Raw genomic sequence first — 72,089 nt, forward strand, 5'->3', positions numbered from 1 at the left:
TTAGAACCACTATGAAAGCTTTTTTGTAGAAGGAAAAGTAGCAGGTCAATGAGGAAAATGATCCATCTTCAACAAGTAAGCAAACAAAGAAGAAGAATAAGAAAAGTACCATCACCAGTTCTGATAATGTTGCTGTCAAAAGCAACATCAACACAAGGTCTAAATCCCACAAACTTTGATGATTAGTACAATTTGCTGGAATGCAAGGAGTATTGATACTCAAGGCACCTTAGACAGACTCCAAAAACTCAAGGATTATCACAACCTATCTATGTTAACAATTCTGGAACCATTTGCAAAGCAATCACAGCTCAACCACTACAGAAATCAATTGAGAATGGACAGTGCCATCCATAATCCCAATAACAAGATTTGGCTCTGTTATAGATCAAGATGAACAGTAGGTTACTTGTGAAATCAAACATGTGGCTAATCCTAATTCCCATATTATTACTTTTGTTTATGCCAAGTGTAAGGATTACATGAGAAGGAGCCTTTGGGATAAGATGTTGCAGTATGCTAACACAAACAAACTATGGTGCACTATTGGAGACTTTAATGTGATCACAGATGTTGAAGAAAAACTAGGAGGGCAACCATATAATATGAACAAAAGTCTTGAGTTCATAAGTGTAATTGAAGCATGTGGTCTCACTGATTTGGGCTTCTATGGGTAGAATTTTACATGGTGCAACAACAGGGACATGGAAGCTAGAATATGGAAGAGGTTGGACAGGGCCATGGTGAATGATAGGTGGTTAGAGATAATGCCTATGACTACCATGACTCATCTTGCTTTTACAGGTTCAGACTACTGTCCTCTTTTACTTGAATGCAAGGAGACTCACAGTAATCCTATAAAATACTTCAAGTTCCTTAATTGCTGGGTGGAGAATGAATCCTTTTTCGACACTGTTAGAGCCTGCTGGGAAGAATCTATTGAAGGTAATCCAATGAGAATATTCCATATGAAACTTAAGAGGGTGGCAAACACTCTTAGCACTTGGTCAAGACAACAGTATGGAGACATATATGAAGCTGTCAAGGAATTTAAACAGAAGGTACAATAAGCAGAAGAGGTTATCATCCAAAACAATTCTGAAAGTAATAGGAGCAAGCTTAATCAGGTGAATGCTCAGTACATTAGATATTTGAAGACAGAGCATTCCATCCTTAAGCAAAAAACTCAGCTTCAGTGGTTTAAGGATGGAGATGCCAACTCCAAATATTTTCATGCTATCATCAGAGGAAGGAGAAGAAGATTATTTATTCATAAAATCACTGATGACCAAGAAAACACCATTCAAGGTGATCAAAACATAGCTATTGTTGCCTGTGAATACTTTGAGAAGATCTTTACTGGAAAAGAGGATTTGATCAATGAAGATATCCTAAAATGCATACCCAATACCATCACAGCTCAGCAAAACCAAATTCTTAATGTTATGCCTACCAAGGAGGAGTTGAAAGCTGTTGTATTTTCTCTCAGTGATATGTCTGCTGCAGGTCCTGATGGATTTAATGGCAAATTCTTCCATACTTGTTGGGATATTATTAGTGAAGATTTGTTAAACTTAGTAAAGTACTTTTGTTGTGGACATTCTATTCCCAAGTTCATCACACATGCTTGTTTGGTTCTACTCCCAAAAGTAGACCATCCTAATAAACTTTCAGATTTCAGGCCTATATCACTCAGCAACTTCACCAATAAAGTGATTTCTAAAGTCCTTTACCTCAGACTATCCCTAATTCTCCCTCAGGTAATCTCTGAAAAATCAGTTTGGGTTTGTACAGGGAAGAAGCATTTCTGAAAATATTATGTTAGCACAAGAGATCATTCATGGCATCAAAAAACCAAAGATTGGAGACAATGTTGTTATCAAACTAGACATGGCCAAAGCCTATGACAGGGTGTCTTGGTCATTTATATGTCTAGTTATGAGAAGAATGGGTTTTGGAGATGTATTTATTGACATGGTTTGGAGGTTAATGGCTAATAACTGGTACTCAGTTATTGTGAATGGAGGTAGGCATGGTTTCTTTCATTCTACAAGAGGCCTCAAACAGGGAGATCCTTTGTCTCCAGCCCTATTTATTTTAGGTGCTGAGATGCTGTCAAGACTACTCAACAACCTTCATCAATACTATTTGTACACAGGCTTTCACATAGAGAAGAAGGGTCCTTCAATTAATCACCTGAGCTTTGCTGATGATGTAATTATTTTCACTTAAACCTCCAACTTTTCCCTCAAGCTGCTCATGAATACTATGCAGCTATATGAACACACATCAGGACAGCTTATTAATAAAGAAAAGAGTCAATGTATGATCCCTCTGAATACTGATCCAGCTATTATTGAAAGGGTAACTTCTATCACTGGTTTCAAATCAACTCATGGCCCTATTACCTATTTAGGATGTCCATTATATATTGGGGGTCAAAGAATCATTTACTTTACTAGTATGGTCTACAAAGTGATCTCCAGGATTAGAGGATGGTAGACCAAAATATTGAGCTATGGGGGAAGAGCTACTCTTATTAAGTCAGTGTTGTAATCCCTTCCAATCCACCTACTGTCAGCTATCACCCCTACAGTCACTACCCTTAAACAAATTACAAGCCTTATGGCAGATTTTTTCTGGGGCTGGGACAAAGAAAAGAGAAAATACCATTGGGCATCCTGGGAGACACTCAGCTACTCTGTGGAGGAAGAGGGTATTGGTATGAAAAACATACAAGATGTGTGCTTGGCCTTGCAATACAAACAGTGGTGGACCTTCAGGTCCAAGAAGACACTATGGGGAGAATTCTTAAAGGCTAAGTACTGCCAAAGAGCACATCCAGTGATAAAAAAATGGAATACAGGTCAATCTCTTATGTGGAAGCATATGGTGGCAAATAAAATGAATATTGAGCCTAATATAAATTGGCACATCAATTCAGGTACATGCAACTTTTGGTGGGATGATTGGATGGGTATAGGACCCCTAGCTAATCACAATAGCTATCTACCAAGGCTCAATAATACTACAGTCTCTGAATACCTGGAGAATGGGGAATAGAATGTGTAGAAAATCAAAAAAGATGCCCCTCCTCAGCTGGTGCAGCAGATACTTAGCACTGATATTATCTACAAACACAACATACCTGATCAAGCTTGCTGGAAACTGAATTCTCATGGTGGCTTCACATGCAAATCTGCTTGGGAACAAATCAGGGAGAAGAAAGCTAGGACCTTAACTGATGGCAGCACTTGGCACACCAACATTCCTTTCAAAGTTTCCTTTCTACTTTGGAGAGCTCTCAGATATAAGTTGCCTACCAATAATAAACTTGTCCAGTTTGGAGTAGCACCAGCAGCATGCTCTTGTTGCTACAGACCTGGATTGGATGATATAGAGCACATATTTGCTTCTGGAGATTTTGCCAAGTATATTTGGCAACAATTCTCCAGTTCCTGGGGGATCCTGCATGACACCATGTCTCTGAGATGCATCCTGATGAAGTGGTGGACTTCCAAGCCCAATAATGATGTCCATAAGCTCATGTTGCAGGCCACTCCTATCTTTGTTTGTTGGCATATATGGAAGAATAGATGTGCAAGAAAGTATGGAGGAAAGAAATCTAGTGTTACTAGAGTTAAATTCTCCATAGGTAAGGATCTATACATGCTGATAAACAATGCTTACCCCTAAATTAAGTGGCCAGAGAGCTGGAAGAAGCTAGTTACTATGGTAGAACAATGCCAGCATGATATGAGAGTGATCAAAATGGTGTGGATCAGGCCCCCACCTTCCATAGTGAAGTTGAATACTGATGGAAGTGCACTAGACAACCCTGGGAAAATTGGAGCAGGGGGAATATTAAGAGACCACAATGGGAACTTAATATATGCCTTTGCAACTCCATTGGGACAGGGTACTAACAACCAAGCAGAGGTGCAGGAAGCAACTATTGGCATCAAATGGTGCCTCCAACATGGCTATAATAGAGTGATATTGGAAGTTGATTCAGAATTATTGACCAAGTGGCTGAAACAAGATATCAAACCACCTTGGAGCATTTACAAATATGTTGCAAATTTGCAGTCTTTGGTCCAGCTCCTGGAATTCTTCCAGTGCATACACATATTCAGAGAAACAAATCACCCTGCAGATACCTTATCTAAATGCAGCCATATGTTCAATCAGACACAACAATTCTACAACTTATAGCAACTTCCAAAAGAAACCAAGGGTTACTTCAAGATGGACAAGCTAGGACTGGCAAGTTTCAGAAGGAAAAGCCTAAAAAGGATCAAACAACCTCCTTGATTAATATATCTTAAGTCAGATTGTGTAATAGTTTTCTATATGTATTTTGCAATGTACTGTTTCTTAGTCAACATAGCTATGTCATATTGTAAAGGGAGAGTCTCCCTAGTTTATTGCTTTCATAGAATGATCAACATACCACTAGATGTAAAGAATAGAGTAGAGGTCTTTTCCTTTCTTCTCATTCTTGGATGTGTAGGTAGGTGCAGACATACAATAGACCATCCAGCAATTGGAGGCCCATTCATAGTTGCAACACACATGTAACATCCCACAACAAGATCACCAACAACCAACACCCTACAACACCTTGATGAATCACACAACACCAACAACAACCAACAGGAATTTGCAGAACACTATCAACTAATGGAGTGCAAGCCTACTATTTGTTTTGTTGATTGTTTCTTGTTTGATTGTTTTTGTGCAGGTGTAACAAATCCATCAAAAAGGAAACTCTGGTTCTGTTTTTGTTTTCTGTTGTATGGCTCATTGTGCAGGTTTAATGCTACTTTGAGCATGGGGTTGGATTTGCAGCAGCTGAGTTTGAAGTTCTTGCACCAGCATATCAATAACATCATTTGCATAAGCCACATTACAGAAGCAGCAGTGAGTCCAATTGATAAACAACAGCAGCATTCTAATAGCAGCACCAGAGGCCAAAAGCAACTAGCAGTACTTAACAAATACATCATGTATCACCAAAATGCCTCTATATTGTGCAGGATTACTGCAAATACAATTCCTGAAGATCCCATGGAGTTTCAACTCAAATGGATAATTGGAGACGTTAGTCGAGTGACCTTGAAAAAGTTAGCAGAATTAAGTCCCCAAATGGAGCATTTCACAACTTGGAGCCTCCAGCCTGTCCAAATGACCTCCAAATGTTGCAAGAATACAGAAAATACAGTACTTGCAAATCCTAAGAAGTTTCACCTCCAACGGATAATTGGAGACGTTAGTCGAGCGACCTTGAAAAAGTTAGTCGACTTAAGTCTCCAACTGGTGCACTTCACAAATTGGAGTTTTCATCTTGTCCAAAAGACCCCCAAATGTTGCAGGAATACAGCAAATATAGTAGTTGCAAAGCCCAAGAAGTTTCACCTCAATCGGATAATTGGAGACATTAGTCGAGCGGCCTTGAAAAAGTTAGCCGATTTAAAGCTAACAAGCTCCAAAGCACTCTTTGAGGTAACTTGCGACAACAAACAACTGAGCACTTCCACTATGAAGGCACCAGGAAGCTGGCTACAGGTTTGCAGCAGCCTATACTTCTCCCACATTCATTTGGTTCTTTGGCTACTTGTTTGTGCAGGTCCACAGAGATCCAAACAAAGGGAGACAAATGCTAGAGATGCAAGAGCATCACCATCCCTCACCAATAATCCAACCATGCCAGATTCCATCCGTTATTACCTACATCAACCCTATTACATCCAAGCTACTTGGAACTCCTTGTTTGTTTATTTATTGGTGTACAGACACATAATATAGCAGCAATGGAACCTTCCAAAATGCAAGGCTCCATCAGTTAAACACCCAAGCCAAGGCTACTTCTCCTACAGGTTGCAATATACAACAGAAAAAGCATGGTGCAACAGGTACAACTGCTTCAACAACAATAAGAACATAAGGAGCTACAGTCACAGCAATTGGTCCATCCACAACAATTCTACAGTAACCACAACAACTTAGGGAATTCCAGTTCTGTTTATGGATCTTTGTTTTTGGTCTTGTTGGCTTGGTTTTATGCATTTGCAGGTAGCTGGAGATACACTAAATCAAGTAATATTTGGGAATACAAGCCTCTATACACAACACCTCCAACAACATGCAGCACCCAAGAAGCTTGCAGAACTGCAACATGAATCAGCAGAATTGTACCTCTTAATGTGCATTTCTACTGCAGGATACTACAGCTTGCACAAGCATGATACTCTACACAGCTGCACACTAAAGAAAGGCAACAGGAAGTTGAAGCCTCCTTTAAACCTCCTACAAGATTGCAGGTGCAGAAACCATGTTATTACACACGCAACAACCCTCCTAGTTTGTGTGCAGGCACATAAGAACTCTTCAATGTGCAGTTGGATCTCCAAGTAGCAGTTCAGTCACAGCTGCACCACTTACATCTGCCATATACAGCAACTCAGGACCATGTCATCCTCCACAACATCTCTAAAGCTGCTGACTAATACAGCTCTAAAGTGGCTGACTAATACATTTCTTTCCATTTTTCATCCTCCATAGCTGCTATAATTATGATATTGAAGTTGATGCATCTCTCCATTTGTACTTACTTGGTATGACAAGACTAAAAAGGGCAAAGATGAATAGAACTTTCTCATCCCATGCGAGATAGAAGTTTCGTATACTTATTCTGCTTCAATTTAGCTATGTGATTCATCGCGTAGTTGAATAGGACTAGTGTAGGTTACTTTCTTGTTTTCTCATGGAAGGGGAGAGTCTCCCTCATTTATGCTTACTTAGTCGACTTGTACCGGGAGGAGTCCTCCCATAGGTTTAATACTTTCTAGTTTTAGTTAGTCCTTTTTTGTAACGGGAATGAGTTAGCCGACCTTAGTAGGTTAGCCGACTTATGAACCAACATAGGATCGGAGGTAAGATTTATGTCCCCCTTCGTGTATTTTTACTTTATTTTATTTATGTTAAGGCTTGGGGGTGCTGCTCAACCCCTGACTGTGCACGAGAGGTGGGAGCCTCATGTAGGGTCTGTTCCCCCCCCCAAAAAAAATACATATGACAGAGTAAGAGACGAGATTGGTTTAATAGTCCCAAATCCAACATTGTTACATGTTGATCCATCTGCTACAGTAATGGGAGAAGGTGCTTTGTGTGATTGAAAGCTATAAAAAATATTTGGAATACCTGTCATATAATTTATGGCTCCTGAATCAATTACCCATTTATTTGATGAGGTGATAAGACATGTTTTATCCGAATCAGTAAAGGCATTAACTGAAGTGGATTCCTTAAATTATTTCTGATATTGAGAAAATTTAGAGAACTTTTTAACTAAAATAAAAACCAAAACCAAAACCATTTTATCAGATAATGGACTAGAAGCAATCATTTTCCCAACTAATATATTCGCTTTATCAAAATAAATTGATAAAGAATTCTCCAAAACTAAAGATTACCCAAATCAGGTGATCTCTGCTGGACACAACTAAACAATCCAGTAAACCACTTAAAATAATCACAAAACTATCACAAAATCAACTAAAAATGCCAAGGCAATCTTAGAGCTTGAAACCTAGACCATTATATTTTTTTTTCAGCCAAGAACTTTCACCAACAGAAGAGAATAACTGAACTTAACAAAGTGGAGCCTAACCAGCAAATATCAGCCAACAAATACGAAACACAAGATGAAAATAAGAGAATTAATTCCAACACTCCACTCGAACAGGTTTATAAAAAAAAGGAAAAATATACTCAAATAAAACAGAGGACTAAGTTGATCCCTCAATTAAAGTTCCACCCACCTGAATCAAAATAGTAGTCTAACATAAAATAGTAGATCCTCTGAGAGAAATAACCACTTATAGAAAAACTATCAGAGAATGGAAGCAAAAAGAATGACATCACAAGATATGATAAAGAGTACAACAGAGTATAGAGGCCAAAAAGGCAGAGAAACATCAGAAAGGAGAAGAAAGTTGGACTGAAACAGAATCCAGTGAGGAAGTCAGCTTAACTCCGGTGAAGCCAAAGGTCTGGCTCTAATACCATGAATGGCTGATACGTTCAAACTTTCACCTCAATTAAGAAGTATAAAGTAGTTGTTATCAAATATAGAACCCAACTAGGTTGGGATCGAACAGGGAAAGCAGAGAAAATAAGTCCACTAGAACTTTTATTCAATAGTACTCAATATTTCCCAAGAGTAAAAATGCATAAAGTAAATTAGGGGTTTTCATGTAATTCAATAATTAGTAATAGTGTTCACAATAGCATAGTAAAATAGACTTAGAGTTATAAAAAATATGAGAAAGTAGTTAGGATAGTGTTCTCCATGAAATTTAACTTAGTAGGCATATCGTATCAGTAATCTTGTCTCAATTTGTAGGATGCAAAATCTAATAATTTAGGGAAACCTAAACACCTTCCGACCCTATTAGATGAATTTCACTCTTCAACTTCGAGTCTTAGAACGCATGACTAACTAACCCTTTTTTGGACTTGAGAAGAGACTCCCCTCCCGGGCTCAAGTCCTTAGACGAAGGTTTATAACTTCAATTCTCTATTGGAGTTATCTTTTCCTAATCACTACCCCTCTCCCGAGAAAGTATTGAATTCATGCGAGTTCTAACGCATGTACTTGTTAAAAATAAATCAAAATCATGATAACAAGAATGCATGCTAATACATTGATTTAGAACCACTCGTATTTGGCCTACTTTATTATTGCTTCATAGTTCCCACAATCCTAGTTGTGGAGTTTAGCTACTCATGATCGTTAGAAAAGTAGCACAAATTTGTGTAGAATTTATGTAATAAATACTTGTGATAATTAAGCAATTAATCTTGAAATAATGCAAAAACAATGAATCAAGAAGAGAATAATAATTTTTATCATGTCACAAATACTTGAAATATCATTTACAAAGCTCTAATTCTTAGTTTAGTGTGCCTAAAATAAAATAAATCCTAACATAAGTTATTTATAGACATAAAATGAATTCTAAACAAAATAGGAAAACTTAAGTCGGCACTGGTTCACGCTTGACTTTCATGGCTCGTACTGAGGTTCTCGGCCCATACAAGTGCCCGTGAACTTTGACTTAACCTCACAAATGGCTCTGGCACCTCCTATTCAAAGAAATCTCTACGCGTCGTATAAGTCTTCATGATCCATGGAGGGTCTCATATAGATCCCTTCACGTTTCCTGCACTGCCATTCACGGACCACATTATGGACCGTGTAAACTTTCATGATCTGTATAGGGTTTATGTCATTTTCCTTAGCCTTTTTTTTGAACTTCTCAGTACTCTTTTCAAGGGAAAGTACATGGACCATACAGTCTTAAATGGTTAGTATAGGGTCTCATGGACTTCCCCTCAACTTCATTTCTTCAGATTTGTCCCTCTCTCCAAGTGCCTTGACTTCATTTCTTCAGATTTGTCCCTCCTTCCAAGTGCCCTAACTTCATTTCCCTGCACATTCACTCAAAACCACTTTATATCTACATAAGCATACTCATAAATCGCGATAATTCATTGTTTTGAGCATCAATAGTGCAGTAAATTTACGGCACATCAACACACTCAACTTAGAACCATTGTTTATTCTCAAGAAATGAAAACTATACAAAAACAATGATGCGCAAATACAAAGGATCCTAGAAGATATACAACAGCCACACATAATCATGCATATTCAAAACCCTTTCTCATTTTTAATCAAATCGACTATGCAACGCCCAAATAATTCAACTAACTCACAAGGATCCATGTGGGACGTTCCACTGCTCATAGTTAATCATTCCACTACTAAGAACAATCATATAGTCAATATAGCAACTAGATAATGCAATTATTGTGCCCTCACCACAAAGAAATCCCTGTTACAACATATTTAAATAACACAGAGACTGATACAATTTCACTCACACTCAAAAAGAAGTTCAAACTATGCATGTATACAAACCATATGCTTGCCCTTAATATCTACACTTTAACTTTCAAATAGCTCATTTAGAATAACTATAGGACTTTCTTAGCTTGTAGCGTAGGATCGGACTAGGGTATAAAATATTTCGGATATAAGTGACTAACCCTCCTAGTTACTACAATATTTTGTTCGTTCTTTCACTGTCGCCTAATTTTCATTTTTTTCCTTTCTTTTCTTCATCCTTTTCTTTACAACTCAGGTGTGGTGTTGATTTTTATTTCTTTTTTTATGCATACTTTTCAGACTACTATATTTATTCAACCACACACATCATACCTTGAGTATCTTTTCTCTTTAAACTTCATTCTATTCATACCCACTATTTTACTCTTATCTCTTCTAGTTACCCTCAGTTTAGGTTTTTGGTTTGAGCTAAGGAATTGTTCCCTTTTATAAACCAGGGATACATAGAGTGATCAAAGCAACTATGGAAGGTTAACATTGTAATAAAAGAAAAGTCTCAGGCTCAATCAAGGTTCAAGGGATTTATTCTTTCAATCTTGTAAACATTTGGGATAAAGTGGACGTCTCAAAAATGTCTTATGATCCTCTACTAACCAAGCTATTCAACACTTTTAGTGCGACTAACGGGGCATGTTCTAGCTTACATATGCAAAGTAAGAACCAGTAAATGCAGCTCACTCACTCAAGGCACATAATCTACACTATCTAGCACTAGTCGATATGTTCATGTTGTAGCAAGAAATGTTCCACATATCAATATGTAAAATGTCATGCAAGGATCCTAGCAAGTTAAGTTTTACAGTAAGGGTACACAACCTATTAACCTTTCAAATGGGGGTCAGAATTTTACTAAACTGAACCATATGTTTCAAAAATTGGGCTTCATGCACAATTTCCAAGACTTTATATTTACACAAACACATAAAATAACCTAAACATGTAGGTTCTACTAGATAATACATTTGAGAGAAAGGACACATGACAAGAACAATTCTCAAGTGGCCAGAATACCCCACTCCCAACAAAAAAATAGTGCATTATCCTCAATGTACTTTAATAAAATCACAATAATAGTAGTGGGAAGTGATTAGACTTGCCACGAATTAGGCGTTACTCGCTAGATTCGGAGTGGCAGATGACAGGTGCGCTTAATGATTGGGCTCTCCCAAAGGATCATCACCCGTAGCAGCAGTGGGTATGCTTGTAGGCACCCCAATAGTAGGAACCTTTGTAAACTAGGTCGGGCCTACTCCACTAGCTGAGGCCCCAATCTTTGCGCTTTGATCCATTGTGTCTCTTTCTCTTTTCTTTCTCTTTCTGCCCTTCATGATGATCTTGCGGCCCTGCGTACCCTCTTAGCCTCATCTTCCATCATGTCATCAGGCATGCTAGGTCTATTATCATATTTCTTTCCCTTTTTTTCAAACTCAAGAGTCAAAGTTGTACCCCAAACTTCATCCAACCTTCTAGTGTCTTTTAGTATGGCAAAGAGTTGTATCAGTGCACCCACAAAAAGTGGAGATGTCATGACAACTGATTTATTGACTAGCTTCATGATGTATGCTTACATCGCTGCCAACTATACACGTACCGACTCAGCATCAAGTCCTCTCAAACACTAATCCGCTCGGTGAGGTGTGCATCCAAACCATTAACTCTCCTCTGCATAACACCCACCTCCTTTCGGAGCTCATTATGGAGTTTGTCTTCCACATCCCTAACCTGATATTACACTACTTTTGATAGCCTCTAGATGACTTGAACCAGTAATGCTCTTGTCTGACGTTGGTCTGTGAATAATTTTTCAAAGAAAGCATAAGGAACTTTGACAAGCATACTTGCAGCAGAAGAGGTAGAAGTGGATTGCCCGTTCTTGCCCTCTAGCTGTGCAGCAACCTCATCAGTCGTCTGGTCTATTGGTACATCTATTGGTGTCCCTTCTAAAGATAGCACTGCAGGTGGTGGACCTGGAGTAATGGACACCTCCCTCAAGCAATAACACGCGCTATCCACATCAAAGTACTCATCCGCTTACCCGAATCCTCCATTCGATCCTCGCTCATGACCAAGATGTGTAGTACGTATATAGACTGGTCTATGGCGGTGCTATGTAGCTTGGTCCATTTAAAAATTGGGATGGTGGATACAAAAATGTCGGCACGCACCCCCTGAACTTGGAAATGCTTTAGTGATTGGAATCTCATTGCCACATCCTTCTTCTTTTTCTTAGATGTCTTGCTCGTGATTGAATTTAGCAATGTGGCAGCATATGCATCATAGAACTCTTGAGTAAGCCACTAACCATAATAACCCTGAGGTCTGGTCATCCATTCAAACTGATGCCTCTCAAATATATCTTTAATCTCAGATATAGAGGTGGGATTATTAGTGACGACCCCAGTTTCCAGCACAATTGCTCTTATCGTAATGCCATTGTATTTCTTAGACATTCCATGATCAAAGATTTCCTTTGACCTAGGCATTGACCACCTATTTCATAGAAAATCAATTAACTGGCAATGGTCGACCGTAGCTGGTTATATCTCAAAGATAAACCTTTCAATGTTTTTATTGCTCTCCTCCTTTTCATCACTACCCGAGGTGTTTTCATTTTCCCTAGACCTTTCCTCTTCATCAATATTCTAAATTTTAGATCCCTTCTTATTACCCGAACCAACTGCCTCCTCATTAGATTGGGAGGGAGCGGTTTCAACTTCAATTATAGCTTTGGCTCTAGTGGTGCAGGGCGGTTGTAGAGAAACTATTATGGTGCACTAAACCTCTGACCCACTGGATAAACCGCTTCCAACTCATCATCATATTTGTCAGCCATTTTATCAAAAGAAGAGTCATGAAGTTTGTACTGTAGAGTATCACAGGGTGGTGCTGACTTATGCCTTGGGGCCATTGTACATGTAGAGAAGATGTAAGAATTGGAAACATTGTTAATCGCTAACACGAACGGGTACTCAGACTTCTCATGTGTAATACATTACAAAAGTGGCGATTTCCCTTTAGAATGTTGTCACTCAATATATCATTGGGAACCCACACTTAGACTAGAATTTAAAAACATTTTTTGTGATTTTTCATATTTTTATATAGTGGCCTTGATGGAGAATTAAAGGTTATATGGTCCGTGAAGGGTTCTGTGAACAGATGCCTGGCAAAATTTTGTTCAAGTATCGGCTTAGGAGTCTCTTTACTGTCTATGAAATATTTCGCGCTCCATAAAGTATCGTGTGAGCTAACACTTATACAAAATTTGCCCATGTATGGGTCATAAACATCCCCACGATCCGTAAAGAGCTTCACACTTTGTGAAAATGTCGTTGCCTAGGAGTAGACAAATTTCAAGCATGATGGTGCAATATCCTTTATCAAACCCCCAACTTCTCTACAATACATATGCAAATTATGATGCCAAATCCAAACAAACTCCAAAATCATACTCTTTTATAGAAAAATTGAAATCTATTCCCATAATGGAAAGGTATTAAAGAAATTGATTCAATTCGAACACTTACTCTATTGATTTAATTTTGGACTAAGGAAGAGTATAAAGACAGTGAATTTTTCTACCCGTACTTTGCAAAACTTGATAGACATGGGTTAATAGGGAGTTTTGATCTTATAATTTTAGCGGTTATGGGAGAGTATGAGTTTTCAAACTAAGGAGACTTGGAGTGGGCGACCCAAATGGAATTCAAATCAAGTGAAACCCCTTTTAATTTAGGAACTTTGGGTTGTGGGTCGAACCGTGTCGTGTCAGTGAATGTTAATGGACCTGGCTTTCATAGATCATATAAGGGGCCGTAAAGACCACCACAGGCTATAAACCCCTCTGTTGGCAAAAACTTAGGAAAAATCATACCTGGGGTTCAGGGAGGCTGAACGGTCCATTAAAGTCACCACTAACTGTAAAACCCTTTCATGAACCTTCTGATTACCCTCTTGTGTTCTACACCATGCATTATAGGCCATTTCAGCTTGTACAACCCGTACAAGTGCCCGTGGTGACTTGCCTCCTACTAGTTCTTAGTACTTTTTCCTCTTTTGTTCCTGTAATCATTGAACACACCATGAAACTTTAAGTATTTAAAATAAACAAAATCCTAAACAACCTATTACAATTACAATCCTTGGGTTGCCTCCCAAGTAACACCCAATTTAACATCGTGGCACGATGCAGGCTACTTGATTACTTAGACTGCATCTAGTTGGATATCTTCAATCGTCTTCACCTCTTCTTGAGCTCCTAAGTACTTAACATGTTTCTCGTTCACCTTAAACTTATAACATGTTGTGCTTCGAGATCAACTGCGCCATGTGGAAATACCCATGCTATAGTGAAGGGTCCGAACCATTTTGACTTTAACTTGCTAGGAAACAACCTGAGATTTGAGTTAAATAGAAATACTAAGTCCCCAGGACTAACTTAGCTTTTCACCAGTGATGATACATCTTATATTCTTTGTTTGAGAGAGAAACCCTCTAATATGCCCTCAACCAAAATTCATCCATCCCATTTATCTTCTCTGACCTCATGTTTGCGGCCTAGCTCCAACTTAGATTCAACTTCTTGAGTGCCCATAGTTCCTTATGCTCTAACTCTATAGGCAAGTGACATACCTTTCCAAACACTAACTGGTATGGTAACATACCAATGGGTGTTTTGAAAGCTATCCAGTATGCCCATAGTGCATTGTCAAGCTTCCTTGACCAATCTGTCCGTTTTACATTTACATACTTTATCAAAATTTCTTCTATTTCCCTATTGGACACTTTGACTTGCCTATTTGACTACAGATAGTATAGGGTAGCCACTTTATGCTGCTTCACACTGATTTGGATAGCAATGTTTTGAAGATTTTATTTTAAAAAAGGGGTACCCCATGACTGATTATCGCTCTAGGTATTCCAAACCTAGAGAAAATATTCATTTTTAAGAAACCAATAACGCACTTACCCTCATTGTTAGCCAAGGATATTGTTTCAACCCATTTGGATATGTAGCCGACTACAACCAAGATATAGTTTTGTCTATAAGAGTTCACAAATGGCACCATGAAGTAAATGTCCCAAATGTCAAAAAGTTCCACCTCCAAGATTGGAGTCATTGGCAACTCCTGGAGCCTTGATATTGCACCTTGCCTTTGATATTTATTAAAACTCTTTGCTAGATCATGTGCATCTTGGTGAATGGCTGGCCAGTAATAACCACATTGGAGCACCTTTTGAGTAGTACGAGCTTAACCATGATGTCCACCAACTAGAAAAGAGTGACAAGCTTCTAGTATACTTAGCATATTAGCTTTCAGCACACTCCACCTGATCAAATGTTTAGCACACAAACTAAAAAGTATGGCTCATCCCAGAAGTATTTGTTGATATCATGCGAAAACTTCTTTATTTGCTGGAATGTCAGATTTTTAGGCATCATGTTAATAAGATAATTGGAAAAATCAGCATACCAAGAAATGAGATCAAGAGTAATGGCTAATACTTGTTCATCTGGGAACGATTCATCAATCTCAAGATTGACTCTATCTCTATTCTCTGCCTCTAATCTCGACAAGTGATATGCTACTTTATTTGACTGCGAAGTCAAATTCTTGTAGAAAGAGAACGCATTTGATCAACCTCGACTTTGCATTTTTCTTCGCCATTAAGTACCTCAAGGAGGCATGACCAGTGTGCACGATTACTTTTGTACCCAGAAGTTGCGCTCTAAAATTTTCAAAGGCATATACAATAGCTAACAATTCTTGCTCTATGACAGTATAGTTCTTCTGGTCCCCGTTCAGGGCTTATTTGCATAATATATGGGATGAATAATCTTATTGTAGTTTTTCCCTAGCACAACCCCTAAAAAAACACCTCTAGCATCACATATTAAAGGTAGCATAAAAACTAGAGCTAAAATTAGCTTCTCCTTCATACATTACTCAAATGCCTTCATACATGTGTCATCAAAATTGAACTTAATCTCCTTCTCCAATAATTTGCAGAAAGAGTGTGCAATCTTAGAGAAGCCCTTGATAAATTGCCGATAGAAGCCTGCATGCCCCCAATAAGCTTTGAATACCTTTCACATAACTAGGAGGGGGAAGCTTCTCAATAACCTCAATTTTAGCCTTATCCAACTCAAACCCTTCTCAAAAAAATTTTGATCGAGTATTATGCCCTCTTTAACCATGAAGTGGCATTTTTCCCAGTTAAGAACCATGTTGGCCTCCTCACACCTATGTAGAGCTTTGCTAAGATTTAACAAACAGTTATCAAATATATCGCCTACTACAGAGAATTCATCCATAAATACCTCTAGTATATCCTAACAATGTCCCAAAAAATGGACATCATACACTTATGGAATAAGGTCGAAGCATTACACAATCGAAATGGCATGTGCTTCAATGCAAATGTTCCATAAGGACATGAAAAAGTCATTTTCTCTTGATCCTCTAAGGCAGTAGAAATCTGATTGTAGCCTGAATATCCATCCAGGAAGCAATACTAACCTTTACCTGCCAACCTGTCTAGCATCTGGTCCATGAACGCCATCGGAAAATATCTTTCAAGGTCCACTTGTTTAGATTTTGGTAATCCATGCACACACGCCAACCTGTGATTGGTTTGAGAAGAACCAACTCATTTATAGTGTTAGCGACTACTGTCATTCCTCTCTTCTTAGGAACACACTGCATCGGGCTACTAAACTGTTGTCTGATATTGGTTATACTATACCTGTATCCAACCAATTGATGATTTTCTTTTTCGCCACCTCTTGCATCGATGGGCTCAACCTTCACTGATGCTCTATGCTTGTTATACTATCTTCCTCCAGCTGAATTTTGTGAGCGCAAATACTAAGAGGTATGCATATAATGTTAGCAAAGTTCTATCCAATTGCTTTCCCGAACATCTGCAATACCTCCACAATGCTTAACCTACTCCACATTAAATCTACAGCAATAATAATTGGTTAAGTTTTTACCTTCACCCAAGATTACATACTTGAGATGACAAGGCAACTCTTTCAATTCTAGCACAAAAAATAATATTTATGTTATGAAAGAGTATGAAAAAAATATTTTTTCCTTATTTGATCGGGGCTGGAGGAGTTGGCCTATTTTTCAGATCAAGATCTAGCTTTTGAAGGGCGTAAATGTGTGATCCATGCCCTCTAAAGCACTCATAATTTCTTCATATTCCTCCATACAGTCGCCATCAAAATTCATAATTACAGCATGCAAGGTCTTAACAACAAACCTTTCTTCGAAGGACACCTCAATCACTCTTTTCTCAGCTATGTCGATCATGGACATCACAGTCATATTGTAACACCCTGGAATTTTTTTCGCAAAGACTCAAATATTTCTCCACGTGTGCGTAGACTCGAACCGAAGGACTTGTAATTTTATATATGAGTTAGGATTAATTCCTAAGTATTTGAAGTGTGCTAGATGTGTTTAGGGGTCATTAGGGATCTCTAGCACCAAACCAAGTCCAAAGATTTCCAATCGATTAAGTTTTCAGATAAGTTAGTATAAGGGTCAACTTCAAATGACTATATCTCCTAGAATATAATGAACTGGGTAGACCACGACATACCAAATTAAATGTCTTTGAGTCTTTTTTCCAACTCCACCATGATTTCAATTTTTAGAGTTTGGAGTCAAAAGTTATGACCATTTTACTACAAACTAGTACTGCAGGAATTTCAGGCTTGGGCGACCACTGCAGGAAATTTAGGCTTGGCGCCCCAGTGGCGCGACGCGCCACTATAGCGCCAAAAAGCAGCCTCAGTAGTTTGGTCCTTGGCGCGACGCGCCACTATTAGATGTACAGGGTTTTAAGCCTATTTTGGCTTAGCGCTGCAGTGGCGCATCGCACCACTATAGCGCCAGCAAGATTTTTGCCCTGTTTTCTAGATTTTTGAAGAGGGGCAACTTGGACTTTTTCCCTAATTATATATACCCAACATAGAACATTTTAGGCTCATTTTTTTCAGCCTCCTCACCTCCAAATAAACCCTAACCTTCACCCTCTTCTCTCAATCATCTCCAAGAAGATTTGCCCTCAAAACATTCAAGGATTCAAGCTTTCCATTGAAGACCCAACAACAAGGTTTCTTCAAAATCTACTCCAAGGTATGTAAGGCTAACTTAAAATATGGATTGAGTTCTTCCATATGGTCCATAGATGTGTTGGATGAAGATTGTGAAATGTTTGAAACTTCTATGAAGATTTTCTTGAATTTTCCTAAACTATAGAATATTCTTTTTTTATATTATTAATTGAATGATGATTTTCATGACTTGAATAACTAAATAGTTATATTTCATATTATTTACTACAAATGAATTGTTGTATATAAATTCATAGGTATTGATGGTGTTCTTGAGTTGAGTTTTGTTGAGAGTATGGATTCATGTATTCATTCACATGATTCCAAAATGAGATTTCTTCTTTTGGTCATAATTTGTCTTGAGTTGGAGATGGATGGTTGGTGTATATGTATTGATTGGAATGAAAAGAATGAATTGAAATAGTTTATAAATGATGATGTTTGATGATGATGTGAATGAAGAGGTTATGTTGATGTGGATGTTGTGTGATGAAGTAGATTGGAGTTTAATGTGATTATGTGATATGCGATTTGCACAATTTGATTTGATTGGAGTCTTATGAGCATTTTGAAAATAAATGATCTTTTGAAAAGGAGTTTTAAATAAATGATTGTGAGCATTTTCGCATAAACTACTTATACACTATTTTGAATTTTAAAGAATGATTATTTTTATCTTTGATTTAAAAAGGAGTTTAAGTCTGAGTTGAGTTTGAGGAACCTCTAAATTATAGTTTTTGAACATGAATATTTTGAGTATAAATGAGTTGAGTATTTTTACATTAAAATATCTATTTTGAGTTTGAGTTGAGGAGTTGGAATTATATTTTAAATGCATAATATTTTCTACATCCATTGAGTTGAGATGGAATCAAATTTGAAGAGAAGAGTTTGATGATTGAGATGAGTTGATTTGAAAGAAGGTCCAATGAGACTAGATTGATTAAGTTTTGAAAAGAGTCCAATGAGACTAAATGAGTTGATTTGAAATTAAGTCCTAAGAGACTAAATGAGTATTTTAAATATTTTACTCACTAAATAGCTATGTGTGTATTGAGTCTTGGGAGGAGTATTGAGCACCGAATTGGGTAAGAGTATAGTCCATACTCGAATCCCATAAACTACGCCGCCAACGTAGGAAGGGATTGTACCGTGTCAGATGTTTCCTTATTTCATTGTCCTGAAATGATAGGACTTGATTGATTGACGGATCCATGATTGGTTTGAGTCGTTCATACCCTGAAAAGTATGAATGAATGGAGCAATGACATGACTCATTGGGCATTACCTATATATAGGTGGTGGGATTGTTGTCGGTTAGAGAAACTCCCAAATTGAGTGGATGGTGCATGATATGATTGGTTTGATTATGATTGTAGATGATTGAGTTGAATCATAAAACATTGCATAATTTAATTTGCATATTTATTGAGTTGAGTCCTTTGAATTGATTGTCAAGTTGATTGTATATGATCGGATTGGATTAGATGATAGGTGATTGGATTGTGTACGATTGGATCGGATTAGATGATGTGTGATGGATTGGATTAGGTGATATGTGATTGGATTGAATAGAATCGTATATGATTGGAGTTGAACTGTATTGTACATGATTGGATTGGATTGGATTGTATGGTGTGTGATTGGTCGTTGTCTAAAATGTATTCTTACTTTAGACTTATGATACTTTGATTGAGTCTCTCTTATTTTTCTGAAGTGAGATATTCGAACCAACGTTATTCTTCCTTGAGGTATGTTTTATTCTGCCATATTACATACTCGTACATTCCATGTACTGACGTCCATTTGGACCTGCATCATTTCATGATGCAGTGACAGGTTTAAGAGATCGTCCATAGGAGCACCATCGAGGATCTATTCATACTCAGCGTATTAGTGAGTCCTCCCCTATATTCGGAGGACACCATTTATGTTATTCTTGCATCGAGTTAGCCTTTTTCATTTTTGATTTGAGGTAGCCATGAACATGTCATTAGCACCAATTATATAGTAGTGATAGAGGCTTCATAGACTAGATAGTGATGGGTCGATTGAGTATTTTAATTTCTTGAATTATTTTTGTCAAACTATTTTTATGACAAAGATTAGAGTTTGATTTGTTGGCCAATGGCCTTTCTTTCTTGAGTTAGATCGTTGATTTGGATTGCCCACCAAATTATTTCTTTATTTTAAACTTTTCGCTGGTTCATTGATATTGAATAGATGTGTGATTGGACCAAGTGGTTCGCTTGGGGACCAGAAATGGTCTTCGAGTGCCGGTCACGTCTAGGGTATCCCCCGGGGCGTGACACATATCCTTGGGATGCTTCATTGATTTACACACATTAAACATCACTCCTCATTATTAAATATGAAAGTAAGCTCACAGCTTTCTATATCTACTAGTGCTCTGCCTATGGCCAAAAATAGCCTTCCCAAAATTATGGAAACCTCAATATCAACCTCACAGTCCAGAATGACAAAGTCGGCTGGAAAGATGAACCTATCAACTCTTACCAACACATCACAGAGAATTCCTATGAGCCTTTTGACTGATTGGTCTACCATAAACAATCTCATTATAGTCTCTTTGGGGGCTCCCAAGCCCAAATGCCTGTAGATAACTAGTGGCATAGGATTTATACTAGCTCCCAGATCACATAATGCCCTGGCAAAGTTAAATGCACCAATTGTGCTTGGAATGGTAAACATGACTAGATCTTCTTTTTGTAGAAATAACACTACAATGAAGTAGATCGTTTTCTTCCATGAAGCTTACCGTTCTCTTTTTTGTGACCAGGTCATTCATAAACTTAGCATATCCGGGCATCTTCTCTAATGCATCCAGTAAAGGAATATTCAATGAGAGCCCTTAAGCATCGATATGAACTTCAAGAACATACCATCTTCAAATTTTTTTTCAACCTTTGTGGGAATGGTGGAGGTGGTTTAGGAATTGGTGTCAATGGATGCAACACCTCTTCTTGTAACTTCTCTTTAACCTTTTTAGTAACCTTTGGATCAACTTCCACTTTCTCATACCCATCATTATCAACTCAAACCTCATTTCTAACTTCATTATTGACATGCTCATTAGTTTTAGATTCGACATTTCTTTTCTTCTCAATACTTGGTATTAGTCTTGGCAGTGTTTTCCACTCCTAGTGGTCATGGCCATGCATTGTGCGTCCTTTCTTAGGTTCTGAACAGTATCACTGGGAAGTGTGTCATTCTTCCTCTGATTCAAGGTAGTTGATAATTGTCCCATCTGATGCTCCAACTATTTGATAGATGTGGAGTGTGAATCCACTAACTGACTCATGTTAGACATGCCACCTTTAATCATTTTTACACCAGCTTTCGTAGATTCCACCTTTTGAAGCACCTTAGCCAGCATCTTTTCTATTCTTGAACTAGATATTCTATTTCCAACTCAATCTATGACTTTAGGAGGCACATATACACCGCTTCAATCCTATTTGAAGTTATCCTTGTTCTACAAGTTCCCTTGATCACGCCTTGTCATAATATCCATCATTCTAATAGTTTCGACCTTGGTTTCCCAATTGTAATTTCGGAACCCCCGGTTGTTCAAATATTTTTCTTCCTCATAGTAATCGAAATCTGGATCATCATATGGACTTGAAGCCTTACTGCATTTACCTTCTCAGCACCTCCAACTAGTAGGCATTTGGTCACCAAATCTTTCTGAGTTTTAATATGGGCCATGTCCTGATCTCGCTCTTCTTCTCTCCTTCTTTACCCTGCTAAAATCTCAAAGTATAACTAATCCCTCCAAATGTGGATTCTCTTATTTTCCAGGCTCTTTTATTCTTTGAGACCTTATGTAATATAACGGTACCTTCAAAGTTTTGGACATGAATGATCCTTAAAAGATTGCATCAAGAACAGGTTTAGTCACAAAGTTACATGATCTATAGAAAATTTCCATAAGATGATATCCAGAGCAGCTAAGAAAAAAAAAGGGGTTGAACCCGGCGTTGGCGCAGCACAAACATGCCTGACTGAGAAAGAACCAACAGCCTTGTTCCGAGAGTCTAAAGAACCCTCTCTAACAAAACAATCTTCTGTTAGCTTGTGGTTTAGACACTTCTTCAGCTTTTATCTAAATCTCAACCAAGAATCATGCAATGCTTCATTTGGTAACTACTTGTGGCCATTAATCTCATGCTTCAACTGAAACTTCTTAGAGGACGGTAAGAACTTTTCCAGAAATGCTTCTCTCAGATCCCTTCAAGTGGTGATGGAATTGTGTGGTAGCTCATTCAACTACTTTATTTCATCCCCAGATAGAGACAATGGGAACAATCTCAGTCGAATTGTTGTTTAGTTGACCCTAGGAATCATAGAAAATTTATATGTGGCTACGAAGTTCATTGGATGTTGATTTGGATCATCTCCAGCTACTCCTCTAAACAATATTTTCAAGTTTAGAAGCTGAAGCATAGTACTCGTTCTGGTGAAATTCACGCCTGGTGGTAATGGTGGAATAACGATAACCTCGGTGGCTCCGACTTCATCCATATCTGGATCATTATCATCCAAAGCAAAATAAATGGGTAGTTGACCTCTACCCCTCAACGCTGGTTGACGATGTTTGGGAGCTAACCCATATTCTATGTCTTTTTGTTCATCTCCCAAATTATCATTATTACCATTGTTAGCCCTGGCCTGAACCTCAATAAGTTCTCTCAGTCTCAACGTTTCACGCTCTTGTGTATTCATTTTGTGAATCGATTTTTAAAGAACAGGATCATAAGTAATCATTGGTTCACCCTTAATTCGGGTATTTGACATGCACTAATATGTACCCTTTAGAAACAAAAAAAATTACAAAATAGGACTACAAACTGAAATAACTTCTAATAGAGTATTTCAAAGTCGTATTCCCTGGCAACTGCACCAAAATGTGATACTCCCAAACTTACTTCTTAATTAACAAGTATAAAGCGACCGTCGTCAAATAAAGAACCCAACTAGGTTGGGGTCGATCTCACAGGGAATGCGAAGGAAATATGTCGACTAGCACTTATGTTCAGTTGTAGTCAATATTTTCCAAGAGTAAAAATACATAAAGTAAATTGGGTGTTTTCGTTTATTTCAGTAATTAGTAACACTATTCGTAATAACATTATAAAACAGACTTAAGTTGTAAATAATATGAGAAAGTAGTTAGGACTGTGTCCCCCATGACATTTAACTCATTAAGCATATCGTATTAGTAATCATGTATCAATGTGTAACATGGAAAATCTAACAAATTGTGGACACCTAAACGCCTTCCGGACCTACTAGATGAATTTCACTCTTCACCACCCGAACTCAGAGTGTATCACTAACTAATCCTTGCTTTTGACCTCAGAAGACTATTCCCTTTCGGCCTCAAGTCCTTAGACGAAGGTTTGTAACTTCAAATCTCTATTGTAGTTATCTTTTCCTAATCACTACCCCTCTCCCAAGAAAGTATTGAGTTTAGGTGTGTTCTAACGTGTGCACTCGTTAAAATAAATCAAAACAAAGATAACAACAATGCATGCTAATAATTTGATTTAGAACAACTTATACTTGACCTACTTTATTATTTCGTCATGGTACCTACAACCCTAGTTGTGAAGATTTTCCACTCATGATCGCGAGAAAAGTATCACAAATTTGTGTAGAATTCATATAACAAATACATACGAAAATTAAGTAATTAATCTAAAAACAATGCAAGAACAACAAATCAAGAAGAGAGTAATAATTTTTATCTTGTCACAAATACTTGAAATATTATTTACAAAAGTCCAATTATGAGTTAAGAATGTGTAATAATAATAATAAATCCTAACATGTACTATTTATAGACATAAAATGAATCCTAAAAAAAATAGAAATACTTAAGTAGGCACTGGTTCACGGTTGACATTCATGGTTCATAAAGGTACCCGTAAACTTTGACTTAGACTCACAACGGGCTCTTGCATCTCCTTTCCACAGGCATCTTTACACGCTATACAAGTCTTCACGGACCGTGGAGGGTCTCGTATTGATCCCTTCATGTTTCCTGCACTGCCTCTCATGGACCACATTACAGACCATACAAACTTTCACGATCCGCATAGGGTGTCGTGTCATTTGCCTTAGCCTTTTTTCTTGAACTTCTCGGTACTCTTTTCATGGGCAAGTCCACGGACCGTACAATCTTAAAAGGTCTGTATAAGGTCTCGTGGACTGCCCCTCAGCTTCATTTCTTCAAATTTTTTCCTCCAAGTGCCTTGACTTCATTACCCTGCACATTTACACAAAACCATATCTACATAAACTTGCACAAAACTTGCGATAATTCATTATTTTGAGTATCGATAGTGCCATAAATTCACAGCACATCAATGGCACCTGTGCTTAACTCAACCGCTAAAGCTAGTTCATGAGGGGAGGATTGCACAAGTTCATACAAGCAAACTATCAATTCATTCTTCAACCAATGTGCGAATTTTTACCCACACTAACACCCCCCCCCCCCCCCCCCCCCCACACCCAGGCCCAATTGAGGAGTGGACCGGAAGTCCAAACGAGGATGAACCTAGCTCAGATATCATATTATTTAAAATATAGGAATAGAAGAACTTGTATTTCACTATATTCAAAAGTAGATGTATATATACAATACTAGGGGTTCTATCAAAGGTTAAGTAAATATCCTACACATCTCTTCTATGATTTAGCTAGCTATATAAGGCAAGAAAATATATTTAGAATATCCTGTAATATTCTGTAACAAACACCAATGTAATAAACACTAAGATGAGTGTTGCGACTTTCTCAACTCAATAATAAACAACAGAGAGAACAAACTAATAAGCTTGATTCACACGTAAATGAGCAATTACAATATGAAAAACACCAACAATAACAGTAACGATAAAGGATAAGGTGATAAGGGGACTAAGAGAGAATTGAGAATGAGAAGCACAACCTTTGTCTAAGCATAATCACAATACGCATTCATCTATTTTGTTATCATAAGTCCCTATTTATCAACCCAATTCCGCACATAGCCACTTAATCTGTTGTTGGTCTAGGCCAAATCATAACACAATGTCTATCTTAGAATTTTTTTTGGTAGCTAAGTAAGATGTTGATATGTTGACTAAAATAATTGCTAATTAGAAATTGACTCTACCGGCCTCACGGTAGAAACACTGTCACCTCCATATTTGCTTTTCTAACAATTTCTTTAATAAACCAAATCGCTCCGTGAAATACAGCAAAATACAACATGAAGGGAAAAAATTTAAATACTAATATACTTAAATCTGAACCAAGCCTAACCAAATTATCAATTGAGTTTTAAAAGATTCTATATGCTATTATTTTAAGGTTGTTAATTTTTTTTCCTCCCTCTTCAAACCAATGCAAAACATTTACTTCACAAAACAATAATTGAGATTTTTTGTTTTACTTTCACGGTGTGTTTGGTATGAAGAAAATGTTTTCCATGAAAAATGTTTTCCTACAAAATGTTTTCTTGAAAAACAAGTTGGTAGAAAACTTATAAAGATATTTTTCGAAAAATATTTTCTATTGTTTGGTTGGTGAATGAAAATATTTTTTCAGAAGATATTATCTTTTATTTTTGGCTAAAGAATAAAAAATATCTTTTAGCAAAATATTTCTGACATGGAAATCAACCTCAGTAATCGATTCAGGACCTGATCCCAACACTGAAATTGGGACCCTACCTTGATAATCGATTCAACATTCAACCCTGAGATCCGATCCAGAACCTGATCCCAACATCCAAACCTACACATGATTGGTCAATTTAGGATCCAACCCTGACACTCAAATGGGTACCCGACTTTCAAACCAAGATTCAATTCCGAAACCCGATGCGAGACCTAATTTTTAAATCGGGACCTAACTCAACTTCCGACTCAAGATTCGACTTCCAAATGTAGACTGGATATCGAATTTCAAATCGAAATACGACCACACCCAACTTCCGATCGAATTTTCAAATCAAAATTTGATTTTTTTAAAAAATATTTTTTCTTGGGAGAGGGCTGGGAGCTGGTTTGGGGGGGGGGGATCGAGATAGGGATGGTGTAATAAAATAAAATAATTAAAATTTAAAATATTTTTCAGAAATAACTTTTAATCTTTTTTTTTGGGGGGGGGGGGAGGGGGGAGTGGGGGGGGGGGGGGTCTGGTAGGGGGATCTGGAAGCGGTGTGGTAAAAAAAATTTAAAATTTAAAATTTAAAATAATTTTCAAAAATATTTTTTTTTGTCGGGTTGGGGGGCTGGTGGGGATCGGGGTAGGGGATGGGGTAAAAAAATAAAAACTTTGAAATACTTTTTAAATAATTTTTAATTTTTTTTGTGGGGGGTGGGTGGGGGTGGGGGGGAGGGGGGCATAGGGGAGTTGGCAAAAAAAATTCAAATTTTTCAATTTATTTTAAATTTATTTTTTGTTGAGGGGGAGGGTTTGGGCAGGGACGGGATAAGAAAAAAACATTGTAATTTGAGGTTAGATGAGAGTTTTAGAAAATATTTTTCTTAGTTTTGCGAGGCAAATTATTTTTCTTAAATTTAAGGAAAATAAGTTGATTTAGAAAATATTTTTCAAAACATTTAAGCCATCAAATATGAGAAAATTGAAAAATATTTTCCAAAAAATTATTTTTCTTCGTACCAAAAACACCCTCAATATAGTCTATGGGCCAAGTACTTCAAAAATGGATCACATAAAATTGTGCATTAAGGGTAACCAGCAAGTCTTTTTATAATTTTAGTGATGGTGTGAGTTCAATTCTCATTACCCTTTTCCTTTCCCGTCCACAATGTAAAAATGGAATTTAAAAAGAAAGAAAGAACACATAACTACAAGTCCTACTTCTACAATCCTGATTTTAATGCAAGCTTTAAACATTTTTAAAAAAGGTGATTCATGTGATTCCTCCCCTTGGTCCTTTTTTTACTCAGATCCATCCTTTGCAATAATGCAATGGGGTCATTTAATATGTCTCTTTTCCATTATTATTTTTCCAAAGTCTATTGAGCGTGCAAATTGGCCTCCCATCACCACCACAAAAAAAAAAAAAAATTGAAACAAAAAGAAGCCCTCATTATATATACACATTAGGAAAGAGAAAAATAAACATAGTAAAGACAACAACATTAAAGAAAAAGAAAAGACAGTACTCCCTTCTTTCTTCCTCCTTTTGCTCTTTTCATCTGAAGAATCTCAATGGCTGCTTCTCCTAATACTAGAACTCCAAGATATGGTCAAAGAGCCACCAAATTTTCAACCCCAATTTTCAATCTTTCTTCTTCACCTTCTCCTTCTTTACATGGTCAAGATTCCCCTTTTAGCGCTTTTCAATTCTCTAAAAAGGGCGTGCCATTTTCTTGGGAGCACATTCCTGGAATTCCAAAGCAACAAATTTCAAGGAAAAATAGCTCTTCTTTAAGCCAACTACTTCCATTGCCACCACCAGCTAGAAATCCTTCAAATTCAGCCAAGAAAATACAAAGGTTTCGCGACGAATTTTCTCCAAGAAAGAGTACTGCTAGTGAAGGTTTCAAGAAAGATCCCTTTTTTGCAGCATTTGTGGAGTGTTCCAAGGATCATCAAGAACGTCATGAGAATTTTAGTAATATGTGGAAGAGTACTACTTCTTCTTCAAAGGTAATGGCATCATCAACAAGAAGTTTAAGTGACAAATTTGGATTCATAAACATGTATGCATCTTGTAAAAGAACTTGTACTGTTTCAGAGTCCATTGTTCATCTTCCAAGATCAAGAAATTATGATCTCCTTAGAACTCGTCGACCAAGCCGATAAAAAAAAAAGTCACTCAAGTTTGGTGTTCAAATTATAATTGGAATATTCTTTAACTTGTTTGAGATTTAGACGTAATTAATGTTATTGTATGTTATTTTTTTCAAACTTTTTTATGCTTACATATCTTAGAAGTAGGGGTGTACATGGACCGGGTTGGTTCGGATTTTTTATAAACCAAACCAAACCATTTGTGTCGGATTATTAAATCTATAAACCAAACCAAACCAATAAAAGTCGGGTTTTTTATATCAATTTTTCTCGGGTTTTTTCGGGTTTTTCGGGTTTTTTTGGGTTTCTCGGGTTTTCATAGTATCTAGTAAAAAGTACAGAGCAGTACTTCTTAAAAAGAACTCTAGTACAAAATATCAACATATAAAATGGATGCAGAACACTGTTTGAAGTTTTAACTTTATAATATAACTTTATAAGATGAGCTTTTTTTGTATATTATTTAGATGAGCTTCTCAAATCTAAATCTAAATGTAAGAAATAAAACAAAAATTATGAAAAAGTTTTAAAAAATATTTATAAATTACATTTTAATAAATATTTTTATGTATAACATAATTTAAAAGTAGTATATCTATAATCGGGTTGGTTTGGGTTCGGTTTGACTTTTTTTAGTTAAAACCAAACCAACCCTATAATGGTCGGGTTTTTTTTTCAAACACCAAATCAAGTCAAACCAAACCACTAGTCGGGTTTTTTTTCCGGTTTGGTTCGGTTTGTCGGTTTGGTACGGTTTATCAGTTTGCCCTGTACAGCCCTACTTAGAAGTCTTATGGAATACGTGAGAACAGCTAGATGAATATGTCCGACAATTATATAGTAGATCTTTTTTTATGTTTTTTATATTATATCTTACTTTTTGGTTTGCTAAGTGCAAGTTCCAATGCACAACTTCGTCTCATGTGTTGTCACAATGTCTAATGGAAATCGTATCCTTTCTGTATTTCATGTGATGAGTTTATGGCATCTTAAGTAAACGTTACACAAACCACATGTGAGAGTTTTTAAGTATTGAGAAAATAATATTGGACCACAAAACTTACTTATAAGTGGAGTCACACACAAAACATACAGACACTCATTGAATTACCACATAATTTCAGAGTGTTATTAGAAATCTAAATGTACTGTAGTCAAAGTGAATACATACTACGATCTACTATGTTAAAAATAGATGTTCATCTTTTTATTTATGGGCATTAAAATATTAAAATGACATTTTGTGCCAATGTGTTTGTATACACGCATCTATCACATTAGTAAATATATTTTTTATTTTTTTTAAATCTTCTTATTCTTTTTATTTTGTATTTAAATTAAGTTAAAATAGTTTGGGGGAGGGGGAAGGTAATAAAGTCTTAATTAAGTTAAATTGTATCGCTGAAATTTCGGCCATGGTTCAGAATACGTATGAATTATCCCAAAGATAATACTTGAACTTCACCTAACATTTGTTGCCCTTGTTTTAGTAAATGCCCCCTTTCACCCAAACAATTTTCTTTTATGCTTGGTCATTTATTTTGTCACTACCATGTTCTTTTGTTCTTAAATAATTTTAGTTTAGAATAATAATTACTAATTCTCAAGTTAACAACTAAAGTATGCCATATATCCAATTGATTAGGCCAGTAAGAACACAGTACTGAGAACCGTACAACTGGGGGATAGATTCCTCCTGAAAGTTTTACTTTAAGAAATCGTTTGATAGAGTATATTAAAAAAAAAATATATGCATTAATTCTGTATATTATATATATTAATATCTTATTTAGTAAATCTTTTTAATCTATGTATAACTAATGTATGACCGAATGATAGATGCCTTGTGGAATTGTTTTACTTTAAGAAATCGTTTAATAGAGTGCATTAGAAAAAATATTATGTACATTAATTTTATGTATTATATATTAATACATTGTTTAGTAAATCTTTTCAGTCTATATATAACTAATGTACGATTGAGTGATAAATGCCTCGTGGAAGTTCTACTTTAAGAAATCATTTGATTGAGTGCATTACAAATATATATATATATATATATGCATTAATTTTGTGTATTATATATTAATACCTTGTTTAAAATTCTTTTCAATCTATGTATAACTAATGTACATCCGGATAATAGATGCCTCCTGAAAGTTTTACTTTAACGGATCGATTTGGTAGAGTGCATTAATAAAAACTGTAATGTCTCATTTCATGAGAAATTACTTTTATATCTGAAATAACCATTTTCACTTCTCTTTAGCGTTATCATGCTTATTATGTATTGCGAGGATGGTTGGCAAGGTTCCTATGCGATCGGGTTGGTTTTGAGCTTTTTGAGTTGAGTTATATTGAAATGATTGACTATGGCCAATATAGCTTGATCCAAGCAAAGGATGGTGATTCTATCAGTTTCGTTGAATATGGAACGTTGAGTTTGATCTAGTAGGGTAGTTGCTTAGAGTTTCTAGACCTTATGTCACTCCCCGAGCCTACACCGTGGATGTAGCTGCCACTTGAAAACCATTATTGGTCCCAAGCGAACAACTTTGTCTGGCTAACTCACTCAGCGGAAGACTTAACTCATAAATAAACTCAGATGGATACAATGAAACATGCAACTTACTACTGTTTAGTAAAAATCATGACACTCAAATATATAACAATACATGAGACTTAACTCAATGTTTTCAAGACATACTCAAGGAAATAAGTTGAATAATGTCTAACTAGTGTATGAAGCCTCTAGAATACTGACTCTGAAATAGGTAGCGGGACAGACTCACGACTACCTCAAACTGAAAATAACAAAAATAAAGACTCTAGAGTGCCTCTCAATGTATAGAGGTCTCACCAAAGCTGGATAGAAAAATGATCTTCAGCACTGCGCTTGTTGATGATCTGTATCACCTGTATCTGCATCATAAAATGATGCAAGTCGAATGACGTCAGTACATGAAATATATGAGTATGTAAAATGGAAAAATAAAACTTCATTCAGGATACTCAACTTAAGAACTCAACTCTGAAAAATAGCTCAACTCAAATAAGCATGCAATATAATAAAAGACAATGCTTTAAAATACATGTAATAATGATGTAACTCAGTGTATGAAAATATAATACTTTACCTTTTTAGGAAGTTTCTGTAATCGATAACCATCACTTATAAGCTACGTGATGATACAACATCTTGACCATTTTGCTAGAGCCATTCTATACCTTCCAAAGGTATAGGACAAACTTTAACTTATGGATCCATCTTATGAGCCTTCTTAGAGGCAATGAAGAGTCGCCCGACTTTCGGTACGATCCTATTCTATGATGGCTGCGTAATTTATGGAAGTAAATTGATTTGACTCTTGTTTTCACAACCTTGGACCGCCATGATTGGCAGCCACACTAACCCTCCGGTGGGAGAACCAATTTTACGACCCAAAATAACAACACTGACAAGATATAACAAGTTTAAAGATACGACTGTAGCTAGAATATAAATAATAGGGATGAGTTCCTATAAACTCAGCTAGAATCTAGTAAACGAATCAAAACATGCAGAAATCATCTTAGGAACTGAAAGTCAATCGTACCAAAACTCTAACAATCATCAAGTCTAAGGAAGGGAATGCAATCCCGAAAGAGAGTCATTAAAATAAAACCAGTTTCTGAACATCTAAGTCTCGGTAAAAAAGACTAGAATAAAAGAGAGTCCATGGTAGCCTGAAAGAAATAGCTCACCCTTGAACTCGAACAACTAGCACTCCTCTAAGCGAGGTCTCTCTGCAGCCAGCTGAATATGCTCTTTACTCAACATAGATAGAACAAGTGAAGTATCAGTACACAAAATTAATAGTGTACTGATAGCACCACGCAACTAGTCAGTAAATGAGTCATGGAAGGGTAAACCCATCATAGTAAGCATATATATACAAAATAACTAAACCATTTTTATCTCAAACAATACTCAAAAATATCACAGTTCATCAATCCCAATATTATGAAATTTCACATAAGGGTCCTCTCATGGGACTTGTAAACACTTATTTTGTGTCGGAACGTGACACTCGATCCAAATGTGTGTCAGAATGTGACACCCGATCCAATTATATGTTGGAACGTGACACCCGATCCAAACATACAAAGCAATTATAAATTACCAACAATAGTCAAAATTATATCACCAAGAATAGATTCATCTTAAAACAGGCCAGTAGTGATCATTTCACATATTTCATAGCATGCTTCCCTATTCATATACACATATGCATTGTGACACCCCAAAAATTTCTATGCCAAGACCCAAACTATTCTTCATATGCGTATAGGATCGAACTCTATGACTTCTAATTTTACATATGAGTTAGGATTAATTCCTAAGTATTTGAAGTATATTAGATGTGTTTTAGAGTCGTAAGGGATCTGTAACACCAAGATAAGTCCAAAGAATTTCTATCGACTAAGTTTTCATATGAGTTCATAATAGGGTTAACTTCAAACGACCATATCTCCTAACATATAACGTATTAGGTGATGCATGAGATATAAAATTAAAAGTCTTTGAGTCTTATTTCCAACAACATCAAATTTGCCTCATTATGAGTTTGAAGTAAAATGTTATGCCCATTTTACTAGAGGCTATCACTGCAGTAGTGCGCCCGAAATTAGTTGCAGTAGTTTTGGCTCTTGCGCGGCACGCCACTATCGCGCTTGCAGGGTTTTGAACCCATTTTCAGATTTTTTTGATAAAGGACATCTTGGACAATTATCTAATTACATATATACGAACTTGGATGCGTTTTGGGGTCATTTTGTAGTCTTTTGTCCTTCATCCTCATCTTTCTCAAATCATCTCCAACAAATTTGCTCTCAAACTCAAGGATTCAAGCTCCTCATTTAGGACCTAACATCAAGATTTCTTCAAGTTCTACTCTAAGATATGTGGATTTTCATCCATGGGTTCTTCCACCCATGAAGGTCAAAATATTTTCTCAACCTAGTATTTCAATTATAAGTGATGAAATCTTATGGGCTTTTACATGATGATTCCAAATGCATAGATTATGGTTTATTTGAAGTTTATTTATCTATATTGGTATACATATTGACTTGATTTCTTGAAGTTTATGATGTTATAAAAGGTATTTATATGAAGGCATGAAAGAAGTTTTAAAGATGTATTGGAAGGTTGTTTTAAGATATTTTAAATGATGCATTCTTTCCCTCTCATGCATGCTATCTTTTACTTAAATTTTTGGAAGGTTGAATGAAATGAACCCGCCTAATTTTTATTATGTTGAAATGAAAGAATGAATCCAAAATAAAAGTTTATGAAAAGCCAATTTTTATTTGTAAGAGAGTCTTATGAAATGAAAGAATGATGAAATGATATGAAAGAATGATTGTTGGTGGAAGGTTTTCTCACCCAAGCGAATGAGCAAAGGCTCATGAAAAGTAACGAATGATGAAGAATGAATTATCCCTATGACATGTTTAAGATTATGATATGACATGTATGACATCCCGATATGCCATCAATGCTTTTGAACATTTTTTCTAAAGGTAGGTCCTGATTAGTATGATACCCAAAATACCCTCAATGATCGTGGATCAATTTTCTTATAAATAAAAGTTCATTAGTAGTATAGTAAATAGGGTATGGCAGTCATGATGATATTATAAATCAAATTTCAGTAATGGATTCTTTATGAAATAAAGAAAATTCTTGCATATATGAATCACCGAAGGTTTTAATGAGCTATTCTATCGAATGTGATGTTTTAAATTCTCAAGTTATATGATATGACTATTTTAAAGTATTAAACTATTCTGTGGAGTTGACTTCATGTTTTATGATTTGTCTATTCCGTTGATCTTACCTAGCACCGAGTTGGACTAGAGGGCGAATATCTAAATTTCTAAGAGGTGAGTACCCAAAATATCAAGGCTTGGAGGTGAGTACCCGAGTCTAAGAACTAGGGGTGAGTACCTGGTTCACACAATCGCTTAGTGGATCCACTTAGGCATGACGGAGTCTACCTTGGCAAGTAGTCTCTCTTTTTCTTCCAGTGTAAGGGTAACATCGGGACTCCATGTTATAGCTCACATGGTTTATGTTGGTTAATGGTCGCTCTCACAAAGGTAAAAGGCCCCTCTCCCAATGTTTAAGATATTTCCTATGATGTCTACTATAACAGTTCCTCTTACAAAAAGGTAAAATGTCTCTCCCAAAATGATTAAGGTATTTTCTTACTATAGAGGTATCTCTCACAAAGTAAAGTATGCGCTCTCACAAGGTTAAAAGTTTCTCCCAAAGGATTTATGGTATACTTCGTTACGATTCATGGTATTTTCAAAGTATACGTTTTTCTTTAATAATTCATGATTTCCATTATGGTGGTTAAGTTCTTTTATGATTCATGATGGTTCCTATATTGCATTGGCCAAGTATCATGATTTCAAATAGTATTTCAAATGGTTTCATGATTTTAAAATGGCCCATTATATCATCTTATTGTATCATGACATTCTATAAGAAAAATGACTTCTTATTTTGACTTATGATTATCACTATAGTGTTTATGTTTTCACATGACTCCATTATGGTTTCCAAATTGCATTGAGGGTGTTCCTGAATTACTATCATAATTTAATGATTTACTTAAGATGTTTTCTAACTTTATCAATTGCACATTATTATGACATGCATTGCATTGCTCACCTATTTAGTACATTCAAAGTACTAACGCATACTCTTTGCCTACATGATATCACCATGTAGAGACCAACGTTCCTCCTCGTCCTCCTCCACGTGGCTAGTTGAGATTGCTTAAAAGTTGCTTTTGGGTGAGTTCCCATGTTTCGGGGACAATACTCCTCCCCTTTCTAGTATATGTTATGTTGAGGCATTAAGACACATATTTTGGTACTTCATTGTTAGCTTATTTGAAGGTGAGCTAGGGGCATGTCTTATCCATCGCCTGGTCTAAGACTAGAGGTATTGTTGGATAAATGTAAGATAAATATTGACTATGGATGTTTGCTGTGATGATTTCCTATAGTCCCTCTTTTGTTATTGATTGTCATTACCTATGAAAGGCTAAATGAATGCTAAGAGGCTTGTTTGAGGTATCTTCAGGTTCCTCATTCACCATGTCACGTCTAGACCATAGGCTTGGGTCGTGACATTCATACAATAAAGTAATTTGGCAAGTACATGAAACACATACGGGAAACAAAACCATCACTTACCTCGAATTCAAGCTTCAACAACTCTAAGGTGCAGAAGCTTTCCCTTTCCGGGTTCGTTCTGCTTGTTCTTTTCTAAAAACAGTAAACACATTCAAAGGATCAACAAAATGGCCTAACTAATATGAATTATAACACAATTCTCATCCTATACCAAACCTATGATCCTAACCCCCATTCTAGGCTACTTTCCACGTTAGTTTCAATCCAAAAACCCTCCCTCATGATCACTCACCATAGATTATGGGTTATAGGAATCAATTCACAAATGTAAGGAGTAAATTACTTACCTTTGGTAAAATTAGGGTGGAAACCAGTAGAAAATCACCCTTGGTCATTTTTGGTCCTTCAAGAACAAAGTGGGAATAAAATAAATCATTCTAGGTTTTTTCCTCAACTTAAGTCCCATCTGTCCCACCACAGCGAGACCATCCCTCTCTCGCACGTTTCACGAAAATAGAGAGAGCTCAGAACTTAATCTCTAAACCTCCATTTCACAACATATCCTTAACCCATGGCATCTTAAATCATACCCTTCATGCTAAATTAAATTCGGAAAGTTTTACTCATCAAAATACAATTTCGTAAAGCCATAACAACTGTATATTATCTTAGCTATCAGCAAACCCAATTAGACATTTGGTTTAACCCCAAACCTATTACCGGGTTATCCTAGACTTCTCCTGACTTAGAATTCGTCTAAGTCTAGCCTAGGCTAAATTTTTTCAAAGTTACTATCTAAAGTTTTCTGGCCCAAATTCCTTCCCCATTAGCCTATTCATAATGATGGGGACATATCATTTCAATAGATACCAATTTACCAATCACTCATCCCCGAGTGACTATCTAGGGAAGATAGGGCTAAAGCAAAGGTAGAATAGTACCTGCTTTGATGAACAACTAAGGATACTTATCTCGTATGTCCTTCTGGTTTCCCAAGTAGATTCTTCCACTGAATGATGCTTTCATTTCACCTTTACCATGTTGATCTCTTTAGTCCTCAATTTCCAGATATCGCGATCAAGAATTGCAACCGGCTCTTCCTCGTATTGAAGATCATTGTCTAAAAAAAATAGAGTACCATTTAATAATGTAATCCCATCGCCATGGTACTTCTTTGCATCGACACATAGAACATCAGATGTACTCCAAACAGTCTAGGTGGTAAGGCAAATATGTACGCCATTGGCCCTACATAATCAAGAATCTTAAAAGGGCCAATATATCAAAGACTAAGCTTACCCTTTTTTCCAAACCTCATTACCCCTTAATGGGTGACACCTTTAGGAGCACTTTCTCACCTGCCTGGAATGTAATATACCTAAATTTATCATCATCATACTCTTTTTGACGATTTTGAGTTGCTAAATGCTTAGCTTGGATGTTTCTTACCTTATTCGGAGCATCCCTCACTAAGTGTAACCCTAATGGCTTCACCTCCCAGCTTCAAACCATCCCATGGAAGACCAGCATCACCTCCCATAAAGAGCTTCGAAGGGTGCCATCTCAATATTGGAATGGTAACTATTGTTGTAGGAGAACTCACACAAGGGCAAGAACTTCCCAATGTCCCCCAAAATTGATCACAGATGCTCTCAACATATCTTTTAGCACCTAGATAGTTCTCTCTGATTATCCATTTGTCTGTGGATGGAAGGCCATGCTTAAAAGTAGTTGCATGCCTAGCTCTTCAAGCAAGTTTCCCCAAAATTTAGAGGTGAACTGCATACCATTGTCTGAAATGATGGAAATGGGTACCCTATGAAGCCTTACTATCTCCTTCACATAAATCTTCCCTAATTGTTGTGCATTGTAGTCCACTCTAACCAACATAAAGTGTGCTGACTTCGTCAACCTGTTAACCACCACCCAAATAGAATCATACTTTCTCAAGGTCTTGGGAATCCCCACCACGAAATCCATGACTATTTTCTCCCATTTCTATTTAGGAATGAGCATTCTTTGAAGCAACCCTGCAGGTATTTGGAGCTCATATTTCATATGTTGGCAATTCTGGTACTTGGCTATATATTCATCTATGTCTCTCTTCATACCCGGCCGCCAATATAGTCGTTTCAAGTCTTGGTACATATTGGTTACTCTAGGGTGAATAGAGTACCGCAAATCATAAGATTTAGATACAACTTTCTAAATTATGCCATCTACCCAGGGAACACAAATCCTTTTCCTAAAGTTGAGAACCCCACCAGTATCAAGTGTTGAATCTTGGGCCTTGCCCGCCAAAATGTTTTCTCTAATCTAATTCAAATTTATATCTTCAAACTGTTTGGCCTTAATGTCCTCTATAAAAGTGGGCCTTAGATAAATAATGGCAATGACCCTACCTTTATCTGAATGCCTAGTTTCATGAACCTGGCCTCCAAGGCCTGAATCTATCTAGCTAGGGGCTACTTGTAGGCTCCCAAATAGGCTAGACTGCCCATGCTATCCGTTTTCTGGCTTAATTCGTCTTCCACCATATTAGCCTTACTTGGATGATACTGGATGGTAACGTTATAATATTTGAGCAACTCCATCTACCTATGCTGTCTCAAATTCACATCTTTTTGGGTGAACACATGTTGCAAACTGTGGTGGTCAGTAAATACCTCACACTTAACACCATAAAATAATGTTTCCAGATTTTCAGGAAAAACATTACCACTACCAACTCCAAATCATGAGTCAGGTAGTTTCCTCTCATGCACCTTTAACTACCATGAAACATAGACTACAACATTCTTATCTTGCATCAACACAACACCCAAACCTAAATGTGAGGTATCATAATAAACAATAAAGTCCTTACCTTCGACCAGTAGGGTCAATAGGTGCTGTGGTTGGAAGAGTCTTAAGCTTTTGGAAGCTCTCTTCTCATTTGTCAATACACTCGAATGGCAACTCATATTTAGTTAGTCTGGTCAAATGAGTAGCGATAGAAGCAAAGTTCTTCGTGAACTGGCGATAATAACTGGCCAGTCCTACAAAACTCCTAACTTCAATCATGGAACTAGGCCGAGTCCAATTCTTAGCTGCTTTAATCTTTTGTAGGTTTACCATTACCCTTTCGTTTGAAGCAACATGGCCCAAAAAGGCAAATGAAGGCAACTAGAATTCACACTTAAAGAGTTTTGCGTACAACTTTTTCTTTTCCAGAACATCTAGAACAATACGAAGATAATATGCATGTTCCTATTCACTCTTCGAATACCCCAAGATATCATCCATAAACACAATAATAAAAAAATCTAGGAATGGTTTAAAAACCCAATTCATCAAACTCATGAAGACTGCAGGTGCATTAGTCAATCCAAAAGACATCACCAAAAATTCATAGTGCCCGTACCTGGTTCTAAAAACTATTTTGGGTACATCCCTAGGCCTAATCTTCAATTAATGATTCCCAGATCTGAGATCAATCTTTGAAAAGACTGATTAGCATGGCAAGTGGTACTTATTCTAGATGGTGACCTTATTCAGTTTTAGGTAGTCAATGCACATTCTCATGCTACCATCCTTTTTCTTAATAAATAACACCAGAACACCCCATGGAGAAGACTCGGATGAATGAATCCCTTATCAAGGAGTTCTTGAATTTGAGCCTTAACATCTCTCAACTCTGCTAGAGCCAAATGGTATAGAGGAATAGAAAATAGGTGAGTGACTAGCTCTAAGTCAATGTAGAAGTCTATGTCTTTGTCCGGAAGCATACCAAGAAAGTTTATAGGAAATACTTTTGGAAACTCGAACACTACCGAAATAGACTCAGTAGAGGAAGACTCTACATTAACATTTCAAATATGGGCAAGATAGGCCAAAAAACCATACCCTACCATTTTCCTAGCCTGTAGAAAGGATATGACCTTAGCTATCTTAGGCTTGTACATCTCTTCCCAGTCTAACCTTTCCCTTCCGGAGATCTCTAGAGCCACATTTTTTGCATTATAATTAAGTACAACAAAATAGGGGGACAACCAAGTCATGCCTAAGATTATACAGAAATCGGTCATGTCTAACACTAAGTCAAACCAAGTCTGAAACCCTATAAACATCATAGAACAAGCACGAAAAAGATGGGTGACTATGACCGGCTCTCCAACAGGGGTAGAAACATGGATGGGGGCATCAAGTATATCACATAGTGCATCAAAACCCAAGGCATATTTCATTGACACATATGAATAAGTAGACCCCAGATTAAATAAAATAGTATCCATCCAGTCACATAAAAAAAAGAGTACATATGATTAATATATTAAACGCTGGTGCCTCGGTCTTGCTAAAAAATGCATAAAACTAAACTCGGTCATCCTGACGGGCCACCTCCTTACTTGGTATGCTTCTCTTTGACCTGCACTACCATTACCTCATCCCCAACAGCCTCACTGGTTTTACTCTTTGTCCACTCTATAGAGATCCTCTACCATTACCTCCCCCAACTACGGGTACTATTGCTCTGGCCTACTGCGGTGCTGAAGCTGTCCTGCGAGGGTGAGGACAATCTCTTTTTATATTTCTCAGCTTTCCATAATTGAATCAACTACACTCAAAAGACGGCCATCTACCCAGAAAATATGCGTCTTGACCCTCATAGGCCTGATGTTGTTGTAGAGTACCTGAAAAACTGTCAGTAAAAGTGGGCAGAGCCAACTGAATTGGTTGGGCTAAAATTATCGGCCTACCTGAACCTTTAGAATATGATCCCTAAATATTACATGTCCTCTTGGGCTGTTTAGCCGAAGCCTTGGACAACTCATCCCCCTTACACCCTCTACCTTTTCACAAAGTCACTGACTTCATTGAAATCATGAGAACTGACAACACCTATAATTTGGGGCTCAACCCCTTCACAAACAACCAAATCCTCTTTTCCTCTATAGTTACCAGCTGAGTAGTATACTTGGACAATACATGAAATTTTACCTCATAAGTAGCCACTGACATACCACCTTCTCCAAGGCCATGAACTCATCCTTTTTGCGGTCTCTCAAGGTGCGTGGTACATATTTTTCTTAGAATAGAGCATGAAATTGGACCAAAGTAAGTGGGGGCAACTCTAGTGAGCGAGACTCCACATAAGCCCTCCACTATTATTTGGCCTCGTCTTGCATCCTGAAAGTCGCAAATTCTTCCCCATGATGATTTACTATGCCCAGCTTGTGCAACCTCTTGTAGCAATCAAGAATAAACTCATAGGCATCCTCATTTTCAGAGCCATGGAAGACTTTCAAAAACTTAGTGAGCATTTCTTGTTAAGTGTCGATCATGATGAGACCCATGAGGGGTCTGAAAAAGGCAGCAGTGCCTACCACCTCAACTACCAAAGGGCCTGCGACAGTAAATGAACGAGCAACAGGGCCTACTATAGTAGGCATGAAGGGAATGGCTCTAGTGCCCGCCAACCCACTTAGGAAGGCCATGATCTGCTGAGCTGGGATAGGTTCCAGAGGGAAAAGACTGGTAGCCCCAGCTTGGGTGTCTTCCTCCTTTTCAACAACTCCTTCTTCCTTCGGCTCAACCGTAACTATGAGCCGAACCCCATTATAGCGAGTGTTAACCATATGCAGACAAGAGAGTGAAAGAAGTTAGATACTAATTTGGATCACCAAATACCAATAGGAATCAAGTTATAGTACTTAGGAAAGAAGATAGAGAAACTTTTCCTATAGTCATGTAGCCTCTCGAAGAAAAGTACAGACGTCTCTGTACCATTCTGCAAGACTCTGCTAGACATATTTTGGTATGACGAGATAATGAACCTAGGGCTATAATACCAAGTTTTTCACAACCCCGACCTATCATGACTGGCACCTACATAGACCAATGTACAGTCCATCCTATGTAATCATAGTCTGAGTCTAAATCTTTACTCTTTAAATGTCATCTACGACCATCCATCTACGACTCTGAGAAGTTTGAGTGGCTCTTGGTTTCTCTTGTGGCTCATACTTGAATTTATTTCCATAGACTTCTCAGCTACGAGTTTCACCTATAGCTCGTGGAAAGGGCCACGACTTGTAGGTTCACTTGTAGATGGCCAAAACTTTACTGCCAACACTATAATCTTCATCTCAACTGCCAAAACCTATTTTCCTGCAAATCAAAGAAAAAACACAATCAAATCTACTAACAAATGCTTAATGACTTGAAAAATCCGAAGTTTAAAGGTTATAAGTACCGTAAATCCATGGTACATCAACACACTCAACTAAAAATTGTTAGTTGTCCTCAAGCGAAACAACTATCACATAACGGTACTTAACAAAAGAAACAAATCAAGAGCCTGCAGTAATCACATGGCCTTTTACAATCACGATACCGTCCATTTTCAGCTAACAAGCTGTGCGTCAATCTTTTCTTATCAATATACTACATGCGGATCAATACATGGCATAAATATACCAATAGATAAGATTACATAAACAAACAACAATCACTAATACAATACATTCTCGACAATACTACTTGTGCCCTTACTGAAAAGAAGTCCCATTTTTCACATATATCAAGATTTTTTCTCAAGGATGGGGACAAGGTATACACTCACTCTTACAAAAGATTTGATAATTAGACTCTTGAATAGTTGAATAAGGATCACTATTGGACTTTTAACTTGTAACATATGCTCAGGTATAGGTGTGGTATAATTGGATGATACTGATGTTTTCCCTCCTTGGAGCTACCTTATCTTATCTTCACTTTTCGTAACCAATATTCATTTCACTCTTTGCTGTACTTTCCTTAAGTATTTCATCAATGTCCGGGTATGGCATTAATTCCTCCTTTTCTTCTTATATTATTTCTTCTTCTCATTTCTTTCTTTTCCTCTTTAACTTTATCTTTGCATCACACTCATTTATTTACCTTTTTCTCATTACGCTATTATTTTTATCACCCTTTCTTTTATTATTTTTCTCTATAGTAGCCACCCTCAACTTAGACATTTAGCTTTAGTTGAGGTGCACAATGTCCAAGGAGGCACCAGGGACAAAACATAGTTCAACAATGAACGAAGGAAAATGTAAATTGGGTAATGAAATAAAGGGTCAATTTCAAGCTCAAAGATTTTGATCGAGGGATACATAATCATTTTGGTTGGTTGTGTTTAGGCTAGTGTACTATTTTCAAGAATGTTTTGTTATCCTTTCCTAATCACTAGTTCAATTATCATAGCATGACTATGGGGCAAATTTTGGATTGACATATACAATAAGAATTAAGCCATAGCCTCACACACACATGACACCAAGTTGCACTATCAATCATTGAATATATCTGGCTCATGCATCAGTTTAAGTCATGATTATCCTATAAGTCTATGTCATGTCATACAAAGTTCTCACATAGTCAACATATCAATGAAATAGGTATATCATATAAAATTTTTGGATTGGACGGATCCTACTTTTTTAGTTAAATATTAACCATTATGCCATATTTGCCTATTCTTCCTTCACATTTTACAACATATCCTAAATGCCAATGTTTCAACAGAAATTAAAGGTCCTTAGGGAAAGAACACTGAAAAGGAAAACTCAAGGACACATATGAGTATCTGGGCTACTCAGACTGCGCCAAGACACTCATAAGGAAAACACAATATCCCTACCACCTCTAAAAAAGATGTGCATTGTCCTAAATGCACTATAGTGACAAACTTAAAATGGAGGGTGAAGAACAAGAAATTGTGGCGCCTAAGCACTGGAGTTTAATGTAGTGGTGGATGGTTCCATTGGTGTGGACCCCACTATATTAGCAGGTGTCTCGCAATCAACCTGTGAGATGCCATTAGAAGTGCCTCTCGAACTTCAAGCTCTAATACCCTTCTGCCTCGTTCTCTTCATCTGAATCTGCTCAGATAATTAAAGTGTGTCGGGCCTCATCAAGATCATGATGCTCTCTCTTACTCGTGCGATCCTTATATCCTTCCAAAGTATCATTATCAGTGTGTTTCCACTTTTCAAGTGCTAATGGAGGGTTCTCATCCTTAATAAATCTATTGTAAAAGTTGAGATAGCCAGTACAAGTATAATGGGAAGGGGCATGCTAGTATTTTATCTAATGTGGTGACCTCTAATCAGAGATGCTCTATCTTTGTTCAAAGATCAGCCATGTCTGGACTCTATATGCTCTTAAAGCGACCATTTTCCCTCTACTCGAAGACATCAAATTGACCATGTACTCTACGCTCCCTCTTATCTAAGGTTGTTTGAAGCTTCATTGTATCCCGCTCCCCAAACTTGAATACTACTTTCCAAACCTATGGCTTGAGCTGCTGAACTAACTAGGCTAACTAGGTCTCAGTGCGAGTGTTCCTCTATACCAAACTCTAGAGGAACTCGGCTAAAATAGTGATCAAATTAGCAGAGTGTGGGTGTTGTGTGCCATTGGGAGTAACAGTGGAAGGTAGGGAAATAGTAATTCCATACCTAGTCGACTCTCTAGTAGGGGGATCCCCTTCTGGAATAGCTTTATCACAACTCTATTCTGCATCTAGAAAAATTAGTTAATTTAACCTGAAACTATGGAGTGCATTGCTGGGAAAATAGATTTGTGTCATCTTTGAGCAGCCCAACATCCTGAATTCGAGTAACCTCAATCAATTGATATACCCTGATGTGGAATATACTCTAGAGTCCATAGAAATTTGATAAATCATACGTGGAAATGAAATGGTCGTGGTATGCCAGAACGCTCTTTCATGGATCTCTGTAAGGATGCATCGTATAAAGTCAATCTCATACCCTTCCATAATACTCTCCACAACACCGCACAATCTAGAGTCAAATAATTATTCTCCATAGTGGGGAATAATAGAGATTACACTACAGCCCACCAAAATTTTGATGCGAAGTTCAATGAGGCTTTCTTTATCAGACTTGGGATGGATATCTTCTCAGCATTGACTCTTTGCTCTGTTATGTATTTGGCTATCCATTTCATCACCTCTTCTTTCGAGGCTGAATCTTTTATAATGTTATTATTCTGGATAATACTCATATGGTAATCATACTCGATTGTCAAGGCTATCTATTCATATTCTGATCCATGAAGAAAACATCCAATGGTGTACTCCGATATTTCGACCAAAACACCACAAACTAATGTACTATATTATGAAGGTTGGTCAAGCTCTTTGGCTTTGGATGGTTTGGTGTTGGTCACTGTTGCCACGTATAATGCATAGAACTCATGGACCATGGCTGGACTATATTTGTTCGAATAGGCTACCATCCACTCACATCTATGATGAGAAAAGAGATTCTGAATTTGAGGCACTACCGCTAGACTTTTTGGAAGAATGCGAGGCTCCTCCATAATTTCCCAATTAGACTTGCCTTTATCATTTTGAGTAAGTCCATCGCAGTATATCATGAGCATCCCTTGTACATACCATTTTTTGGCATCCCCTACACGTTTTCACAACCTGGACTAGGCCCTAAATGTGTCACAATGATCGAAACACCAAAGTGCCCCAACCAAGTCTCTTGTCGTATCATAAGCATACATAAGATAAAGTAAAGCGAGAGTAACATAGGAAAGAGTTTCAAACCATAAAGTATAAGAGTATGAAAACATAGACTCTACATCATTTGTCCAAAAAATGCCTCTACTAATCAAGATGGGCGGGGGCTAAGACATGTCCCTAACTCACCCTCAATATAAATGTGAAAAAGTCTTTCAAAAAGGAGAAAACTCATAACTCACCCTTGATAGATGAGGACTCACCAAAAACTCCATCTAATGGTAACTTAACTAGCCACGTGTGGAAGGAATATGATCCTCGACCCCTACATTATGAGACAATATAGGCAAAAAAATATGCGTTAGTACTTTTGAATATACTAAGTATGTGGGCATGCCATGCAATACAAATCATAGGATGCAATGATCAAATAACGTACATGATAAAAAAGAATAAGTCATGAGAAAATTATAATAATCAAAGCATTAGAGACATAGTTGAAAATTGTAAAAGAACATAAAGAGAGTATATATATGTGGGATATAACCATAACCGACAATAACAACATGTAATCTATAACATGGAATCCCAATGTCTCCCCATATAATGGAAGAAAGGGGAATCTACTTGCCAAGGTAGACTCTACTCCTCTAGATGGGTGTCATAAACATATGCTTTATGTGGATCCACTAGATAGTCAATAAAGGTAAATCCTACGGTGGCATGTAGTTATGAGATAAGAGACTTTACATAAGGATCCCATAAGTCGAGCCCCCACCTTAAGACTCATTCGGTGCTAAGTCAAATCCCACAGAATACATAATATAGCTATCATACTTAGCATATATGATAATCTTGTTCATAGGGTCAAAACTCATAGAGTAGCTCATTTCATATCATAGTTGCAATGTGAGTAAAGACTTTCAACATTACAAACAACACTTGCATAATTCATGTCATTAGGTTCCTAGGTCACCAATTAAGGATTCTAAGTCACCTTTCTTTATAACTTGCATAAAATTCATATCTTGAGCATAGTGTAATCCATGATCAAAATTCATAATTGAAATTAGAGTATAATTTGTATACATAGTCAATATGATTGAAAACTATGAAAATACTTGAAAATCATTGAACTCCTTAATCATAATTCAAGTAAATCATCATTGAAAATAGCTTCATGCAGGGACATTCATAATTCAACTTGAAATCATACAATTGATATAAAATCATGCTTATAATAATCATTAATAATAATAAAAATGTAATTAAAATAGCCTAATGCAATCCATCAAAACTAGGGTTAGAAACCAATGAAATTTAAAGAGATCTTTGAGAAAAACTTTGGGACTCCATGGGTGAAAGGAACCCATGGATCAATCCAAACATACCTTGATGAAATCAACTAAGAAATTGAAGAGAAACCTTGATGAACCTGGAACCCTAGCTTGAAATTGTAGGAGGAACTTGAGAGAGATTTGATAGCCTTGACTAGGGAATGTTTGAATAATGAATTAGAATAGGAGGGAAATTTGAAGGGTTGGGTAACTATAAGCTTTGAACTTGGCCATAAAAGTGTCTAGGTTCATTGAGCCAAACTTGAGAAAAGATACAAATACCCTTCATTAAATCTGAATTTTGGACCTACGAATGGGACTCTAGTCGTAGGTGCGATGACAAGTCATAGGAACGACTTATCCTGCTAGTCCTTGGAACCCTTGAGATTTGGGGTCTTTGATATTTCCTTATGATTCATTCTTACGACTCGTTGAAAGGATTACGGGTCATAGACCCTTGTCATCCTGCAGGTCTAAAACTTGCATATTCTAAACCTTTGAAGTTCGTATACGACTCGTGGTTAGAAGTCGTCATCCCCTCTACGACTCATCCTATTGAGTCATAAAGTGGGTTCTGAGAGTCAATAGTTGCATGATGTCAAATCCTACACTACAAATGTCTTCTATGAGTCGTAGACTCCTTGACGAGTCATTAAATGACTCGTAGACCACAAACTTCTCTTATTAAGTTTTTCAGCCTCTCACTCACCTCTATGAGTCACCTCTACGACTCGTAAGGGTCCCTATGAGTTGTAGACCCACTCCTAGACTTAGGGACAGTCCAAATTTTCCTTAAATTCTTTTTCGTTCAAATTTTCAACTTTTGGGGTCTTACACACGTACTGGTTGTGAAGATCTTTGTTATATTTTTGGTTTATTGTGAGAGGTAGATACTGAGGGTGAAGCTGTGGACTATGACTAGGAGCTGGACTATGTTTATGACTCTCCATTTCCACTCTTTTCTCCTAAAGATTCTTCCCCCTCTTTATACTAGTGAGAGGTATGTATTGATGTGGCGCGGGGAGAGGAGAGAAAGCTATTCCAACATGCTCCGGTAATGATGTGATTTGTCTTTTTCTATTTTGAGTGGTTTGAGGCTGTGTAGGTGAGTCAGAACCAATAGAGTACTCCACGTTGGAGCCACTATGTTTGTCATCTTTGGCCTCATCTTGTATATGAGACTTAAGTTTTTGAACCGCGATCTTTTTGGAAGGTGTTGAAGCTTTTTCTCTGTGCTTTGGATTTGATTATGGAAGCATAGTACTTTCGAAAAGAGTATTAGTATAAACTAAGTATAGGAAACATTAAAATTAAATTAAAGAAACCAAGAAAAACAAAAGAGAAGAAAAAATATTTTTTGTATTTTTTGATAATGTCCTGCGAATGGGTACCTATAGACTATGGAAAGGATCACGAGATGTAGGACCCTATCATAGTCCCAAACAAATCTTACTGGTTTCAAGACTCAATTGCACAATCCTTATCTACGAATTATAGAAGGTTCTACAACCCGTAGATAGCACTCGCGACATTTATGGCATGGAAGTTTAGATACTGGACCTTCAAAGAATCATTTACAAAGGGAAACTACGAGGCGTGGAATGGATTGCAACTCATAGAAGACCTTCGTAGGGGCCAAAATTCCAGGTAAGTGTCAAAATTTAAAACCAAAGCTTCAATTTTATTTTATCAAATCAACAGGTCAACCTAGTGCTTAATGTATTCACCAATTTAGCAACACACATACAATCATTCCTAGTGTTTTATCAACGGTCAGAGAATTTCAAAACCAATCCTATGTCAAGTGCAATCTTAAAAATCATCTAACGGTAGGGAAGGAAATCTCACCCACGTATGATTTTTAGATGATTATGAGTAAAAAATTTGAGTTTTAACCCGGCCTTTGTACTCAAAGCTTTACTAACCCGCTCGATCAACCTATGGCACTGTTTGTGCATTTCTTGATTGGGGATTTAGGGAACTAGTTTTTAAACTAGGGGTGATGGAGAATTGGAGTGGAGTTTAAGATGTGTGATAGTTATGGTGGTTTTTTACTATTAAAGGGAAATTTGAAAGTGATGAGTTAGTGGGAAAATTTGAGTTGGAGGTATTTTAAACCAAAGGAGTATTGCGGGTCAAATCGAGTTCAATTTATTAAACTTGGGCTCCATGAGGCTCAACTATGGACCGTAGAAACTTCTACAATTTGTGGAAAGACATCATGGATTGACTTCACACTTCATTAAATTTCATAAATGTACCTGGGATCTACGAGCACATACTATAGACCCGTTCTTTGAGGAATGATTTGTAGTGTGCACCCGTAGATCTAAACCTGCATCTAGTCATGTACACTGGCCTCTACGAGTACTAAATATGGCTTGTCAATGTATGCACGACTTTTATAAATGTATCATAGAACAAATCCTTTAATATTTCATTTTACCCAGGATTCTACAAACAAAGTCTTCAAGTCGTGGATGGACCTACGACCCGTCAACCTAATCCATAGAACCTTCTGCAACTTCAATTTTTCTAGCTTTTTCTTTAGATCCCTGCACATGTAACAACCATTAGGCCTACCTTTTATAGTTCTTGACTTTTTTTGACACGGACGGTAAGTTAACCTATACTATACTAAAATTAAAACTAAAAAGAGAAAATTACAAAGAAACAAAAACTAAGACATCTTGGGTTGCCTCCAAAGAAGCGCTTGATTTAATGTCGCTGCATAATACAGGCTCCTTCGTTACTCATACTTCACCAAGATTCCATACTTCCACCCCCTTGAATCTTCCTCAGTGCCCATGTAAGCTTTGATTCCTTGCTCATTTACCTTGAACCTCATTCTATCATTATTCTCCAATTTAACCACACCATGTGAGTATACTTGAACCACTTGAAATGGTCCTACTGACTTTGTCTTGAGTTTCCCAAGAAATAAGTGCAGCCTTGAGTTGAATAGAGGAACAAATCTTCGGGCGCAAATTCTCTCTTTTCAATCTTTTGGCCATGATACTTCTTCATTCTCTCCTTGTACAAGGCTGAAATTTCATATGATTTTAGTCAAAACTCATCAAGCTCATTAAGTTGATTCATACTCTGTTTTAATGTAGTATCACAATCTAGATTTAGCTTTTTAAGCGCCCTCATGGCTTTGTGCTCCAACTCTATAGGAAGATGACAAGTCTTTCCAAACACAAGTTGGTAAGGTAGCATATTTATGGGAGTCTTGAATTCAATTTGCTATGCCCACAAAGTGTCATCAAGCTTTCTTGGCCAGTCTGTTCTATTCGCATTCACCGTCATTGCCAAGATTTGCATGACCTCATGGTTTGAAACTTTAACTTTCCCACTAGTTTGTGGATGGTAAGGAGTATGTCGAACCTCAATTTCTCAAGCAATGCTTCGAACAACTTATTACAAAAGTGGGAACCTCTATCGGTGATTATTTTCCTCGGTGTACCAAATCTTGAGAACATATTTCGTTTAAAGAGTGCGGTGACACCCTTTCTTTCTTTATTAGAAAGTTCTACGACTTTCACAGATTTAGCCACACAGTCAACCGCAACAAATATGTACTTTATCCCATTTGAACTCACAAATAGTCCCATAAAGTCAAGGCCCCAAACATCAAACAATTCAATCACCAGAATAAGAGTGAATGGGAGTTCATGTTTCCTAAAAATACCTCCTTCACTTTGACAATGATCGCATGATTTGGTATCCTTAACATCTTCATGAATAGTAGGGAAAATAGTACTTATATTGGAAAATCTTATAGGCTATCCAAATACCACTATGATGGCCTCTAACAGGAGAAAAATGAAATGCTCTGAAAATACTTATCATCTCGAACTCAGATATACTGCGATAAATAATTCTATCAACACAAACACAAAACAAATATGGTTCTTCCCAGAAAATGTTCTTCACATTAGACATAAACTTTCGACATTGATAAAAAGACAAATCTAAAGGCACCACATCACAAATCAAATCAAGTAATTAGCAAAATATTCAAACCACATAATTAGATCATGTGATGCTGCCAAAACTTTCTCATCTAGTAAAGTCTTACTTATCTCAACCCCATCTACCAACTTCAACATTGCCTCTTCTTATAGTCTGGATGAGTGATCAGTAACCTGAGTTTTAATCTCTTTTCAGTCTCTAAACTTCAAGTAACACTCTTGCAATAGTATCATCCAACGAATAAATCTTGGCTTAGCATCTTATTTTGCCATAATGTATCTCAATGCTACATGAACAGTATGTACAATGACTTGTGTGCCTAACAAGTAGGATCTGAATTTCTTGAATGCAAAAACTACGGCAAGCAATGCATGTTCGGTCACTATGTAGTTTCTTTGACCAACATTCAGGACTTTGCTAGAATAGTATATGGGATGAAAAATCTTCTCATGCTTCTTCCCTAACACTATGCCAAGTACCAAGCACTATGCCTTCTTTTACCATGAATTGATACTTCTCCCAATTTAGCACGAGACTGCATTCTTTGCATTTCTTTAATACATAACCTAAATGAGCCAAGCAATCATCAAAAAGTCACTTACCATCGAAATATCATATGTAAAAACTTCAATAGTGTCTTCCACCATGTATGAAAATACGAACATCATGCAATGTTGAAATGTCGCATGTGCATTTGGCAACCTGAATGGCGTTCTTTTGAAGGCAATCGTCCTATATGGGAAAGTGAAAATGGTCTTCACTTGCTCTTCAGGGGTGATTGATATTTGATTGTAGCTTGAGTAACCATCAAGAAAATAGTACAAACTTTTACCAGCAAGACAGTCTAATTTTAATTCATGAACGGCAGTGGGAAGTGATCTTTCTCTACCCAGACATTCAACTTATGATAGTCTATGCATACTCTACAACAACTTACTAGACTTATCAAAATGAGATCATTATTTGCATTCAGCACCATAGTGATTCCTCCCTTCTTAGTCACACATGGAACAAGGCTTACCCATTTACTATTAGCAGTTGGATAAACCACGCCAACATCTAAACACTTGATAATCTTTCTCTTGAAGACTTCTTTCATAGGTGGATTAAGTCTTCTTTGGGCTCAATGCTAGGTTTGCAATATGGAATGGCTTAGATTTTATAGGAACAGATACCTGTTGGGATTCCTATGATATCATCTATAGATCATCCAATTTCCTTCTTAAAATGCCTCAACAGATATGTCAATGCCACTACTTTCCTTTCATTTAGATCAACAACTTTAATGACCGACAAGGTATTGTTGGGACCTAGGAACACATATTATAAGTAAGACGAAATGGCTTTGAGTTCTAATGTCGGAGTATCATTAATGGACAATTTTGTGGGTGGGGTTTCTCTACTCTTCAAATCCAAGTTGAGTTTCTTTGGTGCAAAACTGTACTTCCTTATTTAGTCAAGTGCATTAACCATCTCCTCATACTCTACAATGTGCTCTCCATCAAATTTAATGATCATTGTATCTAGTGCTTCAACACCCAATCTGTTTTTTCTCCTTAATAGGTATCTCAGGTTGCACCTTACAACAAGATCGATCACTGATATTACTCGCATATCATTAGGATGCTTATTAACTAACATACATGGAAAATAATCTCCTTATTATTTAATCTTAACCTTAGTTTTCCAGTCTCTATATCAACCAGAGCATGTTCAGTGGCTAGGAATGGTCTTTTAGAATGATAGGAACTTTGAAGTCAACCTCACAGTTGAGAATAACAAAATTTTTTAGGAATATAATCAATTCAACCTTCACCAGAACATCATAAATAATACCCTATTGTACTATATACTATAAATAGTCGCATTGGCGTCGATTTGGGGGCTCCCAAGCCCAATTGTCAAAATATTGCTAGTGGCATCAGATTAATGGTAACACCTAGATCACACAAAGCTTTAGCAAAGTTAAAAGCTCCAATAGTACATGGAATAGTGAAAGCTCCAGGATGCTCTTTCTTTTGCACAAGAGAGAGGGTGGCTATTAAACTATAATGATGCAAGTTATCAATAGGTTCAAAACTCACTATTCTCTTCTTTGTCGCAATGTCTTTCATTAACTTTGCATATTGAGGCAACTTCTCTAATGCTTCAACCATAAGGACATTAACTAATAGTTGTTTCAACATTAAGATGAACTTGTGATATTTTTCTTCCTCTTATCAATCTATGTAGGAAAGGTGGAGGAGGTCGTGGCATGGGAGTTGGAGTTTTAGTGGCCTATTTCTCTTTGTCAATATCCACATGAAGCTTTTTCTCCCCCTTTTGAGGCTGTTTTTCAATTAAATTCTTACTATCAATTTTCTCTTCTGATTGGCCAACTCTACCACTTAAGGTGGTTACTGCTATGCACTGCCAATCATTTTTTGAATTTTGGACTTTATTCCTTGGAAGGTTTCCTTTTTGGCATGGATTTAAGGATGAGGAAATATGAACCAACTGTTGCTTAATATGTTTGATGGATGTAGAATGCAACTTTACTTTATGATTCATACCCAATAGATCATTGCAAATCTCTTTAATATTTCCCTCAGTAGAGTCATACTTTTTCATCATCTTGGTCATCATGTCTTCAGGCCTTGCAATTCCTTATCCTCCATATCGATTGCCTAGAGAAACATATGCACCACTCTTTTTGTTTCTGTTAGTGTCTCTCTTTGCCCAATCACCTTCTTTGTATTGGCCCCTATTTTAGTCATTATATCCATTCCAACTGTTGTTGGTATCGCAATTATAGTTTCTATCTTAATTATAGTTGTTGTCACCATTGTAGTTGTCTTCTCGGTTGAAGTTGTTTTTATGATTGTAGTTCTGACCTTGATGCTATGTATCCTGATTGGAAGCTTGGGTGCTAGTTCGGAAACCCCCCATCTGATGATTCAAATAGTATGCATCCTCATCATATTCGTAATCATCATGTATTGGCACTCTACCTTGGTAGCCTATTGCATTGAATATTTTTGAATTATTTTATTTTAATGCCAAGTTAACCTCCATTCTCAACTGTGCCAATCTTGGAGCACTTATTCATGCACTTGCCTTGCATATTGGTTGGTTCCTACTGCAAAGGTGCTCCTCGAGGTTTTTTGTGTCCCTATTACTCCATGCTTTATTTGTTTTAGCAACCCGATCTAGTTTCTCAACAGCTTTTCCAAGAGTGATTACCATGAATGTTCCTCTAGTGATGGTGTCTACAACTTCTTTTCCATTTTCGTCTAATGCTCTATAAAATATCTCAAGAAATGAATCATCGATGATTCTGTTATTTGGAACATTCCTCAAATATATTATAAATCTCTCCCATGCAACACTTATCGACTCTCTGGATAGTTATTGAAAGTTGTTGATCTTATCTTTCAGTTTCAATTTCTATGAAAAAGGGAAGTATTTTTCTATAAAAGCCTCATACAACTACCTCTATGAAGTACTTGAAATATATGGGAGCTCAGTCATCTAAGTATTTTCTTCTCCTTTTAGTGCTAATGGGAACACCCGCAATCCGATAACATCCATATTCAAGTCTGGATTACCTACAGTGCTCTGGCAAACATACACAATGTTGTTCAGATGAACATAAGGGTCTTTAGATGGCATGCCCGAAAACAATCCTAAACTGTTGAGCATTGAAATCAAACCACTAGAGACAGTCAACTTTGTTCCTAGGGAAATGAAGGTAACATGATGGCACCCATGGTCCTAATGGTGTGGTGTTCTATCTCATAGTTGTTCCAGATAATGAAATTGAGTCTCTATCCAGGTAGAGGGCAATTTCTCACTATCAGATGGTTGTTCTGAACATTCTGCGATGGACTTGAGTAAGATTTTGCTAAACATTCTCTTCTTGCATTCTGAGTCATTCTGTGACTTCTTTGTTTAACGACAACCGTTGTTGGCTATTATCTTGAGAGTTATTTGAATTTTGAGATTAAATAAAAACAGGGGTCCGCCTGGACTCCACTTATAAGGTATGCACTAGAACTCAACTTGTTTGAACATGAACAAAAAGAAAAGAAAACATAAATTAAGAAATAATGACTAGTAGTCAAATAACACAATTAATCTAATTTAAAAGCCTTATTCCCTAATATCGGTGCTAAAATTTGACACGCCCAAATTACTCCTCTAAATAAAGTATAAAGTGGTCATTGTTCAAATAAAGAACCTAAAAGGGTTAGGGTTGATTCCACGAGGAATGAGGTTCAAACTTAGCTTAATTGTTATTATCTATACTCTTAATCATGGTATTTCCGTAAAAGGGTGGTTTGCATAAAAGTAATTGAGATTAATGATTGCAAGTAACAAGTATCAAAGTAACAGATTAATGTGTTTGAATTCAATAAAGTACGAAACTAAGGTGTATGTATTCCCCATAAATTCTTAACTTAGTCGAACCTTAAAGTAGTAATCCTATCTAGTGTGTAACATGCTAAATCGGTAAGTTAATTTCACCTAAGTGGTTGGTCCTCAAAATAACTTGCTCCATCTATGGGTGTGTTCTTTACTAACCCTTACCCTTGATCCCAAATTAGCTATCCATTGGTCTATTCAATTTATTAGATAAGAATGATAGCCTCAAATCTTCGTTGTATAATTTCTTTTCCTATTCGTTACCTCCTTGGTCGGGTAAGTAAGAATAAGGAGAGTTCTAACATTTACAACCGTTATAAAATAATCAAAGCAAAGGGAAAACCAATATATTCATGCATACTATTCAAGAATTACTATTTATTAGATGTACATCATTAGTTATTCATGGTTCCACAACTCTAGTTGTGGAATTAGCTACTCATGGTTGTTTGATCACAATTGATAATAAGTTGGTTAAAATAAATCATGCACTTATAAGAATGAGTATGAAAATTTGGAATCTTGAATTGAATTGAAAAATCAAAATCATCGATCAAAAGTATGATTAAATTCCCACGAATTCAAGAATTAAAGCAAAAGTTGTTCACACTTAATTCTCAAACTCTAAAATGAACATGATAAAATAAATAAAACCTAAAAATGTATTTATAGACATCTTAAACCTAAACAAAACAAATCTAAGAAATGTAGAATTCATCAGCATTCTATGACTCATGACCTACGGACCATAGGTCCTTGCACGGCTCGTGAAGTCTACTCGTGGAAAGCCATGTTCAGTTAAATCTCAAGATCTCTTCTACGGACGGGACCTGTGGACCAATGTATGGTCCATCCTGTTTAATTGTAGTATGAGTCTAAATCTTTTACTCTCTAAATGTCATCTACGACCATCCATCTATGGCTCTTAGAAGTTCATATGACTCATAGCTTATCTCATGGCTCATACATGAGTTTAATTCCACAGACTTCTCACCTATCAGTTCCATCTACGGCTCGTGGAAAGGGTCACAACTCATTGGTTGGCTCGTAGATGGCCAAAACTTTGCTGCCAACACTATATTCTTCTTCTCAGTTGCCGAAATATCACGACCCAAAATGGGTCATTAGTGACACCCATACTTAACCTCCTAGGTGGGAGAACCAACAATACAACCCCAACCTATATTAGTTGTTCAACTTATGAAATACGATAATAATGTGGAAGCCTAACTTACGAAAGTAAGAAGCAACAATCCACTAAGGTCTATTAGATATGTTTTCCCAAAACTTGAAAGTCATCATTTCAAGGACATTTAATTTTAAAATACTAAGTCTGAAAATATTATACACCAAAATAAATAAATAACTTAATGGGTCCAAAAACTAAGAACATCATCCCATGCCCGAGAGAATCCAACGCGAGCTAGAAGGAATAACTCACCCTGGAACCTGATGTGCTGGATACTGGCTAGAGCTGAGGTCGAGTCAAAGTCGATGAAACAGTCGCCGCACTCCACAAAATAAATCAAAGAAAAAAATACAAGTAGGGGCCAGTACAGGACAACATGTACTAAGTAGGTATCATCGACTGACTCAAAATAGAAATCAATATGCATAAAGTAATAGAAAAAAATCAACCATAGCATTTAACAGGAGACAACCAACTAGATCAAGATCATGTGACAACACAATGAGCAATTACATAACCAGTCAGCAATATTAAGATCACACATGAGGACTCAGGCCTTCACATCACGCTCTTTTGGGAAAAGAGTTATTGGAGATTGGGTAGCATTAAGTCATTTTAATTTATTTTCCTTTAATATTACCGTGTCGGAATGTGACACCCGATCTAAATATATCATGTCGGAATGTGACACCCGATCCAAATATACCGTGCAGGAACGTAACACCCGATCCAAATATGAACATGACACCCGATCCAAATAAACAATGTCGGATCATAAAACCCGATCCAAATATAATTAATTTATAATTCTTTATTATTACATTGCACTTTATTAAAAATATTTCTAGCCTTTTTTATTCAAGGCACCATTTTTGATAGAGCAAGTTCAAGATTATGGATTTCATGGTCTTGGAATTTCAGACCAATCACAATAATATACCAATCATTCAAACCACAACAATTAAATGCATAGTAAACTTCACACGTTACTCAACGCCTATCAATCACTATTAGGAGTCTATCTATGATATAAAATAAACCATAACCTACCTCAACCGAAGAATCGAAGTAAAACAAGCTAATCCATCAATGTCTTTACTTTCTTCAAAGCCTCATGTTTCCAATCTATCAATTATACAATATTCGTAAGCAAACGAATCCGTAGATACCAATATTATATAAATATATTGCCTAAATTCAATAACTCATCCCAATCTATAATCAATTCCCTAAAATTCAAGCCTAAGGTTAAGCCTCATTTCCTTCAATATCATAATTCTAATGGTATTCATATAATACAATAGACTTATTATTTAATTGTCTATCTCAATATATCAAAATTTGAATTTATAAAATGATAATAAAATAATAATATTTGACATTGAAACCACTGGTTAAGAAACCAACGGCAGCAACTATGAACCACACCACACTGTCAATCAATCCTTACCGTTTTAAATCTAAAGCCAATTATCACATAATAATTTACTATTTACAAATATTCACATAATTTCAAAGGGACCCAAGTGAACAAAAATCATATTCAATTCAATTCTATGTAATACTTCCCAATTATTAGATCATCATTACGCCATCATAACTTAATGATTAACCACCAAAATTGTCACAACCGTTTGAACTCAGATTGCAACATTAGACATTCCAATTCGATTTTCATTAAGTCTACCCAAGCATTAATTATGACAGTTATTTCCCAAGTCCAACAAAATATACCCACATTCCAATTGTAATTCTAAAACACACACATAATTACAATAGTGAAGTTTGGTTATTTTCCTTTTACCTGGATGATCTATGGCTTTTTGTTTCTCCTCGCCAAAATAGGTTCGTTTTCTTCCTCCTTTTCTTTTTTTCTTTTCTAAATTAATTAAGTACTAAAAGTGATAACCCTACTAACTATTTTAATAAATATGGACTAAGGGGTATATGGTACTAAATATAATATCACTTTAGCCCATTGATTAAATTAGTTATCTAAAGTTACCCCTCAAATAAATAACCGTAGTTATCGAACAATCCAAAATACCCATTTAAAAAATTTACAGAATGAGTCTTTTATTAAATAAAAAGCTCTAGTACTCAGAACGACTTAATGGGTCGTTACACGAAACCTATTTTCTTGCAAATCAAAGACAAAACACAATCAATTTGCTAACAAATATTTAAAAGACTTGCAAATACCCAAGTTTAAAGCATTACAAGTACCATAAATTTACGGTACATCATGTGCCATCATGACTTAGGTTTTTGGGTATTGACAAAAATAATGCATGCATTAGCTTTGTATGTTATTAATACCTTATTTGGTATACTTTTAAAATCTATGTATAACTGGTGCGCGTAGGGGTGTACATAGACCAGATGAATTCAAATTTTTCAAAATCAAATCAAATTATTTGTTTCATATTTATAAATCTATAAACAAAACTAAACTAATAAAATTTGAGTTTTTCAACCCTGGTTGTTTTCAAAAAAACATCCGGATTTTCAGATTTTATCCGTAAAGTATCCATACAAACATATAATTAACTTTTGCTTCAAATATTTCTTTAGTCAAACCAAAATACAACTATCTAAGTTATTTCTTAAAACAAATAACACAAAATATGAGATGAGTGATGACACTAAAATATCCAACAAAAAATAATGATAAAATCGAATAAACTTAATATTGTAAATTAATAAGCCATAATGAAAATTATCAGAATTAAAAAGTACTAAATCATGCTAAAATAAGTCTAAGAAGTATTATTTACGTTACTAAACATATAAGAAAAACTAAAATTAGATTATGTATTTTAATTGTCTAAACCAATATATATCTAGATATAAAGGGGGATAATAGACAAGGTGATGTGGCACCTCTCTATGATCTCCATTCGTATTTATCTTTTTTCTCTCATTTTTTCAATTATTTTATTTTATAAAATCATCTCCTTAATACATAAATTCTACTCTTAATTAATATTAGTAATGTCCATAACTCCTAACCTTTCATATTCATAACCCTCAAATAATTTAATACATAAATTGATGACACCTTAAAATCACTCTTAGAAAAATCCATTTTGAGACTTGTATAATGGTTATTTTATTTTCATTTCTCCTTATGCTTCATCTTTTGTCTTTTGTTTGGTTATTTTTTTCTCTTCTTTGATTTGATTTGAAGGAGAGAGATCTATAATGAAGATTATTAGCCATTTTTGCATAGTTCAATTTTATGAGGTAAAATGATTTGATATATCTAATATAATTATCTTTTTTCCTCTATTACAATTATGCATTTAGTATTATTATTTTTAGATTCTTGATGGTACTATTTTTGTATTTTTAGCTACTTGCTAATGCACGTAACTGTCACGACCTAACCCCGTAGGTCGTGACGGGTTCCCAAACTGAACACTCGCGTGTTCTCCTGCTAACTGTAAGTAACCCTGTCTCCTATTTGTGTCATAAGGAATCAACATGCATGATAACATATAAGCCAACGATGTTTCCATGGCAAAGGGAACGTTCCAAAACATAAGTCTTATAGGCACCACTGTACACACACATATATAACCCACATACATGTCCACAGACCTCTAAGAGTAAGAACAGTAACATAAGGCGGGACAGGGCCCCCGCTGTACCCGTGAACAAATAAATATATACATCAAGGGTTAGTACCAAAATCTAGGCTCTAGCACAATGGAGCGCCTCTGAACTACTGAGTGGGACTTCTACGCTAGCGGATCCCCAAAGTGTGTATCTGTACCTGCGGGCATGAAACGCAGCCCCCCCGAAAAGAGGGGGTCAGTACAATATGTGTACTGAGTATGTAAAGCATGTAATACCATAAGGAGCGCACAATTGACATAGGAATGCAAGGAACAAGTATAACAATTAATAAATCACTATACCTACATCTTGTAAAACAACGTTATGTATCTCAGTGTCATATTCCGTACTCGGCCCATTGTGGGACTCGATGTTACAAATGTATCATTATGTCATCATATGCGTATATATACCATACCCGGACCTTTATAGGACCCGGTCAATAATCATGTCATCTTATCATCGTATACATATATCATACCCGGCCCTTTATGGGACTCGGTCATACCCGGCCTTTTATGGGACTCGATCATACCCGGCCCTTTATGGGACTCGGTGAATACTTATATTATCTTATATCATACCTGGACTTTTATGGGACTCGGTCGTACCTGACCCTCTTGTGAGGGACTTGGTGGAAGATATATTAAACATATGCACGAGCAGAGCAGTGAGTAACTATATACAAGCAAAATCATTATCTGAGACTCCATGAAATAGCTAAGTGAACCGTCACTTGAAGATCCGGGTAGTAATTGTCTTGAGTACCCTCTGAGGGTCATTAGGGATCATATTAAGTAGAGCCTCAGGCATCATAGACGTACATCAAGATAATGCTACACAGCTTACGCAATCAGATACATTCATCGCCCTAGAGCCCTTAGGAATACGAGCTTGCGTATCCAATTACTATCCAACATATGGAAGGCTCGAGGGTAGTAGTTCAACTGCTTTAGGACCCTTAACATTCAGAAGTGAGTACCATCCATGAGTTACACCCGGAACCTATAAATAGAATTACCTCTAACTCATATCGTATACCATTTCACTTACCTTAAGCTATTTCAAGAGAAGGAAGGGATAGGCTTCACGAGTACTACCTTTCGTCATGTAGAAGACTTATAAGACAATAACTCAACTATCACAGGAGTTCTAACATCAAGAAGCGAATAAGATTTACAATCCATACTCGGGGTTCTATGAATGGAATTATCCCCATAGTACATATACCAACCACTTATGACTAAGACATGCAAAGAGAAAAGAAGAAATAAGCTTTACATACTCTCTACTTCCCCTCATATAGTCGTCATACACATATGTGCCATGGAACGTATGGCCCGATCCTTAGATAGTAACATATATCCTACTTGTCCCATCAAGGGACTCGGTACCATAAACATTTCATCATAACATCATAACTGATGTCAAAGACATATCAAGAGAGAAGAAGGGTAGCTTTACATACTTATGCCAAAAATATGCCAAGTGAAAGAAGGTAGCTTTACATACTTATGCCAAATACTTATGCCAAAAACATGCCAAGAGAAAGAAGGTAGCTTCACATATCTCTTATGGGTCACCCTTCACCACGTTCGCCTCGTCGTCTTTTGAACCTATTTAACATGGAAGCAATACTAAGATTAATAACCTTCCACTGTCCAACTTCCAAATCCACAACCAAGTATCTATAGGAATCATTTCCTTATCCATTTCCCTCGACTAGTTTACTACTAGTTCTGAAGTTACCAGAAATTGGGCAGCATCTCCCCTGTAACTTGCCCTATCTAACTGCTAATCTTAGCAGCCATATTACCAACAACAACCATCAGCTATATATAATCATATCACTCCAATACGATGAAGTAAAAATTCTACACAACTCGCCCAAAACTACGATACCAAAATTGAGTATTTAATCTTTGTTTCGTAAAAACCTTTAACCATATGAAATGGAGGGTAGTGTGGCTGAAACCATCAGTACCCACACCACTTTTCGAATAATTTCCATCCCTGCAACACGCAACCTACCCAGCTGCAACCACAGCACCACAATCACAACACACTACTCGACTTTGATTTAACTATAACAACTTTAATTTAGTTTATTTCTAACGTCAAGCATCTTTATGAAATTTTCCACTTCCAACCTCATTTAAGACATGTAATATACTTCATAAAAACATCATAAACTCCAATTTGAAAGGAAAAACCTTACCTTGCCCGAAACTCGCCAAAACTCGCCTCGGAAGCTCTTTTAGCGCAGCTGAAACTTCGTGGCTGTTTGTTATCCTTTTGGTGCTGCTCCAAACCATAAATATTCATTACTAACACCTTCATATCATCATGGTATACCTTAGATAATTAATTTACAAAACGAAATCAGAGAACTTACCTTTTTTTCTCCCAAATTCGTAGCTCCCTCTCTCTAGTTTATAGTTTCTCTTCTCTTTTCTTTTCTAGAATTTTCTTGAATGAAGATGAAACTTATGGGATAAGAATTAATTAAAAAGTCATAAAACATATATATATATATATATATGCAACCTTAGGGGGGTGACATGTGTCAGCCCCTAAGCGGTGAAACGTGTCAAGCCCTCATAGGGCCAATGCACCACACCTCCAACCATGGGTTGCCACATGGCAGGTGGGCCCCACCCCCAATGCTTCAGCTTCTGCCATGTGGAACTTCCAGATGCTGCCACATGGCACTCTCTCTTGCTGCCATGTGTCACCTTCTTCTCCTCCTTGTGGGTTCGTAATCTCATCTTACTTTATAAATCTATGTAATCCTTGCTACGTAAGCTTGGTATGAACTCGAGTAGCTTAAGAATGTAAGATTTTCAAGTTGGTAGCTTACGTAAGTAGGTCGATTCCTACGACTCATTACTTGGCCCCCAACTTCTTCCTGATTCTTATACCCCTATTGCCAATCTTCTCTATTATGGGGCTTCACATTCTCCTTTTCTTATAGTTGTTTGGTAGCGTTATAGATTATCCGGCTCACATGGTAACTTCTAAGAAGCTTAAGAACCTTTCAAGAAACTTAAGAGCCTTTCAAGAAGCTTAAGAACGCGTTCAAAGGTACAAAAGTACGGGTTATAACAGTAACATTCAAGATTTTATATTATATAGTCAAGCATTTGTTGCTATCTAGGCAGTAGATTATATATCAATAGGATTCAAATACAAATTCTATAGTCTAAGATTGTAGTTTCTCATGCTGATTTCAATTGATTTCTTTGTTTAATTCTGCTAATTTTTAGGGGACGAATTTTTAGGGGATGAAAGCAGCTAGGCCCTTGTTGGAAAGTCTGCTTAAGCATCTCCTTGGCTGCTTAAGAGGCCACTACGAAAGTGCTGCAGGGTCTCTTAAGTGGCTACACCATCACAATCACCAACCTAAACTTGCTAAGTCCGACCAGACTCAAATCGAGTGCTCGGGGATTGGTTTGGAAACACATTCACAGAAATAAATTGTGCTACCTCACCAAATACGATATTTCAGACTCAATGGAGATGTCAAAAACTTCTTTTAGATTCTATCTTAATAAAAAGTGGGTCTCATACTCAAGGCTTAATTTTAGATAAAATTCTACAAGGTAGCTCGAAATGAGCTCGAAAGTCGAACCAAGGGTCCTTCTAGACCAAACTTGACATTTCAGAGCTAACAGAACCATCTGAATTTCACTTTGAGGTTGTTTACTAGAGGTTTTGATAAAAGTCAATCGTTCAAACTTTAAAATCTCTAAAACACAGAAACTTGCATAAAAATTAAATGAACGATCAGGTGACTGAATTGTCAGTCAGAGCAAGTCATAAATGAATTGGGGTCACTATAAAGAAGGTCTAAACAATGAAAATATATAGATTCAGAGAAAATAACCTTGCGGGTCATTAAAGAACTTGACATTAATCTCGATACTACTTTTTAATTATCTTCAAGAATTGAACATAAATTACAGAATTTTCGTTAATCTTCTTTTTTATCAGATTTAATTTTTTTTCCTCTAAATTTCTTAGACAAACAATAAGATCGTTTAGCATCATCTCCTTGCATTTGTATTTCAAGTAAAGTTTTTAAAGTCTATTTGCAATTGAGGCAACCTTTCAATGTTGCTACTTGAAATGATTCATTAATGATCATTCCTTCAATAATAATGGAGTTAGAATATTAACAAAATCAATAATTTTAATAAAAATATTGATACGGATCATACCTTCGGCAAGCAGACCATCAACAATGAATTGTAAATCTTGAACTTGAGACATAATAGTCTTGTTGTTAATCATCTTAAAATCTATAAATTTAATAACCACAATTTTCTTAAGTTTTGCACATGCTATACACATTGTACAGACAATCTTTCTGACCTTTCAAAGTGCAACTCTTTCATAGAAAGTCTAAATATTTCCAAGCCTCTATTACCATAAACTGTTCTTTGTCCAAAGTTTCTTCTGATGGGACCGAAATATCCTCAATGATGAACCTCTATAGACTAAGGATGGTCACATAGAAAAATATCTTATGTTGTCATCATTTAAAGTCGATGTCAATATTTTTTCATGTTTTTTGTGGTTTCCATAATAGGTACAAATATTGAACGACTTGATTAAACCATTGTTGTTGCCCAAAATCAGAAACATTTAGAGTAGTAATTGTTTCTCCCATTCGGCTTGAAAAATACAAAAACAGTATTAATCAAATGAATGAACAAAAACAATTATTTAACTTGATGAAGTTTTTATTTCTTCGAATAGAATAAAATATATTTTTTATTAACTTTATGACGTTTTTATATCTTCAAATCAAGTCAATTACGAGAGTAGAAAATCTGTAGATTTTAATTTCCAATCATTATAGAATATTAAAAGAAGCAGAGATATAGATTATTAAATTCTTTTAGTTTTTTGTTTTTGCAATCAAAGTATAAGAGAAAATGAAATTAATCCTAATTTGAAAGAAAGATTTAGCTAAAAAGATAATACTGAGTTTAAAATTGAGTTGACTATTTAATTGTGGTTGAGTCTAAAAGCTAAATCAAGAATGTTTATTAAGAGTTGACAAGTCTCTATTTACTTGTCACAAGCCACCTACTCTAACACATAGATAAGAGAACCCTTACCATCCAATTTTAAAAATTAACTATACAAAATAAATAGAAACACCATATTTCGCCATTTTAATAATAAAGAAGATCTCAACCTTGATTTAAATAGAAAATTCTTTACAAGTATCATGAAAACTCTTTTGTTAAAAACAACAATGCAACCCTCCCAAATAACTAATCTAAATATGTACAAGAGCTTCTAAGAATAAACTATCATAAAGAAAATGGCACATCTTTCACCATAAGCAGAAAGGAATGAAAGCTGTTGGAGATTATTATCGTGTTCACCTAAGAAATATCACTGACCCTGCAACCCGACTATACCAAATAATATAGCAAGAGTAGTATCAATACAAACAACATGTACTGGTAGGCATCATCGGTCGACTCAAATCCACCACATAATATCATGCAAATAATCAAAGAAACATGGAACTTAAATATAAAATTAGGACCTCGGTTCACTCAGACACCATTTCATGACAAACAAAAATTACCTTGGAACAGCTATGCTCCATCTCAACTTACCCCCTCCTCTTTCTGTTGCCAACTCAACCATATGGGCCATTCCACTCTTATAACAAATCATAACCTGACTCTTCTATTACATAGAGATTCCTCAATTACAAACCACTACTAACTCTATTAACCAGTCTACTATTCCCCTTCTTGTGCCAACACCCTAAATTAATGATGCTCCAATTATACAAAAATATGCATACATAACCCCAACCAGTAGGACAGATAGCATACAATTTTTATTACCATCAGAGATATAACCCTAAATCCCAGTCTTTACCTGAACTTAACACTCACTAATTACATAATCCACAACATCACAACAAGACATACCTGATTTATCACACCTTTCAAGTAACTCGGATCACCACGTATCCCTAAGACATCATTCACTGTATTTAACATGCAACCTTGGTCTACTCAAGAACCACTCCAATAGTTAAATACATCAATCGGCCACCCAAGGACCAATATATAATAAATAAAAAACATTTAAAAATCTGGCCCATCCACGGACCAACATGCAACAATCATATTATGAAAAGTAAACTCATTTCTCTCATGGAGCCCATGCATAAACTATTAATGTATCAGGTGGTACCCATTCCCACTGTTAGTGTATCAGTATGACACTCAATCTAAATATATCAACGTGGTATCCGATCCAATGTACTGGCACAATACTAAATTTAAATATATCGGTGTGGTACCCGATCCAACAATCCACACACATCACAATCACAGCCACAATGAATAGCAATCACACTTGTACACCAGTAACACATTTATTGCATACAATTGATGACATTTAGCATTCAACTCATGATCTTTCCTTTTCCCTAATCATATCTCATGTATGTATTTTTCATGAAGCGGCTAACAAGCATATATAATATAAATGGGAAAACAATAACTACTACCTACTCAAAAGGTTTTCTTCCCAAATGTTCCCAACTTATAATCTAATTTCCCTCAATTACCTTTCCCATGATAACACACAACAACATCATAATGCTAATACTAACTAATCAAGTCCATCATTAGCCTAAACTATAGCTAACCACACATTCAATCTTGTCTTGTTACTTTGGTGGAATATGACATGTGGTAGACATGACCATATTGGGGATAATTGATTTTGATGTCATTTTGGGTATGGGATTGGCTCTCTCCTTCTAGTGTTATTCTTGATTACTACGCTAAGATTATGACCTTAGCGATACCTAGCATCCTAAAGATTGAGTGGAAAGGTTATAGTGGTTCCTACCTTAATAAGAATATCTCCTTTTTTATGCCAATTGGTTGATCAATAGAGGGTATCTATCTTATTTATCCTTCATTCAAGATACTATTATTGGGCCACCTCCCATGGAGTCCATTCCCATGGCTCAGGAGTTTGTAAATGTATTTCCTACTAACCTTCTGGGCGTTCCTTTTGATAGGGATATTGATTTTGCCATTGATTTAGAGCCAGGCACCAAGCCCATGTCTATTCCTCCCTATCGCATAGCCCCAGTAGAGTTGAAGGAGCAGTTGTAGGATCTTTTGAGTAAGGGATTTATTCACCCTAGTTTGTCACCTTGGGGTGCACGGTCCTATTTGTGAAGAAGAATAATGAGTCTATGAGGATATGCATTGATTATAGACAGTTGAACTGATTATAGACAGTTGAACAAGGTGACTATTAGCAACAAATACCCTCTTTTCACATTGACAATTTGTTTGATCATCTTCAAAGGGAAGCGTTATTTTTCAAGATAGACTTGAGGTCTGATTATAATCAGTTGAGGATTAGAACATTAGATATTCCTAAGACATCTTTTTGGACCCGATATGGCCATTATGAGTTCTTGGTGATGTTCTTTGGGTTGACTAACACCCCGATGGTATTCATAGAGTTGAGAATGGGATGTTCCTCCCATATTTGGATTCCTTTATGATTTTGTTCATTGATGACATCTTAGTGTATTACAAGACTGTGGAGAATCTTGTTGGCCACTTGAGGATAGTACTTCAAAGACTAAGGAAGGATAAGTTGTATGCAAAGTTCTCCAAGTGTGAGTTATGTCTTGATTCAGTGGCATTCTTGGAACAGTGGGGTCCAATTAGGGTATTAGGGTGGATCCAGCCAAGATTAAGGCAGTTAGAGATTGAATATGGCCTACTTCTCCTATTGAGATTTGTAGTTATATGGGGTTAGCCGATTATTATAGGAGGTTTATGCAGGGTTTCTCTTCTATTGCAGTCCCATTGACTAGAATAACGTAGAAGAGTGTGGGTTTCCATTAGCTTGATGAGTGTGAGGCGAGCTTTCAAAAGCTTAAAACTTTGTTGATTTTGACACCTATTTATACACTACCATATGAAGGTGTATGTTTACTGTGTATTGTGATCCTTTGGGAGTTTACGTAGATGGTGTGTTGATACAAAAGGGGAAATTGATTTCCTATGCTTCTAGACAGTTGAAGACTCATAAGAAGAATAATCCTACCCATGACTCGGAATTAGCGGTAGTGGTCTTTGTGCTAAAGTTTTAGTGTCATTACTTGTATAGTGTGCATTGTGAGGAATTCCCTGATCATCTGAGCCTTCGGTATATATTCACTCAGAGGGATCTGAACTTGAGGCAGCATAGATGTCTTGAGTTGTTAAAGAACTATGACATCATTATTTTGTATCACCATAGAAGGCCAATATAGTGGAGGATGCTTTGAGTAAAAAGTCTTCTATTATGAGAAGTCTTGCCTTGATTCGTGTTGAAGAGTGATTGTTGGCTTTGGATGTTTATAAGCTGGCTAATAGCCTTGTTCGACTGTAGACTTTAGAGGATGGTGGTGTTTTTGCCATTGGATAAGAAGTTGTGTATCATTCAAGACAAAGTGTTGAGAGGTGATGCTAAAGAAGTAGTACTTTTCAGAGGGTGTATTGAGGATTGGAGGAAGGATTTGTGGATCTAAGGTGGGTGATTTGACTAGATTGATCTTGGAAGAAGCACATTATTCAAGATACTTTATTCATCCGGGAGCAGCCAAGATAAACCATGATTTGAGTCTGCATTATTGGTGGTGTTGCATGATGAAGAACATTGTGGAGTTTGTGTCTAGGTGCTTGACTTTCCAACAAGTCAAGTGTGACCATCAACGACCTAGTGGTTTATCTTTAAGGGTGCCCATTCCTACTTGGAAGTGAGAGTGTATCACCATGGATTTTGTGATAGGTTTTCCTACTACTTTAGGTGGTTATGACTCTATTTGGGTGGTTGTTGATAGATTCACCAAGCCTGCTCATGTTACTCAATTTAAGATGAAATACATAGCCGAGAAGTTGGTTCAGCTCTACATTAGCAAATAGTTTGGTTGCATGGGGTTCTTGTTTCTATTGTTTCTGATTGAGGCTCATTCTTTACTTCGCACTTTTGGAGGACAGTATAATATAGGTTGGGTACCTATTTAGACATGAGTAAAACTTTTCACACTAGAAACATAGACAGTTGGTGGAGCTCTCCAGCCACCGGATCGTAAAATGAATATAGCTCATCAAGCATTATCCTCTAATCCAGCTAATAATACTTTGAATCTGCAAAAAGATACTGAAAATGCAGTAGCAATTTCAAGTGAAGCTGGATTGAGTCAAGTACATTCGATCAGGTAAGACTCCATTTTTACAATCGAAACTTCTGAAACGCTTGAGCTGCGTCTCCAAATTCAAGATGAGCTATAACACACACAAAGAATCATTTCTTTGCAAAATTCTGGATTGATTCAACTGAAATGGAATAAAGGAGTCGAATCAGCATCACAAGGGCCACATATGATCCAAAAATCACAATATTTGACCGCTCAAATTGGGAGCAATCATCAGGCAATTTTTGCGAGAAGCACCTCAGAATCTCCTGAGATGCGTCTGCAAATTCAAGAAACTTTTGGCAAGATTCAAGACATGGCAACCACTGGGGATTTTTCTCCAGGTCAAGTTTAATCGATGGGTGTATTTTCAGCTAATTCTATTGGAGGAATCATCAGTGGCGGCGCCGAAGCTCTAGTGACCCAAATCGAATAAAAGTTATGCCAAAATGTTCCTCACTAGGATGTGCTTATCCCAAGCTCTAAGTACCATTTTGAATCACCTCCAATAGATTTAAATATCCTCTGGACCTCTGAGAACTGTACTAGCCAAGAACCTGCAGGTTCAGTAGCCTAATTTTCAAAAGAATTGAATTTGCAAGGCAAAGTAGAGCAATAAAAGCATGTAATACAAGAATGGTATCGACATGATCATGATTCAATTCAAATTCAAAGCATTCATGGGAATAATAAGCAATGTAATAGTAAGTCCTCAATGGAAACTCGAAGTTGTAAAGTTGTGGAGTATGCTGCTATGAAAGAACAAACTTTGGATGATTCGAATTGCCCAAGTCAATTATACCAGCAAAGTGATGAAATACAAGTAATTGATTATGCTAAGGAGAATGATCATGGATCAAAGGCTACTAAAACTTATCTTGGAACTGATCAGCAATGTAACAGTCAAGTTATTGAAGAACCCCAAGTTAAACCAAATGTTGTGAGTGTTATTTCCAATAGTCTATAAACTGGTAATGTTCCTACTACTAGAACTAATGACCTGCAACTAGATGTGATTAATAAAAATAAGGGAGTACAGGTTGCTGATGATCATGTTGAATTAGTAGTTAATCAAAAAGATCAGGGGAATAATCAATCTCATGGGAATGTACAGAATAGCAATAGAATAAATATGTCTAAGGGGTCTAATGTGTGCCAAAAACCTGCAAAAAAGCCTTATATTTCGAATAGCAATCCTATGAAAGTGTCCCGTAATTTTGAGACATTCACTCCCACCAATCTAGCTACCTCTGTGGACAATAGAAATAACTCAATCGCCAAACATCTAAACCAAAATAGAGCTCCTAATCCAAATATTCCTAATCCTCTTACTCTTCTAAATCCTACAGTTCCCCATGCTCTAGTGACTAGATTAAGAGCTTAAGAGGTTGTGCAAAATAATCCTATTGATATAAGCCCCCCCAAGATCACTACTAAGCAAGGCTACCCTGCTGTAGTTTTTAGAAAAGAGGGCTTTATGGTTAAATTGGCTGCTAGATATAAATATACTCTTATTGGGAAGTTTACCAATACTATGCTAAAAATGGAGGTTATCAGGAAGGAATTTATAGTGCAAACTGAACTGAGATGAGGGGTAAAGCTTACTCATTTCAACTCTAGACACTTATATGTTGATCTTGATAATGAGTTTGATCACTCAATAGTGTGGTCAAAAGGGAAAATGTTCATAGAAAGTCAACTTATGAGAATACAGATTTGGACTCCTATAGTCAAACTTGAAGCAGAAAGTCATTTGGTCCCTATATGGGCCATTCTACCTGAATTACCTTGGCATTGTTATTGTATGGAAATGGTGACCCCTTTACTATCTCCTATTGGTAAGGTTTTATTCTTGGATTTGGCTACTTATAAGAAAATAAGGGGTAGTGTAGCTAAAGTCAAGATTCAAATTGATCTCACCAAGCAAAGACCTCGGCATGTTTGGATGGGATTTGATGAAGATGAGAATGGTGAAGGCAAGTGGCAACCTATTCAGTATGAAGGAGTGCCAGAGTACTGTGAATACTGCAAACATCAAGTCCATCTCTCTAGAGTCTGTACTGTGAAGAGAAGAGATGAGGAGAACAAAAGAAGAAAAGAATAGGAGGAAGCTGAGAAGACCAAAAACAAAGCAAACAATGACAGGAATAAAGGGTTGCAGATTCAAGAAGTTGTAGGTAACACAAATCAAACAAGTGTTCTCCACACTGATGGTAAGGATAAGGTTCAAGACCATGAGGAATGGGAAGTTCAAAAAAGGAAAGGAAAAAAGATCATTCAACAAGCCAATGCATAAAAGAAACAACCACAGGAAATACAACAGGGAGAGGACCCAAGCTCTAGTCAGCCACCTGCAATAAGGCACCAGTCAAGGCAACAACTTCAGCAAACTGGTATAAATTCTAACTTTCAAGAAAATGCTCCCTATGAATATAATATTGATTCTGGAGTCCAAAATCAGCACCCCATCCCAATTTAAATGTAAATCCCAATCCCTCTAGCCCCTCAAAATAGGTGATCTAAGATAATGCAACAAAACAAAGCCAGGAAAATGATAATATGCTAAAATAGAGACACCAACAAACTGATATTTGCCCTAAAAATGATGACTTTGATCAGCATACTAATACTCTCAATAAGAGTACCTCAGGTATTGACTCAATGCTCCCACACCCCCATGGCTTCCCCAATAACTCTAATATTCTAAATAAAATTGTTGTTGTTGCTGAAGTAGTTAATGGAGGTGAGGTTGGGGGAATACAGGAGACACTCACTAACTTGTAGGAAGGGGATACCAAAGGGAGGGAAGTTCTTTTGGTTGACTATAGGAAAGACTCTAGAGCCCCTGCAGCCATCTTTCAAACTATTACCAAGCACAATGTTCAATTTCAGCATGTTGATGTCCAAGTAGATGATAATATCAGAGGAAAGGGTTCTGAGGTTAGGCTTCTGGTTAATGAGACTGATATGGGAAGTGCTAAATCTCCAAATATCAGCAAAACAAACCAAGGAGCGAATTCCCAGATTCTGAAAAAAAAATCTACTTTGTCTCTAAGTAAGAAGAAGAGAGATACATTTAAGAAAAAATAAGCTAAGGTAGGAAAAACATATTCTAAAAATTATCAGCAAAAGGTGAACTATGTCTTGGTTGAAGAAAAGGCAGGGATTCATGTAGCTCCTCTACAGATTCAGGACAGTTCTACTAAGATGAGGATGCTTAATAACAGAGCCATATCAGATGATCTTATTGATGAATACAGAGTTACTCACTCTGAAGATGAAGAGGATCCTGATCAGAGGGAACAAACTCATGATAAGGATGAGGAAACAAGTGCCCATCTCTTAAAGGCATTTGGTTCTACCATAGATACTACAGTTCAGGATAAAGTGTTGCAGGTTTCTAAGAAGAATGGTCTATCACCTAGGGGTCAGCAGAAAAAGAAGAAAAATAAAAAACAAGAGATTACCACCAGTTCAGATAATGCTATTTGTAATAGTAGCATCAACACAAGGTCTAAATCCCAGAAATCTTAATGATTAGTACAATATGTTGGAATGCAAGGAGTATTGATACTCAAGGTGCTTTGTATAGACTCCAAAAACTCAAGGATTACCACAACCTTTCTATGTTGGCAATTCTTGAACC

General features: G+C 36.6%; 1 protein-coding gene and 1 long non-coding RNA gene across 2 annotated transcripts; one reads left to right on the plus strand and one right to left on the minus strand.

The window, feature by feature from the left end:
* The first annotated feature begins 27,103 nt into the window (after positions 1-27,103).
* LOC129903051 (uncharacterized) lies at positions 27,104-28,248 on the plus strand. Its single transcript, XM_055978530.1, has one exon. It carries the CDS (start codon positions 27,363-27,365, stop codon positions 27,957-27,959), a length of 597 nt encoding a protein of 198 aa, XP_055834505.1. The 5' UTR covers positions 27,104-27,362; the 3' UTR covers positions 27,960-28,248.
* A 16,562-nt stretch (positions 28,249-44,810) lies between these two features.
* LOC129902598 (uncharacterized) lies at positions 44,811-57,454 on the minus strand. The gene is made up of 3 exons (XR_008770116.1): positions 57,374-57,454; positions 56,620-56,694; positions 44,811-44,989 (listed from the first exon to the last, which is right to left on the minus strand). It is a non-coding gene; the product is annotated as an uncharacterized LOC129902598 (long non-coding RNA).
* Between the last annotated feature and the right edge of the window lie 14,635 nt (positions 57,455-72,089).

This window comes from Solanum dulcamara, chromosome 9 (genome assembly GCF_947179165.1).
Source record: "Solanum dulcamara chromosome 9, daSolDulc1.2, whole genome shotgun sequence".
Lineage (NCBI taxonomy): Eukaryota > Viridiplantae > Streptophyta > Magnoliopsida > Solanales > Solanaceae > Solanum > Solanum dulcamara.

What these genes read in the sequence shown, in the direction of transcription:
- LOC129903051 (XM_055978530.1), top strand. Translation starts at nt 27,363, where the DNA reads ATGGCTGCTTCTCCTAATACTAGAACTCCAAGATATGGTCAAAGAGCC.